The 67,318-nt window shown below is 35.6% G+C and overlaps 2 non-coding genes across 2 annotated transcripts; both read right to left on the bottom strand.

The window, feature by feature from the left end:
* Positions 1-7,530: 7,530 nt before the first annotated feature.
* On the bottom strand, positions 7,531-7,663 carry LOC125999889 (small nucleolar RNA SNORA51). The gene has a single exon (XR_007492335.1). It is a non-coding gene; the product is annotated as a small nucleolar RNA SNORA51 (small nucleolar RNA).
* Positions 7,664-33,953: 26,290 nt separating this feature from the next.
* Positions 33,954-34,081, bottom strand: LOC125999904 (small nucleolar RNA SNORA49). The gene has a single exon (XR_007492340.1). It is a non-coding gene; the product is annotated as a small nucleolar RNA SNORA49 (small nucleolar RNA).
* Positions 34,082-67,318: the final 33,237 nt, after the last annotated feature.

Raw genomic sequence — 67,318 nt, 5'->3', positions numbered from 1 at the left:
GAGCTCTGGTCCCTGAGCATTGCCAGATTTGCCCCAAAACAAAATAAAATAAAATTACTTATTTTTCTGCCCATATACCTGCTTATTAATGTCAGTCACTGGCAAGCATAAGATTCCTTGATTGAGAATGATTTACACCACTTTACTTTTTTCTCCCCTTATATATCACTGAGACATAGTCACTCAATATGATTCGTATCTTCTACCAGTCCTCAGAATTGATCCTGACCTTCAGTGTTCTTTTCCTGAGTATCTGTTATATTGTCAGTTGCTTTTTTAAATCACTCTATTTCTCACATCATTTTTCTACAGCCATTCCATAATCAAGCCAAAGACATCAAATTAATCTACCATGGCCTTATTCATAAGGTTTCTATCCCTGTGCTAGCACTCCCTATCATACTTAGGCAAGCACATAACCCATTCCATTTCTTCTCTGCATCTTCTTCCACACTGTACCAAAAAAAAGCTTCCTGTTCCCATTATTACATTAAAGAATTCTTGATAGCAAAAAATCTCATAGTAATTATAATTAATAAGTAATGTTTAATATACTCCCTGGTCAGCTATAGATAAGTAGTTATATTATTCCTCCTTGAGGTCAAACACCATTTGAATGAGGTGTTTGAAGCAAGAATTTCATGTCACTAGACAATACTTACTTGAAACTATCAAATTCTGTATGAGTCCTCTGATGAAACAACCTTTTTGAGCCATTCTTAGTGACGTTCAGGGGTTACTCATGGCTATGCGCTTAAAAATCGCTCCTGGCTTGGGGGACCATATGAATTGCCGGGGGATCGAACCGCGGTCCATCCTGGGTCAGCCACGTGCAAGGCAAATGCCCTACTGCTGTGCTATCACTCCGGCCCCTGAGAGAGCTTATGCTGAAGTCCCTGGCTTACAAGTTTTGGCCCAGGACTTCATGTCAGAACCTAACTCAGAACTGAATTTTGCAGAACTGTTGCTTATGAACAAGACTATCACTAAATTCTCCAAGAAGATTGACTCCATACAATATGGGTACTAGATGTTGTAACCTGCAAGCAGAATTTTATATTCCCCAACATGAAAACACCAAGGCTAATTTTGATCATGTCAATTATATAGTTGTCAAATAATGGGCACATCAGTGCCCTAAGTAAGCTTTACACTTCTGAAATTTACTATATTACTAAACATAGTTTTGTTACACTATAATTACACCTTCAAAAGTGGCCATGTTCGGAAGTCCTGTGTGCTGGTGCAGAGACTAAAAATTTTTTTCATGGCTTCCTTATCCTTCTCCATATTTTACAGAGGTGGCATTCATTTTATACCTTCCAAATGAACTGTGTATCTGAAGCTAAATTCATAAAGGAGAAATATAGAGTACTATTTGAGGAAGTTGACATTCTAACAAGTTGAATGGAACATAAACCCCCATTTTATACTCTAGGATGTTGGTTGATGAAAAGGTTGTAAATGAAGTATGAAATCATCTCTTCATATTTTACCTCTTATGGTGTTGCTAAATCAAAACCTGAACATTTCAGTTATGTATTCTCAGTTTAATGTTTATAGAAAATGAGAATATTAAATAAATGTTCCCATTCTATATTAAGCATTTGCTATCTATAATATTTATTACAATTGAATATTTAGTTTTGAATTTAACAACACAGAGAAAGAAGGTGAACATTCTATTAGTTGATCTGCTCATTAATTCATAGTTAGTGGTTCAAGCCAAGAAGTGCAAACACTCACTATTGTCAGCTGTATTCCAGATATTGTTTTAAGCAATATAGCTGGGGTATATATATGTATAGATATATGAGGATATATACACATATATATATGTGTGTATGTATTTTTATATATGAAGAAGACAATAGTTGGAATTTATATTGAAATTCACTTCCATGCATGGAGAGGTTATCCAAAATATGAAAGACACTGGTAGGAAGAACAAGATGCCAAAAATAACAGAGAATAAAATTATAGGGGCAAACTGGACCAATTTATTGATTAAATTTTACATGGTCTTTTGGGTCATTGTGGGAGGAGTAGTTGAACTCTGTGTAAAATTTAGAATTGGAGATTATATTGCCTTTTATGATCCAGCTTACTCAAGGTCAAATCAAGTCAAATAAAGATTAAGCTTCCATGTGGTATTACACTTCAGCTTGGAAGACTGTGACTTGTTTATTTAAGAAAAAAAGAGATAAGATTATGCTTTGAAAATTTTCACAAGAAAAGAAAAACAGTAGGCCTCTAGGGAATTACTTCATAATAAATTCTCTACCTAATTTTCTTCCTATTCATGGCCAGCTATAGACTATTCTGAATAATAATTCAAAGCCAATTTATGTTTTCTTGGTGCCATCACAGGTCATTACACGAAATAAAGTTCAACAATTGAATAAGCTATCTTAGCTAGGATTCAGATTCTCAAACAACAGTTAAATTATAAACTGTCCACATGTCTTAAATAGGACTTAGTGGTGATTTAGGATTATATGACTGATTCTATTTAGGAGTCTTATCATAACCTACACCACTAAAGAGAGAAGATATAGTGCCATGAAATTGAGAGAACTACACTGTTTAAAAGTCAAAGTACACTGTTAAATCTCTCTCTGCTTAGAACTGTTATCCCTAAGAATTTATGAGTACATACCATATTATCCAAAAATTATTTATTTTAATATTAAAAAACATTTTAGGGGCTGGAGCATTCGAAGCGATAGGGCATTTGCCTTGCAAATGACCAGCCTGGGATGGACCAAAGTTTGATTCCTGACATCCCATATGGGTCCCTCAGCCTGCCAGGAACAATTTCTGGGTGTGGCACTTCAAAATACATTTAAATCAAAATACCTTTTTATTTATTTTATTATTTATTTATTTATTTATTTTGGTTTTGGGGTCACACCTGGCAGCGCTCAGGGGTTACTCCTGGCTTTAAGCTCAGAAATCACTCCTGGCAGGCATGGGTGACCATATGAGACACTGAGATTTGAACCATTGCCCTGGATCGGCTGCGTGCAAGACAAACACCCTATCACTGTGCTATATCTCCAGCCCACAAAATACATTTTAATCAAAAAACCCCACTGTGAAGAAATCTAAGTGGCAAAGTAGTAGCATTTAGTTGTTTATTCCATGGTTTAACTGAAATATAGAATATTTCAAGTGTGATAAGTATTTTGTCAATATATTTCATGTTGTGATTGTGTGAACTAGGGCATGGCCATTGCTTTTCTATTTCTCCAGGCTCCCATCTCAGGTCTGCCACTATGTGCATCATCATGGCAAGTGATGTTAGAACATCCAGCAATATATTTCTAAGATGGTTGGGAGAATTCAAAACAATAGAGATTGTAAAGCACAGCATATTTTCCGATGCATTAAAAAGTAATTAGTAATTGATGGTGGTGGCTGATAATATTGTTAATAGCTACTGTCACACAATTTCCTCTCTCAATAATCTTAGGAGCGCAAACTATTGCAAATGATCATAATAAGACTCTTGCCTCAAGCAGAAGTCAGGGTTCAGCTGAATTGCAGCAATATTAAGAAGTTTGTTCTCTTTCTTTAAGTGATACTTCATTTTCTAAAGCCCTTCATTAATTAGGACTTCTACTCGACATGGGTGTGAGTTAAGTGTTTAAGAAAAGACATCAACGTAATGATAATATTGCTGAGCAAGTAGAAAATAATATATAATTTCCCGTATACCTACCCTATCAGATATTTCATAGTGTAATTTACTAATATTCGCTATCATTTTCCCTGCAAAACAATTTCATTTCCTTCGATTCTTCTCAAAAGTGCATTTACTATAAAAGTGGTAATTATTTCCAATAAAATGGCTTCCTTATAATTCTCTCTTGCCTCCCCGTTTTTGTGGTGCTCAGCGTCACTCACATAATAGGTGGTAAACTGTTGTGTATGTAAACATTTTATGGGATTATTATGTTACTGACCCTACCCTGATCGGTGATTGTGCCCTACCCTAGGGTGTGACCTGGCATTCTGCCTCCACCCTAGGGTGGTACCCGATTCTGCTTCCACCATTGGGTGGTATCTGATCCCACCATTGGGTGGTACTTGATTCTGGGGGATAAAAACAAGGGTCTGTGGAAGGCGGGTGGGGGGGCTTTTGGCTGGAACTGATGCTGAGGCTTTGGACTTCAGTCTTGTCCACCGAATAAAGCTAATATTACCACAAGCCTGACTGTCCGCGAGCTGTTTACCCGCCGTTTCACCTCAGAACCGCCGGCTGAACAGGGTGGCAGATGCGTGCTCCGAGCTGGAGGGGAAAGACCTCATTCTCCATCCCTCCGTCAGTCAACCTCTTCAGGGACTGACTTGCAAAAGTAAACCATTCTCTGTTAACTTTTCTGTCTCCTGCGTCTAGATGGGGTCCATGATAGTTCAATGCACTTGCTTACAGCTGTAACCCTAGTCCTAGGGCAGTTCCCACCACAAGTACACAGTCAAGAAATATTTGTTGAATGGACAAATCATTCTATTAAGGCTTCATATCCACAGACTTAGTGTATCACCAAACTGAAAATCAAATTAATGTGGAAAATTTTCAGGGTATACTTCATGTAACTAAACGGATGTGGTAGTCAACAATTCCACTCAAATCTTAACTCCACATTTCTTCATTAATACTGCCCTAAGCTGGCAACCATTCATTCTTACTGGAATATCAAATTCTCCTCTGTTTTATTTTCTAAGACCGTAGAAAGAATGAATCAAAATTCAGTTTGTGAACAGAATTGATCTCAAACAAGGCATCTACTGCTCATCTACTTTGTTTTGTTTTGTTTTGTGGGGCCACACCTGTGTTACTCAGAGCTTACTCCTGTCTCTTCAATCAGGGATCACTCTTATCAGGGTACAAGGGATCAAATGGGGTGCTAGGGAATGAATCCAGGTTTGCAACATGCAAGCAAGTCTCATATCTGATAGGCTCTCTAGAACATCTGTTTTATATGTAAATTTTCATGTATTGGAGTTGGAATTTCATGTATTGGAGATGGATAAAAAAGATGAAGAAATTCAGTTGTGCACCCATCTTGCTTTTAAACAAAATAAAAATACTTAAATAGGGGCCAGAAAGATAGCATAAAGGTAGGGCGTTTGCCTTGCATGCAGAAGGATGGTGATTCGAATCCCAGCATCCCATTTGGTCCCCCAAGCCTGCCAGGAGCGATTTCTGAGTGTAGAGCCACGAGTAACCCCCGAGTGCTGCCGGGTGTGACCCAAGAACAACAACAACAACAACAACAAAAAGACAAAATAGATTTTTGAATTTTCCAGTATTACTCTGTATTTACAGATTTTTAGCCAATAGCCTCCTGCTCAACAGCATTTTTTTTCTGAAATGAAAATAGAATTTATATCACTAACAAAGGTAAATTGACTACTTCTCTGAACTTCTTTCTTTAGAAAATCACTACAAAAACATAAGCATGAAATCAATGACTTTTCTCTAGTTATTTGCTTATGTGTGATTTCCTGTGCTTAGATTTTGTTTTGCACAGAATTTTCATATTGAGTACAATAGAGATGCTATAGACAAGTTGAGTAATGCAGTTTACATGTCTGTGACATAGGTCTCTTTTTTCCCAACAGGTTGAAAATAGTTCTGCAACATTTTCCCAGGTGCTTTTAAAGAGCACTGCTTATATTAAATGCTTCACATAAGCTCAAGCAATAATATGTGGAGAGAAAGGGTAGTTTGTGATCTTTGTATTAAACAACTATACTGATATTTTGTGTAGATATTCATAGCTGATACTGGTGAGAAGTGGAAATTGGTTAGTTTCTTTCCTCTTGGAATTTTAATATTCTATTATAATGTAAAGAAAATCCCAGAATAAATTATTTCTAGATATTTTTTCATAAGTAAATACAGAAAAGTCAGAAAATGCTGTCAAAAGCCAATGCTCTCAATTTTTTAAAGGGTAAAAAAGATTTTTTAAGAAGCACTTCAACTTCTATCTGAAAAATAACCACAAATCTCCTTTAATGTGACTAAATATTATTTTGTGTGAAAATTTCTCCTAAGGAAAGATATTAAAGAAGGAATGATGCTAATAAAGCTTGTATGATTCAGGCAATCAAGAAGTTCCAGAGTTAGTATTCAAATGTAGATCATTTTTCATATTAAAGGACAAAGTCTTTTTTTTCCGGCCACACCCGTTTGATGCTCAGGGGTTACTCCTGGCTAATCGCTCAGAAATTGCCCCTGGCTTGGGGGGACCATATGGGACGCCAGGGAATTGAACCGAGGTCCTGATCCTTGGCTAGTGCTTGCAAGGCAGACACCTTACCTCTAGCGCCACCTCGCTGGCCCCAGGACAAAATCTTAATAGATCTGTATATCGGATTACAAGTATATAGTGGTATCCACAATAGATCTACCACCATACACATAGAAATGTCACTGATCACACCAATGAAATCAAATATTCTGCTATTAATACTAATTAAGAAACCGCTCAAACTCCACTTATCCTTCCTATGATGATACCCCTTCATTAACAAAAGTGCAAAGTACAGCGTCTCAAAGGAAAAAAAGGAAAGAGAGAAAAGTGAAATGCCTGTACTTTGCACTTTTGTTAATGAAGGGGTATCATGCATGTAACTTTATCTCTTTTCAGCACTCATTTTTTGTCCAGAGTGATCAGTTCCAACTATCAATGTCCTAGTGGCCCCTTCTCTATTCTACCTGAACTGACCCACTATTTGTGGCAAACTTTCTACCAGGGACTGGTCTTCCTGGCTCTCATCTCTATTGTCTCTGAAGTGATACCATTCCATGTCTAGTCCTTTCCTTCTGACTCATTTAACTCAAGCTTTAGGGATATACATTGTAGTGCTCAGGAATCCAATTGGGGTTAGAAAGGCATTCACCTTGCTCTTTTGACTAATAGTCTGGTCCCCATCATAGACATCTGTATTTGATTCTTTGATCACTTCCTGCTTTTCCTTTTCTGCCTCACACCCTTTTTGAGTTGTAAAAGCTCATCCAGGGACACCAGATATTGTGGCTGGCTTTGCCATAGTTCTAAATGGATAGGTCTGGAACAAGTGCACAGAATAAAGTAGCTCGAGTGAGAAGAGCATAAGGTTAGAGGCCTTCCAGCTTTCTGGATCCACCTGATCCCACACTCTACTTTCCCTGCCAACTTTAATTGACAAAATCAAAGGTCAATAACATCTGGAGAACAGAGTTAACAAAACCAAAATTTTTTTGCTGATAAAGTCTAGGTTGGTCTCTAATTGAGTCTAGGCAGGGAGTTTACAACTCAAAAAGGGTGTGAGAAAAAAGGAAGAGCAGGGAGTGATCTAAGAATCAAATACAGGTATCTACATCCATAATCCACTTTTTCTTTTCCTTTTCAATTTTGGGCCATACATAGTGCATGGGGGTTCTATGTAGTATGGGAGATCAAAGCAGGGTCAGGAGCATGCAAGGAAAGTGCCTTTTTCTTTCCTATACTTATGCCCTCCCATCTGTTTTTCTTTGTCCTCCCCCCCATTCACAACACAGACCAGGCAAAGGGTCTGGTTTGAGGTGTATATGGGGAGCATTTACTGTACCTCCTTTTTCTATACAGTCAGTGTAAAGATCACTCCTATCTGTTTTTAATAATAGCCTGTTACATAGAAAATTACTTAGAGTAGCTCTGAGGAGAAAAAGTCTTTGGAAATGATGACTCTAAAGCTTAACATAAGCTTAGTAGATTTAGCCTGCCTACTTTCAATGCTGAAGAAATTTAAATTATAGACATTTGTACAACTGTGGAGGTCATTTGAAGAGCAATCCATAATTTATCTTTCTTAATAGCCCCCCCAAGCCTACGTCTATAACAGGCACATTTTTCTTCCCCATTTTAGGAAGTGTGTTTTACCCTACTGTTACCGATCAGGTCTCATACATGTCACTTTACCTCCTTTCAGCAACCAGTCCTGGTCCAGAGTGACCACTTCCCTCTATTACTGTTGTACTGGTACCTTGCTTAACCTAACCCTGTCACCTGCCACCCAATGACAAACTTCCTACTAAGGACCAGATCTACTGCTCTTTCTTTATAGAAACTTTGGACATTCGTTAGTTTCTTTATATCTCACATATGAATAAGATCATTCTTTGAAGGTCTATGTCGCTCTGATTATTTTCTGTCAACACAGTACTCTCCAGATCCATCCATTTATCATCAAATTTCATAACTTCATCTTTTCCAGTTGTCAAGTAGTATTCCACTGTGTATATGTACCATACTTTATCTAGTCATCTGTTCTTGAGCACTCAGATTCTTTCCAAATTTTTGGCTATTGTGAATAGTGCTTCGATAAATAGAGGAGTGCAGATACTTTTTCTGAATTGTGTTTTGGGGCCTTTGGGATATATTTCCAAGAGCAGAATTGCTTGGTCAAAGGGAAACTCAATTCCTAGTTTTTCTAAAGGAATCTCCATATTGTTTCCCAAAAAGCCAGTTGATATTCCCATCAGTAATGAAAAAGGGTCACTCTTTTTGGCATCCCTACCAACATTTGTTAATGTTAATTTTAGTGACTGCCAGCCTCTGTGCTGTGAGGTGATTTCTCATTTTTTAATTTGCTTTTCACTGATGATAACTATATCTAGAACATATTTATGCATTTTGGTAATTTTATTTTTGAGAAAAAAGTTGCTTATCTCTTCTCCCCATTTTTGAGGAAGTTGAATTTTTGTATAAATTTACTTATTAATATTTTAAGGAAGCTCTTCTTAAAGTGGGGTCCCTGGACAAGGCGCATCAGCAGTAACTGGAAACATGGCTAGAAATGTAAACTTCTAAGTCCCAATCCAGAGTTTTTGAAATAGAACTCCAGAAATCTGTGACTTAATAGGTCTGCGGTCATTCTCATGCAGGCACATGAAAGCATGAGAAGCAGCATTTGAAGAACATAAGGATCTTACTATTCAGACTAATTCTGAAAAGAGACAGTGTTTTCTTCGTCAATGTAGATAGATGGATCTCTACTGGAAGAAGCATTGTTGGAGGATGGGAAATACCCAGATTTTCTTAGGGCTTACTCCTACTCTGCACTCAGAGATCATTCCTGGCAAGGCTGGGAGACTATCTGGGGAGCTGAGGATCAAACCCAGGTCAGATGAGTGCAAGACAAATACCCTACCTACATACCATGCCTCTGCCCCCTCTGAGAAACATTTTAAAAACTATTAATTATCTACCTTACATGCAAGTATTAATATTCTTTATTATAATGGTATTTTGTGTTTGGGACCATTCCCAGCAATTCTCAGGGGCTACTCTAAAGTCAATGTCTGGAGGTTACTCACAGCAGTGGCTCAGGGGACCAAGCAATGGCAGGGATCGATCGTGGTCGCCCTGCATGCAAAGCAATAACTCAACCTGTTGTTATCTCAGGACCCCCTTATAATAATATTTATGTTTAACCAGATTTACTTAGGGGGAGGGCTATGGACAGACATGTAGGTAGTGGGATTTGTAATTTACTTGTGGTCTGCAGTTCAAGACAATAAAACAGGAAAAGAGGTCACAATCTAATTAACTTTCTAATTAAAGGAACATGGTCGCTTTCTAATTACACTTACAAAGAATAAAACGTAGCATGTAATTAGAAAGTTACTCTGCTCTATTTAAAATTTGCACTGTGTCAGCTATTCCATCATCATCATTGCTTAACATTCATTCTGAAAGGCAGAATCTATTTTCAATTTCAATCTATTTTGGAAGCACTTTTATTTATTACTCACATCGAAATTGCAAACTAGGCCAGTATTTCACAGATTGATACAATGAGGTGCCAGAAAATTCGTAGCATCCACACTATATATCATTTATAAGAGTTAGGACTTTAGCTCTTGGTCTTTTGTCGATATTTTTCCCCTTGTGCACTGAGGAACTATTCCATTCTTAATATTTTTTCTGCCTTCTTTTGGCAGATGTCAACACTATTTCCATGATACATATGTAACCATGACAATCACATGGACACTGAGCTGCTCTGAAAAGCACCAACCTACTAGAATCTTCTCTTTTGAGTTCATCCCTTAGGCCTGGATCCATTACAGCACTCAGATTTCACCAACCATGTGCAAACATTAACTCATAAAAAAAAAGTCCACCAATAGAAATTCTAAAATGCTTTACTCTTTAGATTCTCAAGAATGTGTGTGTGTATCCATTAAGAGCTCAAGATACTTTACGAAGAGAAAAACACACCAAAGTGAAAATTAGGCAGCCTTTTGGTTTAACAACACAAAGTTGAAATTAAACATGCCATTTTTCACTAAACATTGTTTCCCATTACTGAAGAGAAGTGAGGGGCCTGAGGGTCTACTGCATTACAAATCTCATGTGCTTTAGATAGGTAGTAAATCACTTGCGTTTTGCCTATAGTGCTTTCTGCCAAGCTCAGCATTTATTGCTTACAGCTGAATACAGCCACTTAAATCATCCATCACCTTTTTATAACCAACTGTAGCTTTCCTTCTTAAACACCAAGGAACTGGCACATTGTCAGAATGAGAATTAGTGAGGGGTACCTTTACATACTGAAAAGTACCAGGCAAGCAATAAACAGTCTATGAATTTTATAAGAGAGGAAAACTAGAATTCATTTACTGATATCAAGAGCTAAGAGCTTCTGAAATAATCCTCCCACATACTAACCTTACATCTGACTTTCTGTGCTACCATCTTCCCAAGTGCTTAGATAATTTAATATGAATTTCAGTGGCACATATTTTGATAGATCAAAAACATATTTCATATTTGAGGAAAATACAGATTTTAGAAAAAAGTCACATCAAGAATTTGATATCTAGGGGAGGACCTCTCCCCCTACATTGTATTTCTTCAGATTAGTTGTTCCAAAAATGTCACAGCAAATGGCAATTTGGGGGGGGGGGGTAGGGTTGGGGCTAGACTCAGTTGTCCTCAGGGCTTACTAGTGGATGGCTCAGGAAATCTTCTGGTCTAGCTATTGAACTTGGGTCTGCCCTGTAAATTGCAAACTCCTTACCTGCTGTTCTCTTTCCCTCTCTTCTCTTCCTTTTCTTGTCCCAAAAGAATAATTATAAAAGACATTGGCCCTATCTCTCATTTTCCTGGTAGAGCTATGAGGTCATCTGGCTTGCTAACAGAAGTTTTCCAAGTTTGGTAAAATATTCCTTCCCAAATCTGTTTGATAAGGAATTTATAACATGTTAGAATACATAGTGAATTTATTTATTTATTTTTGATTTTGGGGTCACACCTGGCAGTGCTCAGGGGTTACTCCTGGCTCTGTGCTCAGAAATCGCTCCTGACAGGGTGAGGGGACCACATGGGATTCTGGTAATTGAACCACTATCTGTCCTAGATTGGCTGCGTGCAAGCAAATGCCCTACCGCTGTGCTATCTCTTCTGCCCCAAACTTATTAAAATATATAAATGCCCGAATTCTATTCACAGATATTACATTTCATTTTTTTGTGCTGGGATTAAAAGTAAAGAGATTTTTTTGTCAGTATTGTAGCAGTATTCACGGGCCAGGATCTTACAAGGGTCAGAAGCCAGTACTTCATCCTTCAGTGCTCAAGGACAAGCAAGACTACACCCAGTGGTACGTGGGTGGGGTTGGAGTAGTGTGGAACCTTGGCTGCAATCTAGGGTCTTACAAAAGGAAGGTGCGTGCTCTACCACTTGAGTTATATAACTCATCTGAATACTAAGGATATTTAATTTCCTACAGTTGTATCAAAATTGGAGAACCTCTTTCTAAAATTAAGCAGCAGCAAGAGCAAGAAAATTATTTTATTCCCCGGTATTTCTCATCTTATTTTTCCTCAATATTTGACCCTTCTTAATTCACTCAGTGGAAAAAATTTTCTGCTCTTAAAGAGGAAAAAAAAACTCCATCCATTGTCACCTAAAAAGTGCAGCACTGGGTCAAATTAATCCGTAAGTTTTCTAGTAAAGTTTGCAGTGGTTTATTTCCTTAAAAGGGGGGGCAGTTTTTTGTAAAAGATTATGTTAAAGGAAGTTTGGAATTCATATAAAAATTGAAAAGTGGGTCTAGAAATGTTCTATATACCACTTAACCCCCTGAAAACTTTAATCTTTGCCAGAATTCATTACCTTTTCCTTGACCTAGTTCTCTTTTTTATATATTTTCCCCACAATATTTTTGGAACAGTATATATAAAGAATTTTCTAAAGAGATGACCAAAAAGAAGTCGAAGAAAGAAGTGCTAAAATGGCTCTCAGGTGTTGTATGTCATTTAACTCTGTGACCAGTTTGTATAATTTATATCACACACAGCTACATTTTTATCACATTTATATGCTTTACTTGGGGCTGGACATACCTTATGGTGCTCAGGGGTTACCCCGGGCTCAGTGGTTATGTATTATTCCTGACATGGGGGAACCATACAGTGCTTGGGACTGAATAGGGCGTTAAGTAGCAAATGCCTTCATTCCTGTACTATGTCCTTAAACACTAAGCTATAAACTCTCTGGGAATAGTGTCAATGTTTTGTGCGTATGTTATTTGACACATAACTAACTTTTGAGTATTTATTAGGCTTACATAGAATACCATGCTTACTAGCTCTTGTGAATTCTTGCAGTCACTCTTGATAAAACTTCCTAAACATATTGATATATATTTCATACAAAGATATTAAAAGTTATTTGTTAGAATTCTAGTTTCAATAATGATATCATTATTGAAGTACCATCATTTACAATAGAGTTAATGATAAGTTTGTGCATACATCATTCCCATACCACATTCGCCATCAGAATTCCTGTGTCCCTCCACCAGCGTCCCGAGGACCCCTCATATACATCTATACCCAAGCTAGGTAAATACATTTCTGTAGACAAACTACCCACTTCTATTACTTTTGACCATTTATTACTCCAATTACTGTATCTTGCATATCAGACAGAATCATTCTCTATCTGTTTCTCTTCTTCTAGTTGGCCTCATTCAGCACAATAACCTCAAGTTCCAAGCACATAGAGGTAAACTGCCTGATTTTCTATTTTCTTTCAGCTAAGTATATATTTTGTATACATTGTGTATATATACCTTGTTTTTTCATATTGTGTCATTTTCCATTCTCAGTCTTTACATAATTATCCTCTCAATTATTACTATTTTTAGAAATCATTTTTTAATTTAACTTCCAAAAATTCTAAAAGGATATCAAGAGGGGCTGGAGAAATAGCACAATGGGTAGACCATTTGCTTTGCTTGAGCTCGCCAGGAGTGATTCCTGAGAACAGAGCCAGGATTAACCCCTGAGCACCACTGGATGTGACCCCAAAACCAAAAAAAATTTTTTAAAAATTTATAAAATAAAGAATATCAAGAACAACTTATATTTATACCAGGCTCATATGGTTGGCTCAGCAGCAAAATAAATGAGTAAATTCATCACAGTTTAAATTAGAAAAACTACATGATCATATCAATATATGCAAGAAAAGCATCTTCAACATTGATATATGATTGAGAGACTTAATAATATATCCATTGAAGGAAATTTCATCAATTTGACAAAAATAATATTACAAAAATTATAGCTAGCTAACATCAAACTTATTCATTGAAATAGCAAAGTTTTCCACAAAGATCAGAAAGAAGACAAGCTGTCTTTTTTGCTACTACTTTCCAGGACAGGACTAGAATTTCTATAGAATGCAAGAAATCAAGAAAAGGAAACAAATACATATGTATAATTGTAAAAATAATTAAATCTTCATTTTCACAGATTACATGTTCTTTGTGGAAAATATAAAATTGAGCCAAAACTCCTGATACTATTTAACATAGAAAGGTTGCAGGATATAAGAATAATACACAAAATTCAGCTGCTTCCTTACATACCATTAACAAACAAGTAGAATCTTATATTGAAAACATGATACAATGGACTGGGCATATGAAGCAAGTTGAAGAGAACATGCCTTGTACATATTAGCTACTCTGTACAATCTTCAAAATTACCTAGTTCTTAATGGGCCACTGCATATATATGGTCCATAGGGCAGTTAGCAAATAAACTAGATTATGCTTATTAGCATCCTTCAAATATAATATTAGATATTAACATAAAACATGTGTAAATCCCTAGGAGGACAATTACAAAATTATGATGCAAAAAATAAAAGAACCAAATAAATGAGGAAAATTCTGTTACTAAATGGAAAGATGTAATATAGTCAAAATACTATATATTTCATGTAAAAAACTTAAATTACCCAAATAATACAGGAATAGATAGAGGGGAAAAAGTTGGGTTTAGTAATGTTTTTCAACATCAAGACTTCTTCCTAAGTTATACTAATCAAAAGCATATGGCAGGTGAAATAAGACAGCAGATAAGTTGCTTGCCTTGCACGTGACTGACCCAAGTTCAATCCCTGGTATCTCATATGGTCCCCCAAACACCACCAGGACAGTAGATCCAGGAATAATCCTTAGTATGGAAGGGTGTGCTCCCCCAACAAAAAATAATGAAATATTTGGGAAAGGACAGACAAATACATTCCTGGAACAGAATTAAAAGGACGAGAAATGATATACTAACTATATTCACATAAGTATATTCAAATTATCTTTGACAAAAGCCCAGCATGTATAAGCCCATTGAATTATGTCTCCAGACCCTGAACTGTTTTCTATATAATAATAAAATATGAATGATCCATGAGATGCACATTAACATTTTTTAAGTTCTTTGAAAAGAGCTTTCAAGAGAATGAAAATACAATCCAAACACTGGGTATTCACAGATGTGCATCTGCTTAAGAGTCATTTGTCTAAACCATAAAGAACAATTAAAGTTCAACAAAAAGTGAATGAATAATTTGATTGAAAAATGGACAGAAACCCTTAATAGATAACTTACTAAAGGATATATACAGAACATAATATATGCAGATTAGAGAATATATAATGAAAGTAAAGCTGCTCCACATCATGTATCATCAGGATAATGCAAGTTCAGCACCATGGAAATTGCACTACAAACTTATTGAATAGTCAAACTCTAGAACTCTCCACAGCAAATGCTTGTGAGGTTATGAATTGACAGAAACTTTTTCATTGCCTATTGCAATAACAAAATGATACAACTGCTTTGGAGTCAGGTCATAAATTTTGTACAAAAGTTAATATATTATTACCATAGAATTCAGAAATTATTCTTTCGATATTTACCCAAAAATTTTACATATTTAGAAACACACAAACATGATCATGATTAAAAATCCCTAAAGCTAGGAAGCAACCCAGATGTCCTTGTTTCAAATAGTGAAAAACTGGTGGCATATTAAAGCAATGGGTTATTATTCAGTACTAAAACGAATGAGTTATGAAGAAATAAAAAACTTGGAAGGTAATTAAATGTATATCACTAAGTGGAATAAATTCAAAAAAATCTACAGACAGGCCAGAAATATAGTATCTCAAGTAGAGCACTGGTCAGACAGGGTTTGATCCCCAGCACCCCATATGGTCTTTCAAGTCCAACCCTAAAACCTCAGCACCACCGGGCATGGCCTCAAAATAAATTTAAATAGATAAGTACTATGATAATGAAAATTTTTGGAAAGGTAATATGGAACTAGAGGCTGGAGAGATAGCTCAGTGGATAGGGCATTTGCCTTCCATACAGCTGATCCATATGGTCCCCTTAGTCTGCCAGGAGCAATTTCTGAGTGCAGAGCCAGGAGTAACTCTTTAACTGCCACTGAGTGTGGCCCAATTCCCTCCTCCCCCAAAGAATATGGAACTAATAAAAATCACTGGATTCCATGATGTAGGTGGAAAGAGGAATTAATAAATAGGCTATAGAAGATTTGCATGACATTGAAATTACTCTCCTTAATACTATCATGTTGATACATATGATTATATATTTTTTCAAACTTACATCATGTCCAATACCAAGAGAGTGAACATTCATGTGATCTATAGACCTTGACTGATTGTGATGTATCAATACAGGCTCACAGGTTATGAAAACAAATATTTAAAAAAATTGATTTACGAAGATATTCACACTTGAAATTTAGGCATACATTGTTCCAAAATCAGTTCGACAATCAGTGTCAACTTCCTCTACCATGTTCCCATGTCTTTTCCCAGACCGACCTCACCCACAACTGCCTTCTTAACAGGCACCCTTTGGAGACTGGTTGTTAAATTTCGATTCTCATTATTTCAGTGTTCTTGACTCAATGGTTTAGACATTTAGTTCTGCTTTCTTTAACACCATTGATGTGACAATGTGACTGAATCTACTCATCTTCTCATCCATTTTCCCCCTCCCCATCACTCTATTTCTTTCCTTTTCCCTATACTCTGTGGCGAAGATTTACTTAGTCATTCCCCCTTTAAATCACTAACTTCCCATATATAGGGGATGGAGCAGTGGCACAAGTGGTAGGGCATTTGCCTTGCATGTGCTAACCTAGGACAGATCATGGTTCGATCCCCCGGTGTCCCATATGATCCCCCAAGCCAGGAGCGATTTCTGAGCACATAGCCAGGAATAACTCCTGAGCATCACTGGGTGTGGCCCCAAGCCCCCCAAATAAATACATAAGTAAATTGCCATATATATGGAATTAACATATTAATTAACATATACATGTTTCCCTTTTAAAGGAGTTGATACTGGAGAAGACAATGAATGTGCATGAGGAGGGGATATATGAAAACTTTGCTGTTTGCCTAATCTTTCTATAATTTAAAACTTTTTTCACTTTACCTTTTTATTAATAATTTTTATTTTGATCAAAGTGGATTACAAATCATTCACAGCAGTATTTCAGGTGCATAGTGACATTGAATCAGGGGCATTCCCACCACCAATGCTGTCCTCCCTCCACCCCTTTTCCCAGCATGAATCCCATATGGCCTCTCCTTTGCCCCCCAGGCTGCTAGTATAAGTGGTCCCTTCTGGTTCTAGCCTGTTGTAAATTAGGTATCAATTCTGTTGTAGTTGGCTTTGGACTTGGTGTTCAAGTCTGATCATATTTTATTTCTACTCAATGTTCATATGACTGTTTGATCTTGGTGCCCTCCATTTTTTCCCTCTCAATTTGTGAGGCAGAACAAGATGGTTCAAGTTATGTGGTTCTGTTTGGAGGTAAGAAAAGGGAAAAAAAGAAAAAAGGGGTGGCAAAAATTCAAACAAGCAAAACACGGGAGGAGTCCTAGAGACTATAAATATCTGTTTAAGAAAAGAAAGGGGAAATGGAAGGAAAACATAACAATAATACAAGAAAAATCGTAAGGTAAGAGATAACACAGAAGTAAAGCTGTTATCTTGCATGCAGTCAAGCATAGTTTGATGTATGATCTGTGAGCACTGCCAGGGGTCCTTCCTAAGTACATAAACAGGACTAGTCCCTGAATATCACAGGATGTGTCTGAAACATCCCTTCAAGAGGTAACTGGTGGTGTTCTTCACAGTAGCCTAGGTGTACTGAGAACCAAGGCAGCCACTTCATGATGGATTATCACAGAAAGGAGCTTTTCCAACGACTCAGAGAATCAAATGACACTAAATGATATTATGGTGCAACCTGTCTACTCATTAGTGAGAACATTTCAATTGAATTTTGAAGGTTGCAATAAGCCAGCTCTGGATTGCTAACCAAATGTGATATCACATAGAGCTGAGACTAGGCTGCCACAAAAAGATATGTAGGAAATAAAATGAAAGAAAGCACTCATTCTTAGGAGTCTGGAGATAAGAGTAGCCAGATATAAACAAGCACATTAGGCAAATGCAGTTAGCACTGGGGAGGTCTGACAGCAGATAGATTTTAGGCACTAATTCACAGTGAAGAGGGCTATTAAGCCCCAACTGTCCAAGATTAAGGCTAGAATAGAAACTAAGGAGTTACTAACTAACTGACTATTGTAACAGAGTCTAAATCAAGTTTTCTTCTATTACAGTAAACCACATTAAATTGCTGGCATCTGGCCATGAGAGATCTACACAGAGTGGCAATTTTACAAATTCCAGTGCAATCGATCTTCCCTTTTTCCCTTCTAAGGCACATGTAAGCTGGGAATTTGAATAGAATACAAATGGAAAAAGAGGGGTTCAGAAGTACTGGCTCAGAGTACGACTGTTTGATAATGAAACAACTCTTAGGTGTACAGCACTATATGAAAAATTTATTGTGTGCAGTTTTTATCTACATGACCCTAGTGACATTTTCCCTTATTCAGCTGCAACTTCTTCCAGTAGGTTCTAGTACTCACTCTTGGCATCAAAATTTGATACAGCCACATGTGGAACACCATTAGTTATACCTTGTGTTTTGGTAAATGGAAGAGGGAGTCATCAGACTGTATTTTTAATGTCTAAAACGTTGATGTTCTTTGGAAGTGAGTAAAGCAAATATTTTTGTAAAATGATTTATACTGAAGGGGCCAGACTGATACTACAGTGGGTTAGGCATTTGCTTTGCATGGGGTTGACACAAATTCTATCCCTGGCAGCCCATATGGTCTCCCAAGCACCACCAGGAATATTTCCTGAGTGCAGAGCCTGGACTTCCCTAAAAATGATTTGTCCTGAAAACACTTTTTTTGTTGTTTTTGGGCCACACCTGTTGGCGCTCAGGGGTTACTCCTGACTATGTACTCAGAAATTGCTCCTGGCTTGGCGGACCATATGGGACGGCAGGGCATCAAACCGTGGTCCGTCCTAGATCAGCCACATGCAAGGCAAACCTCCTACCGCTGTGCCACCACTCTGGCCCTTGAAAACACTTTCTTTAGCATTGCCTTGAAAAGATTACTGTAGGTAGATAGACAATACGCTAACCAGGTAACTTGACACATATGTAGAAAGATAAAGAAACCTTATTTGGGATTAATTTTAATTAATAATAGGCTTAATTATAATTACTATATCATATTTATTACGCAGTAACTCTCATCTTTCCCCAGGTTTTAAACTTTTTTTAGGGGGTGGGAAACCAGGCAGCACTGTGGGATTTCTTTTAGCTCTATGCACAAAAATGATTCAGGCAAGCTTGGGGAACCATATGGGATGATGAAGATAAAACCTAGGTTGGCCATGTGTAAGGCAAACACCTAACCCACCTTGCTATCACTCCGGTGACCTGTTTAAATTTTTTATCCAAAGGTTTTCTTCTTCAGCATTTGAATATCTGTAAGGTAGCTTACAATTGGATATACTTAATTTTATTGAAATTCATTGCTTTTCTTACCAGTGAAGTCATGTTTTGCAATTTTCAGGAAAAATTATTTCAAGTGAAGCTAAGAGGGACTCTTGAATCAAGTACGCAATTCATTTTCTCTTTGCATAAAAATATCTTGTTGCAAAGATAGGTGTCTGATTCCCAGCTGTGGTGTTCACGCTTTTTTGCAAAGATTTATATATTCATCTTGGGCCAGACAAGCAATTTATGTTTGCTTAAGTAGGGCTAGAAGGATGCATTGATAAATGCTCTTAAAAGTAGAATTACATAGAATAATAAATACATTATAAATATACACTCATATGTGCTTATGTTATATAATTTTTTAAATATTCATATTGATAAAGCACAGCATATCTGGGACAGTTTAGTACCAACTTTTAAATGTTTAGGTGCAGTGAGCTATAGAAATGTATGTGAGTCCTATTGGTTTTTGTAGACTCAGGTTTAGCAATGGATACATAATTCCTTATTTGCAACTCAGAATTTCTATTAACTGTGAAAACTGAAAGTTGTTTATTAGTATTGTAACTCATTGTTGGCAAAACTTTCCTTTAATCTGCTCTAATATTACTTGTAGCCTTTATTTATCATACTTAGTGTTAGCAGTCATATGTTTTGTTACAGAAATTTTTCTCTATTATGGGGAGATGCCCTTAAACTTTCTGGGGATGGTTGCAATTAAAGGTATAGATCAGAGTTTCTCAACTGGTGGAGGACAGAATATTTCAGGAGAACATGTGAAAAAAATCACATAAAAGGGGACCATGGGGAACAACTATCAGGACAGGGCAGGCAAAGGTTGGAAGGGCACCATAATAGGAAACAATTTGAGACACACTAGTATATATACACTATATTGTCTTTATATTTAGAATAATTTTGAATACTGAACTGCATTTTGTTCCAGCTCCTCCCATGGCAGGGGCCTTCCCAATGTCCCCTATCTCCTGAAAAGTGCTCTCAAGGTATCTAAAGATTTAACAAAGCATTGATTATCCCAAGCTCAATATCAGGGAGCAAAGATTCACAGGAGTAGAGAAAGATAAAAACAAAGTCTCTATATTAAAATCAGTTACACTGAACATCATATATTATGTATTTATTTATAAAATTAGACATTTATAGATATGTGTGTCTCTAGACACACAGCTATGGTTGTATTTCCTGTTTTATTCATCTATATTTGACAGATAACATTGTGCAAGATTAAGGTGTACAGAGTATATTTTGCAAAATGACCTCTATAATCGGGTTAATAAATACCTTTACCCTCATATATTAAGGTATTTTAAGGTGATAACTGTTGATCCACTTTCTTAATAACCTTTAAGTAGATAATATGGTATTGTTATTCACAGTGCCATGAACTTCAATTCCCAAATTCCCATAATATTTTCATCTTTTAGTTGGCCAACACATATAATGTACGCCAAACCCTGGACCCCAGTCATCACATTCTACTATGTTGGTTTGAGTTTGACTATTCTAGATTCCACAAATTAATGTTAATACAGATTGCTAATTACTTTGGCATATTTCAGGAAGCATATTTTACTCAGTGGAATTCATCAATCAATGTTGTCCTCAAAGACAGAATTTACTCCTTGTAATTTCTGAATAGTACTTGTGTGTATGTTTGTATTATATTTTTTGCCCATTCATTGATGGTAACTTAGTCACTTGGTATGTTTCTATGTCTTAGTGTTTTGAATAGTACAGCAATGTGGATTTAAGGATGCAGAAAATTCTTTGGAGATAGTGATTTCATTTATTTTGGGTAAAAGTTAAAAACTGGGCTTGGGGGTGACTGGAGAGATAATACAGTGAATAGGATGGTTGTCTTACACACAGCTCACCCAGGTTTAATTCCTGGTATCCCATATGGTAACCCAAACACTGCCAGAAGTGATTCCTGAGTGCCAAGTCAGGAGTTGAGACGTGCTTGCTGTGAGGGAGGGAAAGTGGAAGGAAAGAGAGAGGGAGGATGTGAGGGAGGGAGGAAAAGAATGAAGGAAAGAAGGAAGAAAAAGAAAGGAAAGAAGGGTAGGGAAGAAAGAAAAGATGAGAAAGAAAATAACTATCATAACAATGTGAATGAATGAGGGAAGTGGAAAGCCTGTCTGGAGTACAGGTGGGGGTAGGGTGGGGAGGAGGGAGATTTGGGGCATTGGTGATGGGAATGTTGCACTGGTGAAGGGGAGTGTTCTTTACATGACTGAAACCCAACCACAATCACGTTTGTAATCAAGTTGTTTAAATAAAGATATTAATAAAAAAGAAAATAACTAGGGTTTCTGGACTATATAGAAATTCCTTTCGTAATTTTGAAGAATGCCATGACAATATTTTTTGTTTGTTTGTTTTATTGAAACCAATGTGAATTACATGTCTTTCATGGTTGTATTTCAGGCACATAGTGACAATGAACTGGGAATTTTCACCACCAGTGCTGACCTCCCTAAACCATAGTTCCCAGCATGCACCCCATATTTCCACCCTTAGCCTCCTGGACTTCTAGTTTAACAGATCCAGTTTTTGTACAGCTTGTTATAATTTGGGTCTCTTGATCCTATTGTCATTAACTTTGGTTTAGGAATTTAGATATGATCATTTTTAATTGTTACTCAAGGCTCCTGAGATCGCTTGGCCCATGGGTCCCATCCACTTTTCTTTTCTCAATTTGTAAGATGACATAAAAATATGAGTATAATAAGATGATTCATGTCCTATGGTTCTGTAAAAAAGGCAGGAGTACCTATATAGAAGATATAAACAAAACTAAAAGAAAACAGAAGAAAGGGGGCAGATGTGGCATTATTTTATAGGTGCAGTAAACGTTGGGGAACTTAGAAACAAAATTGCAAAATGACCTCTATAATTGGGTTAATAAATACAGGGTGTCTCCACCCTTGAAACATACTATCATAAGACTGACAACAAACTCTGGGCAAGTTAGTGGTCAAAACCCAAGGTCTTTCTTTATGGTTCCAGGAAAAGTTCTACTAGGTTGTAATCACCAAAGTCAGTATTCTGTAATTAGAGATCTTGGTTTCTGCACAGATCCTAAGGCAAAGACTAGGATAAAGTCTTTCTTTATGGTCCCAGGAAAAGTTCTGCCCAGTGGCAGTTGTTGTAAAATAATCTTGTGTCATTAGAGATCTTGTTTTTTTCACAGATCCTAGGATGGAGCATATTCTGATTTTATCTACTGTAAGTTGGTTAGGTAGGGCACCCTGCTCTTAGATCAAGTTATTACTGTTTCCTTGTCATTAGGGTGTCATATGAACCTATCCTGGAGCAATTTGTTGCTAGAGTGGTATTAGGGCCTCCCCTGCGGGTAGCTTAATTCCTGGTGCTGGTGCAAAGAACTGCATCAGTTCTTAGGTTGGGATCATGGATTTAGGAGTGAACGGTCAATGTCTGATCAATTGAGTTCTAGGTCGAGTTCCCATGATAAATATTTTGGGTGGAAGGTACACCTGCATTATAAAATTTATGGGTTGCTACACCTATTAGAAAAATACTTCTTTCTATACATAACATTTTCCTGTTTTAGTGTGCCTTAGCAAAAAGGAATGATGCCATATCATATTATTGGTGCATCTGTGGGTAAAAATTATATGCGATACAGTCTCTGTGCCCTGGTTTTAATGTGAGGTCTTATCCCAAGAAAGAATTTTCTACTAGAATTTTCTACTAAGTAGAACCAGAACAAGAAAAATAAAGGGGGGTTGGGGAGGGACCCTCTATGTATGGAAACAATCACTAAGAGTTATAACTATTAAGAAAATGCATCTACAGAAACATACAAAATATATATCCTCATTAAATCAATTGGGATAGTCTAGTGGGGATAAGATCCAGGACACATTTTCCTCCCACATTGTGATCTTGTAGAATCTGAGATATGGTTTATGGCAGTCAGGAATCAAGTAGAATCTTCGAGCTGGGGGTCCCTCTAGAGCTGGAGCTGGTAGCAAGTTATAGTCCACATTGAGGGGAGATGAGAGAAAAAGGGTCACATTGAATGAGTCAGTAGGAGCTGTGGCTGCAGCTTCTTGCTGCTGCGAGAGCTGGGGGACTGTGAGGGTGTCCTTTTGCTTTTGAGTTGAGTGGCAGCTTACTGGGGCAGGGGGAAGGTCTCAGTTCCTAACAACTGAAGAGCTGACCACTTTTTTTTATGATTTTTACTATTTATTGTTTTACCAGCAATAAACAGGGGCTTTATTTCTGCTACATTCATCATTTTATTTTTAAAAGTAAACATATTTTCTGAATCAGTACCACAGTATTAACTTGGTACTCCCAATTTGTGACAAGGTAAATTTCTTAAAATATGTATTGAAATTGTACATGTTGTAGCCATGGAAATATGGGCACTTTTATTTAGTACGTGCTGTATAGAATTCATCAAATTTCCCAAGTGTCTCTGATCCAGCCACGATTGAAAACTGCCTCTCAGAAGGTAGAGGTAGTAAGAAAATAGCACTGATGGTGAAATGACAGAAAAACTCAGGTACTGTCAGTTAAATATAACAGCTACCATTTCCTGAGCAATTACATAGGGCAGACATTTTTATTATATTCTCTGATCTTCCAATTCACAAGTAATGGTGAACCTCTGCTGACTATGGAAATAGTATCTTAACTGTATATTTAAAGGTGTGCTGAAAACAGAAAAAAATCTGGATTAAGGCGTTCATACTACTTTAAGAGCTCATTGTAGTCCTACTTCTACCCTCACCCTTATGGATATCAGTCGTTATTCTTATGGAATAATGGCTTTTGAACATCTTATATTTCTTTATAATCTCTTGGTATAAATAACTGATACACATCAGAGAGTTGGTAGATTGGCCTACAGACCCAGAATTTTGCATAATTTTTGAGCCAATTATAGATGCTAGAACTATCCTATTCCTGAAATAATTCAGAAATGTAGATTTCATTAGTTTGATCTGATTAAAATGGAGTTTATTATAAAATGGAGTCATATATTATAAAATGGAGTCTTCTATACTTAGAAGAATTAAACAACTAATTCATTTTCCAATCCCATGTATGAACATATGGATAGATGTTGTAGAGTTGATGATTACATAGGTTAATTCCAGTAGCCACTTACTATTGCTTCTTTAAAAATGAATGAGTAAGGGCTGGAGCAATAATACAGTATGAAAGGCATTTGCCTTGCACACAATCAGATTCAATCCCTGGCATCCTATATGATCCCCTGAGTACCACTAGGAGGGTCCCTGAATGCAGAGCTAGGAGTAACCCCTGTGATGATAAGTTAGCGGTTTAGATACAGTTCCTCTTATTCATCCCTTTTGATATCTTCACTGATTAAAATGAAGGGTAGGGCTGAAGTGATTGCATGTGGCCAAGCCAGGACGAACCCGGCTTCGATTCCTGGCATCCTATATGGTCCCCTGAGTCTGCTAAGAGAGATTTCTGAGTATAGAGCCAGGAGTAACTCTTGAGCACTGCTGGCTGTGGACCCCAAGCCCCCCAAAAATGAAGGGCTTATTATCATTGAGAAAATCTCCTTAGTGTTTTGCTGCACACAATGGCATTTTTTCAAAGAGTTCAATGAAACATACACACAAATAGCTGCTTTAAAGGATAATAATAAAAATAAAAAATACAGTAAAATCACGCAGTTGATTGAGTTGTGCTAATGGTTTACAAACACTATTATTATTAGGATAATATTGTGATGGTGTATTTTCCTTGGATAAATGAAAAATGAATATTATGGTAGGAAATTAAGTCATTTGCTCAAAGCCAAGTTTTACATTGTAAAAGAGGAAAGTGAGGGATTCCAAAACCATATGATTTCAGACTCTGAAAAGCCCAAATCCTGTCCTTGGATGGCGAACTCTATCAAGCAAGTGGAGTGACAGTCTTCCACTATTTCTTCACTTTGAGCTGCTTCAAAAATGAATTAAAATGAAACAAATAAGTCATGTGGCACCTTCATTTCTAAGAGGCTCTTACTGAATTGATAGCTTTTCCACACTATCCTACAGTGCCCTCTTACCAAGGGCAATGTTACATAGGTCTCTGTTCACACCACATCCCTGTTTCTGTGTACTCCGGAGATCCTGGTGTGTGCTATTTGAAGATTGCATAAGGGAAAAGCCAAAATAAAGTATTCGATAATGCCACATTCTTCTTTCTGTTGCAAGCTGCTCAAGCCAGTGAAAAAAGCTTCAACAGTATGAATAGAGTCTTTCTCCTGTAAGTAAATGGGAGACAGCATTCACTAACTATAGAAATGTTTCCGGAGCAATTTATGTGAAGTGAGAAAGTCATTTTTTAAGCCTCAGAAATTTTCAAGGAGGATGAGAGAGGACACAGAAAAAGTTACCCCTTAGAGATGGACCCATTTTATGTGAGTCACATGACATATGAAAACAAGAATTATACAACTTTAATGAAAAATAATGAATATCATTCTGTTAGTTAAAACAACCTTTTGCAAAATATTGATTTTTTAGCAGTTATACACTACAAAAGATAGGTTCTCGGAGTGAACTCATATACCAGAAAATGACATATAAAGAGGCACTCAAGAGCTGAACTCTTAGCTTTAGATTCTAATAATAAATTCAGAAATTAAAGACTTTATGATTCCTTTCTGAGTTTCCTTTTATTAAGACCTTACCATCAGGAACAAATGATGAAACAAATGGCTAAATATAAACTAGCAATTGATGATTGGTTATAATCCAACTACTCTTAACATATTTAATCATTAAACTTACTGCTTATTGCCTTAAAAATTCCCCCTTTTAATTGTTCTGGCTTTTCAAGTCTAAATCTTAGGCATTAAAGCAATGGAAATATGAAGCATATATATTGAAAACAGTGGTTACAATTAGGGATACTGTTGTGGATGTGTTTTCTGTTTAATGTCCAGATTTAAAACATAATAGAATGACCAGATCAGGTCTTTTGCATGTCCTACTTTTTCCTATTTAAAGAATAGCTCACATGACACTATTTTTCATTACCAAAAACTTCCCACAGAGCCCCTTCTTCTCTGTTCCCCTTGGCAAAACCCCAGGTACCCTAGGTCCAGCTCAAAGCCACCTGTTTTCATGCTTGAATGTGTGATTGGATAATTTTCTGCATCATACTCTCTTACATGATCTCCTGATTCTGTACCCTAATTCTTTGTGCCATTTGTTGTCTGAACCTCTCTTAAGCTTCCTTGGGGGATTATCTTGCTTGTTTCTATTTCCTTATAAGAATTTTCCTGCTATTGAGGAGCTCAGTAAGCAGTTGTTCAATTGATAGGGGGAAATGTCTCCTCTTGAAAATGAAAGCTAATAAGCATTAAGTTGAAATAGACATAGTTATTCATCTGTTGAAATAACTCACTATAAAGTGGTTTATATAAAAGGTGACTGAATTTAAGATTGTCTCCAACTCTACTGAATTCTCTAATTTTTCTCTTTAAACCACTGGAGATTAAATGTCATGAATGCAGATGCATTCTGGTATAAATCTTCTTAATAATGGGATTTGTTATCCCAACATGAGGGCTGTGGTCAGAATGAGGAAGAGACAAAAGTCAGCTTCAGGGTGAAACTGGCAGTGTTCAGGCTGTAAACAAGTCAAAGAAACTGAGCTTGAAAAAAATTCCCTTAACATTTGCTTCTTTCTCATTCTCTGTACCAAGAAACCTTCTAATATGCAATTTAGTGTCTTCAATGGACTTCTTCATTAAGAGGGAGTGCCCTGTTCAAATGATTGATGTCCATTATCTTACCAAATTCACTTCCCATTTCATATAATGAATCCACATTCTGGTTTATAAATCAGTTTTTGGCAAGTTGGCTTGGCATCCATCACTTCCCCCCAGTTTGGTCATCCCTAAGTGAGCTTATTCATTTACATTTTCATTGCTATAAATCTGAGGCGTGGCCATGGGCCTATGGGGAAACTTATGAGAGCAGCCTCTACATGAGTTTGAACAAAAGCAGACAGTTGTGGTTTAAATATTTTAAGGGCTAAATCTTGTTTGAAGAATACTTCATAATTCTAATTATTGCTGTCCAAAATGCCCAGTAATTATGTGTATATATAATATATTAGATATAATATTTGGTGAATTACACAGAACCATTTGCTACCAAAAAGCTATAACCAAGAATAGACACTCATTTTTATTTTTCTCTACCAGGATGATGCAGGTTGGAGAGGCAAGGAAAAGGGGAGAGAATTCATAAGAAAATCAAACAGAATTGAAAACGACCTACAACCAGACTTAGTGGCCTTGGAGCTACTCTGCAGAGATAAGAATGATTTGGGAGGGGTAGAGATAACAGAATGCAAGAAATTTTAGTGATTGCCTTGAACATGAAACCTAAGAGGGATCAATACATAATATTAGAATGTTTTGTGGGGCTTTTTTGGCTTTTTAGTCAGTTCCTACAGGGACAAGGCTATTCTTAGCAAAAAAAAAAAAAAAAAACTTGAGCAACCTAGCTGTCGAGTGGTATTAAGGGGCTGTGTGGTGTTCAGGTGGAAGGTGATTTGGTATTAGGACTGGAACTTAGGGCCACATGCATGCTAGCTGTGTACTCCAGAATTTAAGACATCCCTAAATATTCTTTTTTGGGGGCCACACTGCTGGTGCTCAGGGATTACACCTGCTGGATCTGGGGTAATATTTAGGGTGCCAGTAATTGAACTCAGTCCTCCCTACTAATGAAAGATTCTTAAGATATTTTTGGTATGAAGTCCTAAATGAAACCTCCTCCTGTCATTTACTCTCTTTTTAGGAATCAACATTATATCAAAGGCATTCTGGCACTGAAGTTATGGAGCTTTGGTTTTGTGGCTACATTAATAGACATTTTTCTGCCACCTGACTATATCCTCAGTTGTATTTAGGATTGTATTTAGGTCAGGATTATATACTGAATGCACAAGCTACACCTATACCTAAGGTAATGAACATTTCAATCATGGATGACTTAACTTGGACTTACAAGACTAGAAGTTCTAAATTACTGAACAATAAATAGCTAAGTTTATGAACAACTATAGACTATATAGAATGTAAGCTTATGGTATATACTCAATGTTCTCAAAGTATCTCAAGAGTGAGAAAGTGAGTCTGTAGAGACCATATAACTTTTGTAGGAGTGATTCTGGCACTCTGCTGCTTGAAGCCAAGGTACACAAGCCAGTGTGAGTGATAATACTGAGTTTCTTCTGGAAGTAACTCTTCTTACCAACCATAGGGCACCTTACAGGCTCCAACAGAGAAGATGGTCCACATCACCCATCTGACATGAAAGTCTTGTGTCATGAGCTCTTTCACTCAGTAATCATATTTCCTTGCAAGAGGATTGGAGTAGTTCAGATTAAAACATAACGAGATTGGGCATAGATCATTTCTTCTGTTAGAAATGATGTGCTGAATTTTGAAAAGTTCCCATATATTGTGAAATATTATCAGAGGCTCTTGAGAAAACTGCAAAGGACAGCTATGAGGTGCTGATTCAGAGATATTTCCTCCTGGAAAAAATGTATTTCTAATGGATGTTAAAAAAAATAACAGTATGCAGAATGAAGAGGTCTTTCTTGATTTTTTGTTATTGTTGTCTTAGGGCCACATCTAGTGGTGCTGAGGGGATAAACTTGGCTGGTGCTTAAAGGTTGGTGATTCCTGGTTATGTTCAGGGAATTATACATGGTGCTAGGGACCAAACCAGAATAGGATGCATGCAAGTCAAACACTTTGATTTGTTAATTTTCTGCCCCTGGGTTTTTTTTCACCAGTATGAGGATACTTTTTTGTGAAAGGAAGGTATAAAAAAGAAACTACAGTCCTAGAATATTCTCAGTAAGTAGGGCAGAAGACAAGTGAAAAGAGGAAGACATTAAAGAAAAGATAATCTAACAGTTTTACATCTAGCAGGAAAGAGACAAAGAACGAGAGATTTATTTGGCTACTCAAGAGTGGAGAATTTGGGGAAAGAGAAAACAAATGTATAGATAATTTGGGACAGAAAAATTTTAGGTAATATTCTGAGTAAATATTCCTGCCCTGATTCTGTCATGCTGAGGAAATTTGTTTTTAACAATATGCATATTTTCTTGACACTGCCTTTGCACAGTAGAGAATTAAATTCAAATGCTTTGTCATGGATCATAAGGCTTTGTCTCAAGAGCCTTCTAGCTGAGTCTTCTACCTCATCTGATGTGTTTCCTTCTTTCTTCACTTCCGTCCAGCACAGTACTCCAAAATTCCTCCATTTTTGCTGAGCTCCTTCAGGTCTCAGGACCTATATATTCTTTTGCTCATTTTTGTATAGAATATTTGTTGTGGAAACCCCGAGATTTCAACTTGTTTATCTTATGTCACATCACCACCTCAGAAAATACTCAAAGTGGGCAATACCATCCTGCAGGGTTTGCTGGAATAATTCAGGTGGCTGGCAATCAGTAGCTTGAGGACAGTGAAGTTGTGGGTGTTTTCTGATTGCTTACTTAAAGAAGGCAGATTTTGGGGGTAGGAGGTGCTAAATAATTTTTTAAATGTGGGTAGTAGGTCAAATAAAATGGGAACTTCTGCTATATTTGAATGTTTTCCTTTCCTTCACTCATTCCATCCAATATCCAGCTGTCTTTTCTTCATAGTATTTATCAATAGTTGAGAAAATCTTCGTTTAATTTTGTAGACTTTACCTAGTCTTCTAGAACACTTGGAAGAACTTTGATTTCTCTTCCCATCAGGTATTATAATACCTATAAATTTCTGCTTTACATTGTGCCTGGTAAAATACAGATTATATTTGTAATATACCTCATAATTCTGGTATCAGAGACAAGTCTTAGTACAGGCTAGCAATATTCATTTACATTGCATAAACTTTATTATATTTCCAAATACTAGTGAGATTTCTATAAAACAGCAAAGGAAAAATAAACCAAACAAGAGCAAATTATGTTTCCCTTAAAATTTTTTGAAAAGATTAGATAGTAGAAGGAATAGGCTTTGCATGTGGCTGATTCCAGTTTGACCCCTGTCACTGCATGGGAATCCCTTGAGCACTGCCGGTAGTGACCCTGCACACTATTAGGTATGAACAAAATAACCCATGACACAACAAAAGATTTTCCAATAATTCACCTCACTATTTTTTAGCAAGTATCACTTACCCCATGTCAATGAGAGCAACTTTTACTCCTCCGATTTGAGAGACAGGGAAACTACAGGGCTATATCAGTCAGTAGTTGAGTGCATGACATCATAGCTACCCAGACATTGATCGATGATATTTCTCGTCCAGATTTCCTAATGCAGTCTTAAAGGGAGAATCCTTTCATGCCACTTTCCTAAATGCTGGTGGTGTAATCATGTATTCCTTGGCTTATAGATACATTATTCCCATCTCTGCCCATATCTTCACATAGTTTTCACCACTGTATTCTGTTCTCTTATACAGATATTCATCCTCAGATTTAAGTTCTATTTGACACTAGTATGGCTTCATCTCAATATGCTTAATTGCATATTAAAAGATTATAATTCCTTACATGGCTGGTTTTATAGACATGAGAGGATAGGACAAAAACATATCTTTTGTGGGACACTATTCAGTCCTTTATATTGAAAAGAGGTAATCATTGGCCATGCTTGAGGACCCAAGAACACATTATAGTATATATAACATCACAGTATCCCTGTTATTATTTAATTTTAATTTTAATATTATTTGTAGTATTTTATCATAGTACCAAATATTCAGAAAATAAAATATTAATCATCTGCCTTCTCTTATATCAATAAAATCAATGGCAGTAAGAACTTCCTTTGGTTAGTTATTGATCCTTAATACCTAAAACATAAAAAAATTTAAAAAAGACATTTGATATATATTGAGTGCCAAAAAGCTTATTGATTGCTCATCACCAGATTGAATATGGTATTTATGGTTACATAAAACAAGGTTATGGAGGTTGTTATTAACAAAATAATGCTTCTCAGAGGTCTAAATCCCAACTTCTGTAACATATGATTCTGCAAGGTTCCAGGGCAAAAGACACTTTGCAGAGTGATTAAATTAGGGGCCCTGAGATGGAGAAATTAATCCTGGATTATCCAGGTGGGCCTCATGTACTCCCAAGGATTTTTATAAGAATCAGAGTCAGAGGAGAGATGAGGATGAAAGCAAAGGCTAGAAAAAGTGATAGAGATTTAGAGTTACTATACTGTTGCCTTTGTAGGTAGAAGAAGGGGTCAAAAATGGAGGGATGCAGCTAGACTCTAGAAAAGGAGAAAGGCAAGAAAATTAATTCTGCCTTCAAGCCTCAAAAAGGAACAGAGCTCTGCTCACATCTTCAGTTTATCCCTGTAAGGCCACGTTGGAACTTCTGACCCCACAACTGTAAGATAATGTACTTGTGTTATTTTAAATATCTAAAGGTGTGACTTTTTTTCTGAGCCCTCATGTATCTCGTATATGGAAGATGGTAACAAATAATGTGGTTTGCTAGTGTTTCAACTTGAAAATTATATTCATTTATAATGTCATGAGAGTACTAATATTATCACAAATGAAAGATAAAAAATGTATAAACCAAAGCCTAAATGCCATTTCTATAGTATTGTTTAAGTTATATATAAGATATATATATATATATATATATATATATATATATATATATATATATATATATTTCTACAGCTCTATGGCTCAAGCAGGTTCTAGTGGGAGTAGAGCTGAGCAGCTAAATCTCTCAAATTGAGGCCTCATTCTTTTGAGTATATTGAACCAATAGCATTAATAAGGCTAACGCATTCCATCTTGTCTGTCAGTAAATGCAGGAAAATCATAAATCAATTCAAGTCATAATATTTATCAAAACAGAGGTTATTCTTATGCCCGCACAAGAGAATTATCAGTATTTCACAGCAACTGAATTCAACAGTGAGTGGCTAATGCACATCAATATGTAGTGAAATATTTATAAAATTTAACAGTTTTCATTTCCCTCCTGATGAAATAGAGGGATGGTTCTGCTTCAGATTATACAAACATAGGATCTGCGAGACAATAAAACATGTCTTAATCTGGCTGGTAAAAATAGCAGAATGCTATAGTTTGTAGCTTACATAGTAAGTACTAGTGATAAAAATGATTTATACATCAATCATTTTTATAAATATACTATGTCTGAAATGTCATCTTTGACAATATACACTCTCACCAGGATACTATGAAGCATTTCCTTGTATTGTGATAGAAATCCATGAACTGTATAATTTCTAATAAGTTATGGTCAGAATGATACGTATTGGGAAATTAAAAGGTGAAACAGAGATAAATATCCAGACATTATGAACCAGAAACACATCTTCATACAAGTGAAGTAGACAATTGAGGCAGAACCTTTTGAATTAGTACAATCATTGCTCTAATCCTCTTTTCAAGTTAAGGCCAGTCCATTAATGCTGGAAGAATCATCTCAGGACCTTAATAACATAGATTTGACATGCCACATAGTCATAGTTTACTTGGGCTTCAGAATCAGACTGAATGAAATCTTTCTGATAATATTTTCATGCCTCTGAGTCCTTTGTGTTTTCTCAACTTCAATTCCTTTTACCACCAAACTCTCTATAATCCGATTCACATGAGCAGAAGAGTGACCATATCGGGCTTTAGACTGCTGGCCTTAGAAGGGATTTAGCTCAAGGCTAGCCCTCAGCTGGCATTGAAGAACTCATATTTCAGGAGGTTTCAACTACCCCCGATAAGGATAACTCATTACCCCTAAATAGTTTGCATAAACAAAATAGCTTGTACCCAGCACCTGCTGGGAGTCTCAAACTCATAGAGCAGTGTCAAAGGAAATTCCTGATCTGGAGTTTTCTGGCAGACACTTCCCATGTTGACAGCCTTTTCTGGAAGAATTATGTTCATTCTGTGTAAGTCACTTGAAAAAGATCCTTTAGAACCTTGTTCTGGAATTCACCCCAAGTTTCTTTGATCTTTGGTTATTTGGAATAGGGCGTTGAGGCCACGCCCAGAAGTTCTCAAAAGCTACTTTTGGATCTGTGCCCGAGTCATCTCAATGGTACCTAGCAGGACCATACGTGATGCCAGGGTCTGAACAGGGTCTCAGTTGATGTGTCAATGTGTAAAATCAGGCCACTAGTCTCTAGTTCCTGGTAATTTTTTTTTTTTTTTTTGGTTTTTTTGGGCCACACCCGGTAACGCTCAGGGGTTACTCCTGGCTATGCGCTCAGAAGTCGCTCCTGGCTTGGGGGACCATATGGGACGCCGGGGGATCGAACCGCGGTCCGTCTCCTAGGCTAGCGCAGGTAAGGCAGGCACCTTACCTCCAGCGCCACCGCCCGGCCCCGGTAATTTTGTTTTTTATTTTATTTTATTTTATTTTAAAAGGCAAGAAGGTCGGACGCAGAATCCTTTGTCAGCCTGCCAGCAGCTCCAAAACTCCAGAGCCTGCCAGTTAGCTGCCCCCAAAGACCCTGAGCACCTTGCTCAAAACTATTTATTAGGCTCTCAACAGCGCCCCCACCTGGAAGGTTGGAGGTGGGACAACAGGCAGAGAAAAGGATATTATAGGGAAATATTATAAAAAACCTCCATATATAACACCCACCCAGGAGCGACTGTCAGCTCACCTTGTAGGCCCTAACGGAAACAGTCTTCCTGGGGAGGGAAATGTGCTTTTCCTGTACCCTCAGGCAATGCCAGAGCACTCAACAGGCAAAAGCCCCTGGAGTAAGGTTGAGGGAGCAGTAATTTTGTTTTTTAAATATTTTTGGTAAGAGTATATTAAATACTGTAAGTTAAATACTGTAAGTCTACTGTAAATTTGTCCTATGAATCATCAAAGCTGGGGTGGGTGATCTCAGAGAAGCACTGAGACAGCTTGCTGCATTTTAAGCCCCATCATCAATCACCATGTCAGAGAACCCTCTCACTCATTACTCGCTTTCCAAAAGTTATGGCACTGTTTGGAGTAATTCACTTCAGAACATTTATGGAAGTCTGACAATATAAGTTATATTTGGCTACATGGAAAATGGGACACTCATTTATTGATTCTATAAACTATGAAACAAACATAGTGGTTGTAAACTTCATAAATTCTCAAGAATATTAGATTGGTTGAACTTATCAGATATAATTTGTTACCAAAAAAGAAATAAAAAACTAATTCAGAGATCATCTATTTGAATACAACCAAAAGCATGAATTTTGGCACTCTTGTATTCTATTTTTTATCAACTACTAGACAGTCATTATAGTTACAAAATTGACAATTACTTTACAATATTTCAGTTCAGTAAATTATTTAGCATAGATACCTTATAAAGTAACTGTAGCAGTAAGCTAATGGTAATGTATTCACAAAAGTAAATTTTGATTTAAATTTTACTTGTAGCCCCCAATGGTCTTTATCATAATTTGTTCTTAACATTAGTTTTTAATAACTGAGTACTTGTAGAAAGAATTGAAGTTATCAAAAACTAAAATTAATATATGACACACTTGAGTAAGTCGTGTGGTGTTCATTATAGTACAGTATTTTAAGATATTATCTCAGTGAATGCATGGGTAACTTGGTTTCAGTATTCTGCTTCTTATGAGTTATGAAAAATCAGTATTTGATGTCTCAGTATTTTTGTTCCTTGAAAAGATTTCACAATTGGTGTTCATTTATCATAGTAGACTTCTTGTCCATTTGAATTAATCAGGTGCGAGAAAGGAATATAGATATGACAACAATATAGATATGATTCCATGTGATAACATATGGTTATCCTGGATGTACTTAGAAATGATTACTTCAATTACAAAGGTAAGTTAATCTTTTATTCATCTCAGGCATACCTAAGATGAGAAATCTAATCACTTTGGTTGACAGCAGCTTTACTTCCCAAGAGAAAACTTATGACAAATGAAAAGAATTTGAAAAAACAGAAAAGAATATTTTGGCATAGGAAATATTAATTTTTTACATAGTTTTAAAGTTGTCTCCTATTAATATTTAATTCAAATAAAGCTTTCAAATTCTTTCCTTTTCCCATATTCAATGCAGTATCAAAGTACTGAACATAATCATAGTTCTTGGTCTCAATATATGCTGACTAAAATGTTCTTTTTCTTATTTGACTAGTATTGCAATAAATAGCAAAGAAGTTTTATTAGTCATGAAAGACATTGTAGATTCAATATCTATTTTCACACTAAAATACACATGATATTCTATGCACTATTTTTTGCTTATTTTGTGGCCCCACCATGCTTTGATCAGAGTACTATTTACTCAGCTCGGAGGAATTCCTTCTGGCAGGAAATGAGGGACCATAAAATATGCTGGGAACCAATCAAGGGTCCATTGGAGGCCAGGCAAGTTTCTTACCTTCTGTGATATCTCTCTATCCAACCCTTATGCATTATTCTAAATACCTATAAGAAGTGTATTTTAGTGATAAGATTGTTTAAAATGTAATTAAATCATTTAAAAATAAGTTTATATTTAGCATGGTAAATATGCTACATAAAGGGTAATACTGCACTTTAAAGTGAATTTTCATTAATATGCTCTTCAGATCAAGGCACTTTAAAGTGTTATATTTATTGATCAGTTTTTGAATTATGCAGATTGTATTGGAACACTACAGGGAAGTCAATAGAATGATTTATTACTCACAGATCAATGGGGCAAAAGCATGGGTACACTTAAAAATTACGAAAGCTCATCTACTCTATTGTGTCAGTGGCTTACTTCCAAATTAAAAATTTGAACATTCATACATTAATACTAAATCCAGATTTTAAAGACAATCAGCCAGACTTAAATTCAGTGTAAGGGGTCTTTTGATTATTTGCTTATCACTACATGCTGACTTTTAAAATGTCTTAGCTGTTACAGAGGCATGATGTATACTTCAAAAACTACGAATCCTATGACCTTTTCTAGACTATGATCATAATGTACTGCATAGAAAAATCTTGCCTCAAATTGACAGATTGTAAGGAAATAAAAGAGGATCCTAACAAATTGAAATAAATTATGCATTCATACACAAAAAGCGAAGTCTATTATCCAAATTAGTTTCAGAAAAGATTTTTGGAAGAAGATACTATTTCCCCCTAATAAAATACTGAACAGTTCTAGGGGTCAGTGGGATGAAATGTCATTAACAGTTTGCTATCGTATTTATTTATTTTTATGTTTTTTTTTGGTTTTGGGTCACACCCAGCTGTATTTAGGGGTTACCCCTGGCTCTACGCTCAGAAATCACTCCTGGCAGTCTCAGGGGACCATATGGGATGCTGAAATTCGAACCACTTCTTGCCTTCTGCATGCAAGGCAAATGCCCTACCTCCATGCTATCTCTCTGGCCCCTTGCTATCGTATTTAGAAGCCCACTTTTTATGAGTAATAAACTAAGCAATAAAAAATATCAAATAAAAGGAGCCAATATTAAATATTTTCTACAAGTAGGGAATTTATCCATTTAACGACATATTTTTTTATCCCCAAACATTTCAATGCTGAAATGGAAAATTAGGAATTTTTAAGACAGCTCATAGTCCCTTATTTGTGTAAATGGAAAGTCTTGTAATAATGACCTTCTAGTTCTTTCTGATTCATTCTTTGTTTCTGGCAGCTTCTATCTGTTAACTTGCCCTTAGGCAACTGGCCACTAGCAGAGATGTAGTGGTTTTGTTTTGACTTGCCTTTTCTTACTTATCCAATTGTTAACTCTCAGCATATTCTGCTAGAAAAGAAAAACCTGCATGAAACAGAAATAAACCATGCCAGATGAGGCCTCTCTGAACCATACTACTTCACAGAACCTGGCAGTTCTTTGCACAAGCATAACAAAGTCCTAGCTATGTCCAGGAGAACCATACATAGACAAGAATGACAATCCAATTGAAACCAGCCTAAATTTCTTTCATAATCATGAACTAAAAAGTGATAGTTTTAGATTACTAATCTTAGGGTTTTTTGACATGCAAAAATTCAACTGATTCAGAGTATCAGTAAGTAATCAGGGCTGGGCTTTATACCCAAATCTATTTTTCTTTGTTTGTTTGTTTGTTTGTTTTTGGGCCATACCCAGTGACGCTCAGGCTTACTCCTGGCTATGTGCTCAGAAATTGCTCCTGGCTTGGGGGACCATATGGGACACCAGGGGATCAAACCGCAGTCCTTCCTAGGTTAGTGCTTGCAAGGCAAACAAACGCCCTATCGCTTGTGCCATCACCCTGGCCCCACCCATGGCTATTTTTTAGTTCCAAATCCACATTCATAATATATGTAAAGAACACAGAATAAAAATTAGTAGATCTCTTGATGAAATCATACAATATATAGAAGAAAGTGTATTTAAGTTCCAGGGCAAGTGCACAAATCGAAATTAAGGTCACAGAAAATTGTTTCCCATGATCTGACTTGCCAAATACCTAGGCAACTCTGAAAATTAGTCATAACAAACCAGATTGCCTAAATCTAATACTTCTAATCAGTTAAGATATATAGTTACATGTTTACATGCATAAATAGGTTCACTTCAGTACTTAAACATCTCTGAAAAATACTCCTGAGATAATAATCCTGGTGAAATTATCCTGATATAAATACTCCTGATAACCAAGTTGCAAGGAATTGAAAGCAGCCACGTTTTTTGTGTTTCTGCTGGTAAAATTTTTTCATTCTGACTGTCTCGTTGTTCAGTGTGAATTATTCAGAATATAAATCTGCTTTCTACTCTTTTCTACTTTAGGAGACAATAAATTTGACAACGTTGATGGATATGAAGTATAAATCATACTGAGACTTCATGAATATTCAACTTAAATCAGGTCTGAGTCTGAACCCAATACCCTCACTTCAGGTGTAAATCACTGTGGATGTTACTCAAGAGGTCACCACAAACAGGTTTTTCGAAATGCCTTTTCCCTTGGAAAAATGCAATTAATTACCATTGTTTGCCCCTAAGGATTTCACTTTCAAATTGTTTATTTTCGGGTGTCACTGATGAGTTGACTGGGAAAATGAAACACTTCAGCTTAATTACCAGCTGCAATTACAGCTTGTATAAAGGTACTTCATCTTAAACTCTTTTTATAATTGTCTATTCTTATGATATATTATGCAGTTATCTTTCTGCCTTTCACAATGCTAACAATGCCACTCAATTTCCAACAAAGAATGAACACAAGATGACTCAAAATGACTTAAATGTACTTTGAAGATATTATGAACATTGTGGGATTTTTTTTTTTTGTTTCACTCAAGGCCTTTTAGTTTCTTGAACTTTCAATATAGAAAGAGCATGGATATAAGAAAATTTATGTCAACCACTTTATTCAGATTAGAATTTCTTTTAGATTCAAGATGATAGGAAAGTACAAAGACTGTTCACTCAACCTATAGACAATGGAGTTTACTTTTCTCCCTTACTATCTGAGTACTTGTAGTTTTTATTTTTTCTAAATTGTATATTTGCTTAATCTTTTGAGTTGAGATATGTTGCTTATAAATTAATAGGATGTTCTGAGAATAATATTATTGATATTTTGGTGATAATTAGTGATACATAATAGTGGCTTAAAAATTTAGCACCTTACTCAAAACTTCACTTTCATTATACTGATATATCTTGTATTTTGATAGTTTTTTTGGTGCTAAAGCCAAACTTACAAGGCTTAAATACTGACCTACTTTTTTTTTTACTAATTTAAAATCTTGTTAATGAACAGTTTTAGGCCTCATTTTTCTCACTGGTTACATAAATTAACAATAGAATTAATTAATAAGGTCATTTTAAGATGTAAGATTTATGGGGCCGGAGCAGTGGCACAGCGTAGAACACTTGCCTTGCATGCAGCTAACCTAGGATGGACCGTGGTTCAATTCCCCCTGGTGTCCCTTATGATTCCCCAAGCCAAGAGCAAGTTCTGAGTTCATAGCCAAGAGTAAACCCTGAGCCTCACCGGTTTTGGCCCAAAAACAAACAAACAAAAAATGTAAGATTTAAAGAGGCCAATTTTTGTCAAATTGCATAATAGATAAATCGAAGCAAATATTAAACAAAAAAATTAAGATGGTTTACAGAAAAACAATCATGGGGCCGGAGAGATAGCACAGCAGTAAGGCGTTTGCCTTAGACACAGAAGAACAGTGGCTCAAATCCCGGCATCCCATATGGTCCCCTGTGCCTGCCAGGAGTGATTTCTGGAGTAACCCCTCTGCACTGCTGGGTGTGACCAGAAAACCATAAAAAAAAGAAAAACAATCATATCTTATTTTAATTATTTCTTGGTTGGGGATCACAACCAACTGTAGTCAGGAATTACTCCTGGCTCTGTGCTCAGGTATTTCTCCTGGAGGGGTTTGGGGGACCATATATGTACCTTAACCTCTACACTATATCTCTAGCCCTAAAATATTCATATTTTAAAAGATGACTTTAATATTTCATTTTTAATATTTTAAATTTAGTTAGTGAAGTGTTTTGATCCTCAAAATATATAGTATCAAAGAAATTAAAAGCTGTAGAATGGAATTGCGATTATCATTTAAATATTACTCTGAAATAATATACACAAATATTGGATTTTGATTTTGGACCATTGTGGATATTCTTCTATATTTTGCTTCTGGACAGGGTACTAATATTTTAAAGTATTGCCAAAGGTCTGTAAAATAAGCATGTGATGATATTTGTGTCAAAACTGATCTGTATTATATAATTATGTGGTATACTTTAATATCACTCTGAAACAAGGACTATGCAGTTTTTAAAATAGAAAACATGAACCTTTTTATATACATAGTTGAGACAAGATAGCTGAGCATATTAAATAAAAACGAAACACAAATATAGCAGTACATCAAAAAATAAAAAAGAAACTTGAGTAGAAGTACCTACCATAATATCAGCATGGCTTTATTTTATTCAATTATATAACATGGAAGATATTCAGAACTCAAGTTATTTTGCATGAATAGCTATCTATTAAAAGGATATTCCTTGATTTTACAGTGATTGATGCAGGGCTATGATAGCAGCCATTCATATGAGAGTGCATGGAATCTGAGCATGAATAGAACTAAAAGTGATGATATCATAGTTTGGCCAACTAATTCTTAGAAGAACATCACTCAATAAAAATAAAAAGGAAAAAATTCATGCCTTTCACAATTTCTTTGCAGGCAGTGAGGTGAGGGACTGTGCTGTGATATTTCTGGAACTAGATTTCCATTTAACAAGTGTAAGCGGTTTTTGTGTCAACATTGCTCTTGTACTTACTACTAAAGTCATGAATATATCCTTAGCTATGTCCATACCGACACATAAGGGTATAGAATCTTGAGGTAAGAGACAGAATATGCAGTTGATCAGCAATGCCCTTTAAAAATAGAGTAAAAAGTAAAAAAATGATTTTGAAGCAAAAATTTTATGGTTGTGATAATCTATCTTACTAGTCAAATGACAAGATGATGTTTTGCCTTTAGCACACGTTATATCATAAAGATAGGAACTAAGAGCAATTTTTAAGACATATTGAAGCTTCACTTGTGACTCTGAAAGAAATATTTTACTGTGGGATTTCTGTAAGCACATAACAGCTTTATGGATGAGGTAATGGCTAAAAGGATAGTCACGAAATGAGCAATAGCATTACAGAAAACTAGAGAAGACACTAGCCCAATTCTGTGAGTCAATAGAACCTTTCATATTTGATATAGAAGGAACGAGATAGTTCACACATTTGGCAGATTCCCTGAGGTAGAATTCCACCCAATCCAAACTTGACCATATGTGACTACTCCCTTACTATAGTCCAACCTCAGATGGACGGGTCTGCAGCAGGGTCATTTCACACAACAAAAAATAGATTCAAAGGAGAAGAGCATAGGGCCAGAGGGCTTCCAGCTTCATGGATCAAGGTAGGCGTATGCTGTACTTTCCCTCCCAACTTTTACTGTCCAGAATAAAGGTAATTCACTGGGGAAGAGGGGGATTACCAAAACAAAAACTATTTATGCTAATCAAACTAGGTGTGTTTTTTACAATTCAAAAAGGTGGGTGTAGGAAAAGGGAAAGCAGGAAGTGATCTAAGAATTAGCTACAGTTTCTACAACCATATAAGAAAATATGAGCTGGGGCTGGAGAAATAGCAAAATGGTAGGACGTTTGCCCTACATGTGGTCGACCCAGGACGGACAGAGGTTCGATTCCTGGCGTCCCATATGGTTCCCTGAGCCTGCCAGGGGCGATTTCTGAGCACAGAGCCAGGATTAACCCCTGAGCGTCGCAGGGTGTGACCCAACAACAAACAAACTAAAGAAGGTATGGGTCAAATAGACAATTTTCATGTACATTGTTGAAAAATAATATAGATCAATATACTGAGGGCCTTACAAGAAAGAATACACCAAATCTATACTAAATATCATAAAAAATTAAAATTCACTTGAAAACACTTAATATAATTATTTTCCCACTGTCCTTCATGTCTCAAGAGTGTATCTTTCTATCTAAAATGTAGTTATATCCATCTACTGAATGAGTACATTTATGTATATGTCAACATATAAAAATTATGTTTCATTTTGTGAAAATAATTCTAAAAAATTACTGTTGAGGGTTGGAGCAGTGGTGCAAGCAGTAGGGTGTTTGCCTTGCAAGCGCCAATCTAGGATGGACTGCAGTTCAATCTTCCTGTGTCCCATATGGTCCTCCAAGCCAGGAGCAATTTCTGAGTGCATAGCCAGGAGTAACCCCTGAGTTTCACTGGTTGTAACCCAGAAAGCAAAAAAAATATTACTGTTGAAATTTTAATATGTAGTTATATAATGACTTCTTAATCTGGAGAGCAAATACCTTATACACATACTTTTTCACAATATTTGTATTATAGAGTACAACTATATTTTAAAGTGCCCTAGTCTATCATTATTAATTTTTATTATTATTAATTTTTAGCCTCTTCCTTGTCATTTATTAGTAGCATCCTACTCAATGTCACAGGTTTGAATGTGAAATTTCTTTATCTCCAGCAGTTAATATCAAAGCCAACATTCAGACACTTTACAGAGGAAGCAACGGAAGATATCAAAACAATATATCAGGAGGACCAAATTACCATGGCAGCAATAGTGTGCAATAACTCTGGACATCAATTCTATAAACCTGAACACTAATGTTATCCTGTTATCTCAGATATAATTAGAAAAATAAGTGATCAGTAATTATTTTTAAAAAAGAAACAATGTATGTGTACAGAAGGAAACACACAAAGTCTATATAACAATGCGAGTATGTATGTTAATGTGTGTTATGCTCACACAATTACATGCCAAAGAAATGTCAGTATTTTTGAAAATAGAAGAAGGGGCAGTGAAAGCTTGTGCTGCAAAGGAGATAATCTTGACCCACTTGAACACATTTCCCTTTTCCCAGTCAGTCAGCGGCAGGTGATATTTGCGACTCCTTTGATATGATTGTATGCTGCCTAAAAAGTGATATTTTGTGTGCATGAATGTTCCATTTCCTTTGTAGTAGAAAGTCAGGATGTTCATAAAGGTTTCACTTTCCATCTCTTGACCTTTCCGTTTTTAATTCCCTCCTTACACCTGCAAATTTTGCTGGTGCTTTTCTACAGTGAAAACTGCACTTGAATTCTATTTTTTGGTGAGTAGAAAAGAAATAATTATATGAGCAATGTTTTTATTTGGTTAAGGAGACTAGATACATTTTAATGGAGATATGGTGTGAAGATGAGAGAGCATGCCGTATTTCATTCTTCATGCTTTACAATAGGCACTTCTCCATCCAGTCATTCACGCCAAGTATACAAAGCATATGAAGTAGTTCTCAGTTCTTAAATAGACTTAATATAAATAGAATGACATTTCTTTTTGTCTTGTGACATATCTTGTGCTACTTTATTGTCACATACAATCTTAGTTGTGATGTCATATACTGAAAAGAATGTCATTGGTGCCCAGACAGTTCAGAAACATTATGAAACTTGATGAATAATGAATAGATTTTTTTTCTCCATAGAACAAAATGTTATTTATTTTTTGACTTCAATATGGTCATTTAGGTCTCTGTACTTGCTTTATTCTATAATAGTCTCAAAAATGTCATGGGACTGAATGTAAATCAAAGGGTCATAAATTTATGTCAACAAGGTATAATTAATTATTTGAGGTTTAGTATTTACAAAGTTCAAATTCCTTAGCACAATGTGCAAGAATCCTCATACCACTTGTGTCTTTTTCCCATTCTCATTTTTCATCATCTTGTTATTAAACCTCGACATCTTCAAGATAAGCTGTCCTTTCATATCACTCAAAAGCTTTGTATGTAGTTTGGTTTTTTTTATCCCTGGAATTCCATTTATGTTTCATATGCTTGTCAGTTTCCAGTCAAACCCTGGTGCCCTTCTCTCTCCCAGACAATGCAAATACTGCTTCCTCTCAGTTGCATTACATTTGGGGGATTTATCACTTAATATTGGAAGGTAAGAATTCTACCTGACTCCCATTTTTTATTTATTATATTTTTACCTTTATTTATCCATTCTGTTTGATCTGGTTACAGAAAACCTTCACAGGGTCATAAACAAACACCACTGATCAATAGCAACATGCTTGCCAACACATATTTATTTTCCAATGTTCATGCATGGAGAAAAGAGCAGTAAATGGGACAAAGAAGGTCACTGGTCTACATTGATATGTCTCTAGTTTTCCAGATGGGTTATAATTCAGAAACTTTTTCATTTTTTCTCTCGGACATCTAAATCACACTTTAAAATTTCCTCACTTTGAGAATAGAATTGGATAGTCAGCTTTTCTAGTCATGAGTCCTGAAACTCTAACTTTTTTATTTCAGGCACTATGAATTATAATATACTGTTCACGATAAGGTTCCATGCATACATCATTCCAATAACACAACTTCTTCAGAGTGTCAGATTCCATCTGCCAATGTCTCAGTGCCTTTCCTCCTCCCAATTTCCCCCCTTCCTCTTCCATAATAAACCCCACCCCATAGACCAGTTCTATATTGAATTTGTGTTTATTTTGTCTTTAATAGTTGGTATTTCCTTCTCTCTCCATCTAACTTCATACAGCATGGAACTGTGTAGCCCCATCCATGTAGCAGCGAATTGCACGATTTTCTCTTTTCAAAGTGGTTTTGTGTCTCTGTCATCCTATAACTATAGATATTGATATCTGTGGGCATAGAATCTGAGTTGATGGCCCCAGATAGTCCCACATTCTGCCTTTTGTTATCTACACTTGTTATATTAGTTCTATTCAATTATCCCTTCAAGAAGTCTGTGTGTTAATGATGATACAATACTTACTTATTAGTGTACAGAAATATATTTTGTAAGTAAATATTACTTTAAGAATTAATCTAACTTGACTTAAGTTTTGAACTGTAAGGAATTTACATATAATCAATTAATGGAGCTGAGGTGGAGTTCATAAAGACTCAGGAAAATTTTGTCATTATCATTTAGTCTCATCATTTATTGTTTAAATGTGTCAACTTTTCTACTGCAGCTATCATAATTTTATTTGATAATTCTGATTACTTTTCAAGAGGTTATAAGAAATATGAAGGGGACAGTTTATATGTAAGATTTATTCATTACTTTGTAAATTTAGAATAATTAAGATGAAATGTCAAACTCAAAATCATATAAAAGAATTTTGCTTTTATGCTTAAAAAGAAGGGTCTTACATTTAATAGAAAATGAAGTTACATGGTCAAAGTTTTTGATTTGTTCTAGTCAGAGTGTTTGGCAATATAATGAAGTACATTACTCTGAATGAAACTCTTCTGGATAAGGTGTAGCCAAATACAATTCTAGACCATGTTTTTCTTGTATCCTATTATTAAATTCTGGTCACATTGATATAAAATAGGGCAAATACTACTCACTCCATTTTACAAATAAAATTCAGATAGATTGGAGACATGACAAATTAGTAAAGCCCAAAATGAATATATTTAGAATTTGAAGGCATATCTTTTCATAGGCTGTCGTTCATGACTTACAGATATTAGATATTTTCTGGAGCAGAATGAAAAGCCCTAAAGATTTAAGACTCAGCTACACTATTACAACTTTTGTTTCTATAACAACTTTAGCACCTACTATAGTCAAGCATGGTGATAGCAGCAGATTGTAAAGAGGATGGGCCACCAATTCCCTCTGAAGGAAGAGTCTAAGAAATCATATTTTAATACTATAAATAAAATGATCTAGTTAGATTAGGGAGTTTAAGTTTAAATCTTTTACATATGTCCATAAAAAGAATAGGCTCAGCATAGTAACATATAGATAGATGACACAGAGAAAGTCCAGAAGAGAAAATATAGTCATATTATTTAAATAACTTTTTAACTTTTACAATTTAGACATATATAAAATCTGCTTAATTAAAGAAAAAAAGAAAAGATTATTGGATATTTTCCTGTATAAAGAAAAGCTAAGTATCATTACTCAGTGATTGATAACAATATCATTTGATAAACACTTTTTAAAATTATGATAAATATGACTGTTTCAATCTAGCAAGCCAAAGTATCTTTGCATTCTTCTCAAAAGTTCCATTACCATGGCTAATCTAAAAGGTTATACTACTATAAAAATAGCTTAAATAAAAATTTAAATAATAGGGCCCGGAGAGATAGCACAGTGGTGTTTGACTTGCAAACAGCCGATCCAGGACCAAAGGTGGTTGGTTCGAATCCCGGTGTCCCATATGGTCCCCCATGCCTGCCAGGAGCTATTTCTGAGCAGACAGCCAGGAGTAACCCCTGAGCACCACTGGGTGTGGCCCAAAAACAAAAAAAAAATTAAATAATAAATTTAATTTAAATAAAAATATTTAAATAAAATATATTAATGCTTTTCATCGTGGATTTAGCATAATGTGTTAGTTGGTGGAATAATAGGAAAAGTTTTGTATACTTTAAAATGATAAGAGAATAAAATATGTAGTAAATATTTCATTAGGAGAAAATAATTCCATTATTTAAAAATTAGTTTTCATAAAGCTCATCTATATTATAAATCCAACAAGTCAACATGCTATATTCTCCACAAATTGTGAAACAGAGATAAAAATAAAATAAATTTAATTTGCTGTAATTCTTTTAAAAAAGTCCATGAATGCTATTTGACCAGGGAATAAAATCAGAATCTTGTTCATCAAATAAACATGTCAAAATCAACTCTTGATTTTTGCACATGAACCTGTAGTACAGGTCCATTTCTCAACCTGATTAATCAGCTCTTGCAACCCCAAATCAAATTATATGCAACAATCCTTATCACTCCTAAAAACAATCAGTCAACAAATCCTGCTGTTCTGTCATCAAAATATATCCAGGAACTATCAGACCTTAGTACTGGGTACTGTTACAGCTTCCCTAGATTGTTGCCTCTTCATGAATCTCCCAGCTTAAAAACTTATCTAATGTAGTCAGGGTAACTTATTAAAATATGAACTAGTTCATGTTTTTATAAAAATCTTTCAATATCTTCTCATCTCACATGGAAAAGCAAGGTATTTTTTTTATCCTGATCCGATCTATGCCTTCATTTACCCTACTACAGCCTCTCCAGATTCTGCCGCCAATAGCACTTTTTCTCTTTCAGCCTCTTCTCCAAGCTCAATTCCCTTCTCAACTTTCACCTTGCCCTGTAACCTTTCTACCACTTGTTTTCTTTGGTTGATAAATGATCAGAGATGAATATCAGGGAAATATCTAGGTTATTTATGTCAGAGACAAACCATTTAGTGAGACTCTTTAAAAATATATGACATTTTGTATAAAATTTCAATATAGAGTCCTGCACACAGGAGGACTGGCTTTTTATTTTCATTATCCTCATGGTAAATTTCACTTGTATAAAATACTATGTATGCACTGCTGTAAATGCTTTATATATACCACATAATTTAACTTTCATAGCAATAGTATGGGGGAAATATTACTATAGCTGCTTTACAAACTGGCAATCTGGGCACAGTTAAATAATGTGTCCTAGATCGAATAGTTATTTTTTTGTTTAAGGTCTATATTTTCTACTGCCTGTTACCACTTGCATGTCAGGTCCACAGAAACAGCCCTTTTTGTTCACAGTCTTAATTCTTTCATCTGGCTTCTCTCAGTTACATGTAAGCTCCACTTGGTCTCTTTGGTTAAGAATCATATTTCACAATCTCTAGAGCAGAAGAGGAACTTTAATAGGGTCACAATAAATTTATTGGAATCAATTCTTTTTGAATATTCAATGAAATGGTCAATAACTATTAGTATAAAGAAAAAATAATCATGCAGACTATATTTATGTGACATAAAGAGTATATTTTTATGGGGGTGCTCCATTGGGCCATTGATAGCTGTATCACCATCTCCTGTGAGCTTGTTAGAAGGGCAGAGGTGAACATGGATACCACATTGGAATGAAGAGGGACTCAAGGTACTTATCTTATTAATTCTGGTACACCTTGGAAATAATTTACAAACAAAAAAGAAGGCAGTACTGTTGGTAGTAAAAGTTTATCCAAAAGTTCACCCTAAGACCCAAGAAAACGCAAAATACTAAATGTGATTGTCTTTAGTAGAAGGGAAATGCCTCCATTATTTGATCCCTAATGTGTTTTTATTTATCTCTCTATTTTGTAGATCTTCACTTGCTTCCTGCTAGTTATTAAAAGACTTAATAGGCCCTGTGATTGTATTTGGCCTTTTTTTTTTCAACCATTTTTCCTCCCCCAGTCTCCAACATCCTTTTATTAAGAGAAACACAGCTAGTACTTTGGCTCCACGTCATAGGAAAGATGAATTCTAAAACAGGATGGAAAATCACAGGTGATTCAAATCTCCTATCCAGGTCATGCACTTAACCCTCTCATTTAATTTCCCCTTCTGCAAGACACTTTCTTTGGAAAGACTGCAAACATAACCTGCGCCTACAATTACTTGCACAGAAATTAGTCCTGTGCTTTCCTCCTTAGGAACAAAGAAGCATTCAAATGTTTAGTGAACTAAATGTCAGCCTTTGTGGACACTGCTTTCAACTGGATTAGAATCCTCGAGTAATTAAATACATAAAAGGCCTACTACCCTAGCAAGTGACTTGTCCTTGGAAATAGTAGAACATATTATAAATTATAACAGTATAAAAAAATCTCAAGATTGGCAGTATCAAACTGAAGTTCACAGTGTAGGATGGTTGATGCTACTCTGGATCAGACTTTGGTTGGTGGTGCTACGTTTTGGGGCTCTTGGAGTTGTGAAGACAGCTTGATTTTAACCATTAGTTATGAAGTCCCAAGCTTACCACCTTATGAAATGTGAATCCTCCAGTGAGTATAGGGCTAGGAACACATAAGTTAAAGAATTGAATCGATTGGTACTTCCTTTCTCTTAAGTTTGAGTGGTGATAGGGGGTATATGAATATTAGGTATCTGGGGAAGTAAAAAAGGTCAGGGAGGCAGGGTGCACATATCCTACACAACAAGTTTTTCTGATTATCAAGTTATAGCAGAGCTAGTTATCCTACTGGGAAAAGTATTGCTTTAAAGCAGCTATTCTTTGGAGAAATGGTAAACAAGAATTTAAAATGAAGACAAATCCAACTTGTTTAATTTTTAAACTTCAAATTACATGGTAAAATACATTTAAGAATGGGCAATGTCTCTATAAAAACAGAACCATGGCACCACAACTTACAGTGATTTTTATCATAATCTTTTTAGAAATTAATTCTTTTATAGGAAATAGTATTGGCTTCTCTATACTTGTTACTATTCAATGAACTAGTGTTGGTTATGAGCAAAAACAAGATATATAATGGCTTCGTTTTATTCACAAGAAATATTCTAGGCTTCTTCAACAGAATTTGTGAAAGCCAGTTCAAACGTTTTAAGAAATCCTTCATTCTAAATATTATTCATCAAAGTACTCTTAATAACACAAGAATTTATTAAGGTATTGCTGTGGTTACATGGAAACTGTATATTTTGCATAAATTAATGTAACATGGTTTATTCCATTGTAATTAAATTGTCAAATACTCTCACTGAGGACCTAAATGTGCTTCAATTCTTTTCCTTTTTCTTTTCTTTTCTTTTTAGTTTTTGGGCCACACCCGGTGACGCTCAGAGATTACTCCTGGCTATGTGCTCAGAAATCAATCCTGGCTTTGGGAACTATATGGGATGCCGGGGGATCAAACCACGATTTGTCTTAGGCTAGTGCATTCAAGGCCGGTGCCTTCTGCTTTGCCACTTCTCTAGCCCCAGCCTTTATAATTCTAAGATGCCCTATAACCTACAAAAAAAGTTATTAGGTGAGGAAGCTTCACACCACATGACATTAATTTGATGTAACAATGCTTCGATTTTGAAGAGTCTTGAACTACTCCATAAACATTTTGAAGCACTTTGTAGGAATAAAACCATTCTCAAATATAGGAACAATTTTTATCATTCAGGCTATAATCGTAAAATGTGTGAACTATTAAATTAATCCATTTTCACCTTCCATTTTTACAACCCATCCTTTTAGCTGTGACCAAACTAATATTCACGAAGGTTAGCATGCATGTTTAAGTGTAAAGAAATCCTAAGCACAGTTGAAATTTTTCAACTTGCATTCTGAGAACATGTATGCAAGTAAATGAGACTATTACCAAGTGTCCTTTATATGGGTGGCTAAAATTGATTTATATTCCATTTTTAAAAAAAATACTGAGACTGGATAAGGGGTGGATAAGTCACTTGCCATTAATACAGCCAGCCTGACTTAATGCCTGGCATTGCATATGGTTCCCCAAGACACAACAGGTGTGAGTCTGTGCACAGTGCCAAGGGTAAGCCATGAGCACTGCTGAGTGAGCAAAAAGCAAATATTTTATTTATATGAATGGCTTTCTTATTTTATGAAACTGTGCCTTCCAAAGTATGTGCTGTGCTAACTCCTATTGTACTGTCTACTACCAAACACATAGCCATTTTTAAATATTAAATTTTATTTTAACCTCCCATATAAACTTCCTTCTACCAAAGTTTCTTCAAAGGTCTATTAATATCAAAACTGTTTTTATTACAGTACTACATTGCCTATTATCTAGATGTGTAATTTCTCAAAGAATACAAAAAGAATCATGTCTTCATTCTTTCAACAAGTATTTACAGAATAATAGTAATGTTTAAAACAATGTTTAAACAATTATGGAGGATGCTAAACTGAATAAAAATCTAACTATTTTCCTTCACACTATCCTGTCCAATGTACCCGTACAGATTCAGGTACATTATTGATAAAAATATATATGAACCACATAAATGGATATCTCTTTTATTTAGAATACATTTTGGATTTTAATATGCTCGATTAATATGTTCCAATATTCTATTCAAGAAGACTATCAGTTTGACCATATGCATATCAAAATACTAAATATTTACACTAGACTTTGTATAAACAGAATGCGTGGACTTTAAACTATTTTATAAGTTTATAGTTTTACTTAGGTTCAAGAGCACAAAAATATTACAGATGTGCATCTCATGCTACAGAGAATGGCACACATCACAAAGAACAAGAAAAAGCACTGCTGTTGTGGATGTGGGGAGAAAAGGAATTCTCATTCACTGCTGGTGGGAATACCATCTAGTCTAGCCTTTCCGCAAAACAGTATGTGTATTCCTTAAAAATTATAAAGAAGAAAACTTGAGATATTAAAAAATGTGTAAGACATGGTATTTAGTTCATTTTAGTTTGCAAAAATGAATATCTTTAGATAACAAAACTATCTGTTTGAAACAGAATGTAATTATTGCTGCAGAAAATAGCTTCACACATTAACATGTTAAATTAATTTTAAGTAGATCTAAAGAGACTGAATAGCTGATTTTTAATAGTAAGCTATTGGTATAGGCCCTATCATGATATAAATTTGATATAAATAAATAACACCTTGTAAATTACCTGGGGAAAATAAACCAATATCCTAAGTAGTTATGTAACTTCAAAATTCATTCTGTATAGTACCAATTTAGAGGAAAATATCAGTCCATAATAAGGCAACAGTGGAGTAGGTTAATCACATTATTTGCTGGCATGACTAAGAAGGTTTTTTTCTAATTTTTAATTTTTAATTTTAATTCATCATTTTAACTAAAATATTTAGACATTCAGGTATTATTAAACTCATGCTCTCTCTTCAAGTTTATATATGTTATCTTATCACTAAGAGAAAACAAACATTTATTTGTGGTTTCCTTTTCAATATATCACAATTAAAAGAAACTATGTAGAGCTTTATAGGTTAAGCAAAATACTTTATTGGAGAGTGTTGTTGGGCTGTTGATATTATTTAATGGGCTTCGAATAAGGGGCCCAATATTTGAGTCTCATTACTTCATGATGCCCTGAAGTCACATCAGGAGTTACTCTGGAGCACTGAATGACAGTAGCTCCAGTGATCACTGGGTGTCCAGTACAGCCTAAGAATTCAAGAATTTCAGCAGAGAAGACCAAGTGAGATGGTTCAATGCTTACTAGAGTGTCAACATTGGATTCCTTTATATCAAGTAAAAGCATAAATTGTAGAGGCACACTCTGGGTCAGAGCTTGGTTCTTATGCTTATTTGCATGTAAGACCTTAGAAAACTATTCACTAATCTTGTGAGTAAAATAATAATAGTACTTAGAATTTTGAAGAAGAATAGTACTTATATTTGAATTTTTTAGAAAGAGCAAATTAAGAGTGTTTCTATAGAATACTTAGCACAGAACCTAGAATATGACAAATATTAAAGCATGATATTTTTTTTTTGGTTTTTGGGCCACACCCGGTGGCACTCAGGGGTTAATCCTGGCTATCAGCTCAGAAATAGCTCCTGGCAGGCACAGGGGACCATATGGGACACCGGGATTCAAGCCAATCACCTAGGTCCTAGATTGGCTGCTTGCAGGCAAACACAACTATGCTATCTCTTTGGCCCCTAAAGCATGATTTTTAATTAAGTATTCCATTATTAACATGTTTAGATAAACAAGGGATTTCTAAACATTTTCATATATATGTATATATATATATATATATATATCCAGGAGTAACCCCTGAGTAACCTATATAGATATAGATAGAGATAGAGATAGAGAGATAGAGATATATATAGAGATATAGATATAGATATAGGTAGGTTACTCAGGGGTTACTCCTGGATCTGTGCTCTGAAGTCACTCCTGACAGGTTCAGGGGACCATATGAGATGCCAGGGATCGACGTATGGAAGGCAAATGCCCTGCTGCTCTCCTATTGCTCTGGCCCCCATTTATATTTTTTATTGATTGCTTTAAGCACCATGGTTACAAAATTGTTCATTGTTGTGTTTCAGTCATACAATGTACACCATCCTTTACCAGTGTACTCTTCCTGCCACTGTTGTCTCCCATTTGTTCACATCTCTGTAGTTTGCATATGGTCAATAAGAGGAACTAGCATAGAATGGTATAGAAAATGGATCAAGATTCCTGTTGCATGCATGTTTATTTTTTGCATTTGTTTAGCAAAGACTAAATTTGGAAAATTTCTCTTATATTGTCTTCTACATTATATTCTTGCCCCTAATCCTCTGGTTCTGTTGAGTTTAAAACGTATTTTTAACATACTCTATAATAAGTCTAAAATGTGTATGCTATACAATCCCAAGAACTAATCAGAAAATAAATAAAGTTGTTTATGCAATGTTAAGGGTAAATTAAAGGTATAAAAGAAAGTTTAGCTGATTTTAAATATGAGTAATGTGTTTTAGATAGTTTGAGTCTGGTCTCTCAGAACATCCTCTGTAGAATAGTGACATAAGTCAGTTCTGTGCTTTCTTGTGTATGCATACAGGCTGTTTGTCAGTCGGACAAAAGAGGACAAACATTCCATTTCTAAAGTCTAGTATGCTATTATATGGGCTTCATCAGCAATGCTTTGGTACTGTTTTCCCATTTTGACTAATAATCACCTTCTGTTCAGAAAGAAATCATTCTGTGCCCTCTGAAAATCTACTTTTTTTTAAGCAAGGAAACAAAGTGCTCTCCTCTTGGACTAGAAGCTACTAACTACTGCCCCATTTTTACAGTAATCCGAGGAATTGGTTATCATTCACTTTAGGAAACCCTAATTTATTTTTTAAAACATCTTTATTTAAACATCTTGATTACAAATATGATTGTAGTTGGGTTTTGGTCATATAAAGAATATCCCCCTTCACCAGTGCAACATTCTCATCCCCAATGTCCCAAATCTTCCTCCTCCCCACCCACTCCTGCTTATACAAGAGACAGGCTTTCTACTTCCCTTATGTAATCACATTGTTATGATTGTTGTCAGTGTAGTTATTTCTCTAACTGCACTTACCACTCTTTGAGGTATCATGAGCTGGGCCTTCCAGCCCTCATCTCTTTTGTCTCTGAGAATTATTGCAAAAATGTTTATTTTTCTTAAAACCCATAGATGAGTACACTATTGTGTGTCTATCTCTCTTTCTCTGACTTATTTCACTCAGTGCAAGAGATTCCATATCCATCCATATATAGGAAACTTTCTTGATGGATGCATAATATTCCATTGTATTTATGTACCACAGTTATGTACCACAGTTTCTTTAGCCATTCATATGTTGAAGGGCATCTTGTTGTTTCCAGAGTCTGGCTATTGGAAGTAGTGCTGCAATGAATATAGGTGTGAGAAAGGGACCCCTAATTTATTGTAACATTAATATAAATTCCATATATTTATCAGAATTTACCCAGAGCCAAAGGTTTTTTTAAGTGAAACAAACATCCAGTAGTAGAATATTGAATGCTATAGGATATAAAAGATGAATGAAGCACAGATTAAAAAAAGGTTACAAAAACACATGAGAAAATATAAAGTTATCTGAGAGCAGTGCCAAGTTTAGAGGCTGATTAAAAAAGTCCAGTGCAAATTGCATATTACAATTAAAATTTTCCAATCTTCCCAAGATAGTCCTTTAATACATGTAAGCACAGGTCTTAAGAGGACGAGAGAGACCATGTAGCTTATAGTTTGGCACTAAAGATACTTCCCATTTTCCAGAATAAAAGGTCCCTTCTTCCTAATTCTTGGCCACCTGGGTTGTTCTCGTGAGGAAGCTAAAATGGGACAATTATTAGAAAATAGAGGAAAACATTAAGGTCCCAAGTGTCTCTGGGACCCTCTGAAAGATTCTAACAGTTCTGTAGAAGTGCCTCAGGGGCCATTAAAGTGAATCAGGTACACCACAGAAATCAGACTTTACTTCTGCTAGCGCTGCTTCTCAACCAAGAACTTTGGGCATCTTTATTCTATATTGGGTTTACTTATAAACTCTGGATTAAAGAAAAGGTTACACTACTAAAACAGTCATATAAAAATTCTAAAGTCACTTTAAATTTACATACATCTATTAGTAAATATCCAAGAATATTATTGGATGCTTAATTTCCAATGTTATGTTTCCAATAATATCCAATGTTAGTGGTTAAAACTTGCTTACAAGACTAAATTACCCATATACTCAGTAGGAACTTATATTAATACTTTCAACTGTGTGGAGTGGCACGTATAAAATGAGCTTCATATATACTAGACTAGCCTGTATTTTTCTATATTACTTGAAGACAATTAGCAAATTATGAGGTATTTTTGATAGTTAATATACTATACATACAACAGAACCTTAGCTTGAATACAAATATTTGGGTAAAATATCGCTTTTAGTCTTACCTTTCATTGGTATCACATTTGTACCTGAGGACTTTTTATAAAGCCTTAATTGGAATAGCTTTTACTTTATTTTTAGGAATATAAAGTAGTTCCAATGAGTACATGTAGGAACATTATGAATGTTCAATATTAGCAATAATTACATAGTGACAAAGTAGATATCTTTGAAAAATGATTGCTGATTTTGTTTTACAAAGGTAATGGAAACCCTTACAGATGTCAATGGGCTGCAGCAGTGCCCAGCAGGAATCAACACAATGAAAAAGAAATGAAGCCATGGCATTAAAACAACTGAAGAGTTTGTAATTGTAAACTAAAAATAGTTTCTTCCCTATACTGTTGAAGTTCAATGGCACTTTTTATTTCTAGGTAGAAAATACATTTCCCTCCAACTCTCATCTTTTATCATCTAGTTGGATGGGGTCCAAAATGATATTTTCTAGGTAATCTCTATTTTTCTCATCAAATGAAAGAATACAATCTGTCTGCTTACCAGTTGCCAGTTCACTTTTCAAATACAATCTTTCCTATTGTAAAGCAAGTGGTTCTTGATAAAAAAGTTTTACATCCTTGACGTAATATTTTCATGGAAACCTATTCAGACCAATTTTAAGATATGGTTAGATAAGATAACATTGCGGTTTTTTGGTTAAATTCCATTAATTGTTTTAATCAGATTTATGTGTAGGTACAAATTGGCTGATTTGTGCAAACTGTGGATATTCTGTTGCTACATATGCAACATTTTATTCATAGGTGATGCCCTGCAGATTCAGCTTTGGTTGTCTCTGATTAGTAGCTTACCAGATTTCATGTAATTTAAAATATTTGCTTAGTGTGCTATGTGAAGGACCTGTCTTTAGGAAACCCCAAAAGGCTAAGTTGAGATAATATATATAAGTAAATGCATAGCATTGATTTGGACATGCTACTTTATATACGATTGCTTTCAGTTTCTTCTTTGGCTTATGATTTCTTAGGGTTGGGGTTGATCATGTAGGGATTAAGTGGAAGTTCAATACCTTTGAGATGCTAGCCAAGAATTCTTGTGCCATAACAGGTAACTTTTATTCTTCCCTTCCAAAAATCATACTCACATTTGACATTCAGGAAAGAAAACCTGCCTCAGTGACTTCTTCTGAAATGTCACTGGTCAATGATTTTTTTCAATACTAATCTAAGCTTCAAGAAGTCTGTGAAATCAAGATATGTATAATACAAGAATAGGGGGCTGGGTTAGATATTGAGTGGGTCAACATCTGATGAACAAGGTTATTACAAAAAAACACTTCAAAATCTTCTGGCCAAGAAGAGCAATCTTGTTATTTGATTCTTAATCTATACATACTAGTCATAACAAGCTAGACAGGAACACCTAATTTCCTGTATTTTTAGGGCCCAATTATAACACCGTATTCAAATAGGCCTTATTTGATGCCTACCTAGAATGCATTTCTCCACTTTCTTGAACCTCAATTTTGATTAGATGCCTCACCCCAAATACATGCACACATAGGTCTCAGGGGAAACTGAACTCATTCCAGTCTGAGCAAAGAACTGTATGCAGATTAATCTTGTTTAAGACCAGTTCTAAAAACAGCACATAATCCCATTATGGTGTGAAGTGTAATGGAAGTCTTCTAGGGAGGAGAATAAAATTCCCTTGTTTCGATAAGATAATCAGAGTAAGCTGTTTCTCATTGTCCCCTGGGCATCACTGGGTGTAAGTAGGATGACCGGGACTGATGAAACCGCTGTACTGTGACAGGGAGGAGAAAGTCACATTGGTAATTGCAGAGCAGAGAGCAAGAAAACACCTGGGCCATTGATGCCGATGCTGAATCAGCCTGTCACACAGCTTGGCCCTTCTTTGAACTTAGACTCAAGCAAGAACATTCATTATTTATTGCTCTAATCATCATGAGTCTCGATTATTGTTACTTGTTGGCAAAAAAAAAAATACCTTAACTATGTCCAATAGTCTGAGATCTGGCTTTAAATTCTGAGAAGTTTGAGTTTATCTCATTGCTATTATCTTTGCTGCTTCTACCTCATGCTTAATAGGATTTCTAAGAGAGGCATAATTACAGAAATAGAGTACATGCATCAGCTTATTTTGAGCCAAATTACTACCAAGAATGTGCTAAGAAATATCATTATTTTCATACTCCATGCATTTGAGGGATCTGGCAACATGGAAATGTGCCACGGGTATAATGCGGATCAAGTGAGAAACACTTCTACAAAACTGGTAAAGAAATGGAAATTTACTAGCAATGTTTGCCTAGAAAACTTAGAGCTAAGTAATCTGAAGTGCTTTAGAACTATAAGGCCAAGAGATATTAAAACATACACCCCATCAGCCAAAACAGAACCCTTGAAACTGAACTGGACATTAGGCTAATTAGTAAATAGTAGAAAAATACCGATAAGTCAAAAGCAATTTTGCAACAGCAAACAGGAACAGATAATTACCCCTACAGTTATCAAACTACACTTGAAGGGATGTAGAAATAAAAATGCAAATCAAGATTTTCATTTTGGAAAACGGAAATTTGAGAGAGGTTGTATGTAAGGGAGGAGGTAGCTAGACAACTCTCTTAGCTATACTCATTAAAACAGCATAGAATAGGAATAAAAATAGACTTCAAGACTAATGGAATAGAATGAAGATCCTGAAAATAAACCTTCATATATGTAGACAGTTAATTTGCGACAGAGGTATTTGATGCATTAGGTAAAGGAAGAAAAGCCTCTTTAAGAAGTAAAAATGGTGAACATGAATAGCCACATGCAAAACAAAAACAATAAACTGGACTCATTTCACACCATATTCAAAAGATAATTCAACCTGGATTAGAGACTACAATATTTTTGGAGGACACACCCAATGGTACTCAGGGCTTACTCTTGGCTCTGTGCTCATACATCACTCCTGATGAGCCTTGGGTAACATATGGGGTGGCAGGGAAGGAAGCTGGTCATTCACAAGCAAGACAAGCTCACTTCCCCTTGAATAACCCCTTGTTTTTGGGGGGGGTTATTTTGTGGGGGGCACACCTGGTAATGCTCAGGGGTTACTCCTGGCTATGCGCTCAGAGGTCGCTCCTGGCTTGGGGAACCATATGGGATGCCAGGGGATCGAACCGCAGTCCATCCTAGGCTAGTGCTGGCAAGGCAGACACTTTACCTCTATCGCCACCAGGCCGGCCCCTGTACTATAGTTCCATGACTTAACTATTTTAGTGAATCCCTTAGATGTATCAAAGAAAGGATAGGCAGAACATTCTTTGATATTGACTCCATTGGCAAAGAAAACAAAAACAGATGGGTTATGCCAAACTAAAAATATATTGCATTATAAAACTAGCTAAAATATATAGACACATTACTGAATAGAATAAAACTTTGGACATTCCATACAGCTGACAAATGGCTAACACAAAATATATAAAGCATTCATTCACAAAGCTCAAGAACAAAGAAACAACCAACCCCATAAAAGTGGGGAAATGAAATGAACAGATACTCCTTAAAGACATGTTGGATGGCCAGCAGGCATATTAAAGAGTCTGCCTCATCACTTTTTATCCAGGAAATGTAAATCAAAATGACAATGAGATGCAACCTTTTACCAGTGAGAATACCTATGTCAGAAATAATGGAAACAGAGTTTGAGAGGATGTAGTGATAAAGGAATCCTTGCTCAATGTTGCAAGGAATGTTACCTGATTCAGCCTCCAAGGGAAATTTAGGAGACAAAAGATTAAAAATAGAGCTCTCATACAATCTGGGATTCTGTTCTTGGCATCTATTCCAAGAACACACAAAAATTAACTAAAAATGTATATGCACCACTATATTCAATTGACATTCTGAAAACAATCTAAATATCTGATGATGGATGAAAGGATTAATAAATTGTGGCATAAATACACATGGAATACTACTTAAATGTAAGAAATGATGAAGTACTGATTTTTGCTACAATGTGCATGGAGTTAGAGGGTGCCATTTAAGCAAAGTAAGTCAGAGAGGAGAAAGACATACATGATGACCTCATTCATATGTGATATATAAAGAAGACAGGGAGAGGACATGGGCCTATGAAAAAAATCCTTGGACTCTGTCTACATAATGAAGGTCACCAAGCAGTGGGGGAAGACTGGAAGGGAAGGAAGAAGCTGAATCGAAGAGCAGCAGTACAATGGCAGAGCGACTTCACTCTCCGGGTTTTGTAGAGGGGCAATCGTTTTTGATAGCGAAAGTATAAGCACAAACAATTCTGAAATCATGTTACCTCAGCTACAATAAAAATCCTCATTATTTTGGTAAGAAGACAGGATACATTATCCTAACCTAGATATGTATAATCTGTTTTATGAAATTCCACTTCATTACTTCCAACTTTCCAAGCCCAGTGTTAGAACAAAAATATCATAGTACAGAAGCAAATGTTAGGGGTGAAAGGAAACATAGGCACATTTTTAAAAGGAAGTATATAATATTGCTATGTTCCACACCCATATGCTGATAAAATGTGAGAAACATCTCACATAAAGCTCAAATTGATTTTTAATGATTAACTTATTTTGGTGGTACAGGTTATTTACTGTCTTATGTCAGGACTCCATATTCTATAAATTGAAAAAAAAACATTAGAGGCTCCTCTAAAATATATATATATATATATATATATATATATATATATATATATATATATATATATATATATATATATGTTTCATAGGGCCAGAGAGATAGTACAGTGATTAGGGCAGCTAATCCAGGTTTATTCCCCAGCATCTCCTTTGGTCACCCAGGGCCACCTGGAGTGATTCCTGTGTGCAGAGCTAGGAATGGACCAAAACTCCCCTCACAAAAAATATGTAAAATGCATTTTAAATACACTTGTGGTTCATTTTAGGGACCTTCTCTAATAGTTATGGAGTAAAAGATACGGTTGTCGTAAATATCAGTCACAATTTTCAAAGTATTTATATACTTTTAATTTTTATTCTCTTATACAACAAAGAGAAAAATATGAAGTACATACATGGGATTCAAATATTCATGTGAACTTTCCTTAGTTTTTAAACTAAATGTTTGTTTTGTATGAAGGCAGTATGCTTAGCAAAGTTACCCATAGTTGAGTTTCAGGCACATGGTATTCCAACACCAGACCAGTGTCCCCAAGTTCCCTCCCATTTCTGTATCCCATAGCCATATATGTAAATTTTTAAGTGTTTTATTATTGATACTTTCTCATATTATGCAATTCTTGAGTAAAATATGACCAAGTCTCTAGCAATAGGGAACATATGTTTTTCACACAGTTAGAGAAGATAAGTGTTAAGAAGAACCAATCAAAATAGTGACATACAGTTAGGACTCTAGTGGAAATTAAATCCATGAAAGGCTCCTCTCTTTCTTATCCAAACTCCTGTCAGGTTTCAAGGTTAAAAGCATATTTATGGTTGTTTTTCCTCCTGGTAATTGTAAGGTTATATCTATAAATATTATAGCACCTAATTTCAAAAATTTCAAATAGGTTAAATAGCAATTTATTATCAGCTTTGAAATGCAATGTTAACTGCTTTATAGTTAAATTAGGCTATGAAAAATGGGTAAGTATTGTCTCTGGGAAAAAAGCTTTTTGTGACAAAGATAATTGAACTCACAGAGAGAAAGGTATAACCAGAAATGATTTAGAAAATTCATCATGAAAGTGTGTCATTATATTAATTTGGAGAAAAAAATCACTTTTTTATTTACCCAACTCTAATGAATTCATCTCTTCATTCAGACAGACTAGGGACCAGCAAAACATTAATGATGAACATGTCAAAAGTTTGACTACAGCACCATCACATTCACCATAAGACTCTCAACAGTTTTGAACAATTTTCTTGATGTGCTTGAACTACTCTATGAGAGGATTCTTTAAAAAGTCATCTCATTTAAAGATAAAATAAAATGGATTGGGGTGTGAGCCGTCTAGTCATTTTTTAATTTTTTAATGAGAGAAGTGATGCATAAGCATGAAAGAAAATTTGAAATATGAAAGAAAGCATGAATAAGAAAATAAAAATTATCAAGAATTCTACTTTTTAAAGGTACCAATTATAATTTTAGGTTTCCTCTTTTTTTCTCATAGTCTCTAGCACTTTATAAATTGTTAATCTAGTATAAATTATTTGGTTTTGTGCTTTTCTGGTTCACTCAACATTCTATCCAAGCTGGTAAAGCTATATTACATTGCATTATTTATATTTTATAATATATTTACCTAACTTCTATAATTTGTATGTTGCTTTTCAACTTTCTTATCAACACTGAAAGTCTCCTGATGCCTAGATCAGAAAAGATTCTGAACTCTGTGTCAAAGTGCATTTGTTGCGACATACAAAAAATGAGTTCAGTGGCCAGAGCTATAGTGCAGTGGTAGGGTGTTTGCCTTGCACGCAGCTGACCCAGGTTGGACCCAAGTTTGATACCCTGGCGTCCATATGGTCCCCCGAGCCAGGAGTAATTTCTGAGCACATAGCCAGGAGTAACCCCTGAGCGTCACTGGGTGTGGCCAAAAAATAAAAAAGTTTATTTTTATTAAATATTTGATAGAATTATTGATGGATTTATCATATATAGGATTATTGGTAAGAGTATTATATATTTATACCTAACTTTTTAATAACCTTATTAAGAGTAATTACAATAATCTATATAAAATATAAAATTTCTCATGGGTTTTTAAAAATCATACCCAGGAGAACAGGGACTACTACTACTCCTAGTTAAGTACTTGGGTTGAACCCTGAAATGTTTAGTAGACCATATGGCACCCAAATTAGCTAAGCTCCAACATGCAAAGCATGTGTGTTACCCTTTTGATTTCTCATACCATGACCAAATTCATATGTACATATGAAATATCATATATATGAATGGTATCTTTGAAATAAAAGATTGCTATTATATAAATGGCATATTTATATGCCTAAGAAATCATTATAACCATAAAACTAAGATCACTTCCGGATATTCCTAGTGTCTCTTGATAATCCCATACTCATGAATTAAGAAATATATATATCATTTATACATATCTATACATATAGGTATACCTACATATATATATATATATATACCTAAGAAATCATTATAACCATAAAACTAAGATCACTTCTGGATATTCCTAGTGTCTCTTGATAATCCCATATTCATGAATTAAGAAATATATATCATTTATATATCTATATATATAGGTATACCTACATATACATACATATATATATATACCTAAGAAATCATTATAACCATAAAACTAAGATCACGTCTGGATATTCCTAGTGTCTCTTGATAATACCATACTCATGAATTAAGAAATATATATATTATTTATATATATCTATATATATTGGTATACCTACATATATATAGATATATATATATATCTAAGAAATCATTATAACCATAAAACTAAGATCACTTCCAGATATTCCTAGTGTCTCTTGATAATCCCATACTCATGAATTAAGAAATTTATGTGAACATGTTTAAAAAAATTGTTACCATTTATGGCTTTATTGTACAAAGTTATTACACTTTTACTGTCATCAAAGTGTCCAAGATCCTTCAATCCCTCTTCTTATGTCACATCTAGATCACCATTATCTCCATCTCTTCCTCCATTTTCTACCACCTGGTAATCTCAGTGCTGTAATGAACATCCAGAGGTTTATCATTGTTTGATACTGTCTAGCCCCTTGTTTTGTTTCTCAATATACCACAGACCTTCTGCTATTTATCCTTCTATTCATTTAATTTGCTTATTCTGATGTCCTTCACTTCTATCTAAGATGCAGGGAACTGCAAGATTTCATTTTTTCTTAGAAGATATTTCCTTAAGTTGTAGCTAGTTGAAATTTCTATATGGCAGCCCAGGGAGAAAATACAAACCATACTGAGAACTAGCAGCAATGATAGAAAGCTGAGTCTAACAAAGTCGTGGGCTGTATATTTAGTTTTGGGCCACACCCAGCTGAATTCAGGGATTATTACTAGCTCTGTACTTAGAGGTCATTCCAGACTGGACTCGGGGCACTATCTGAGATACCAGAGAACAAACCTAAATGAGTTGTATACAAAGTAAGTGCCCTGTCACTATACTATCTCCTTGGCCTCAATTATGTGATCCTTAAAAACTGAATGTATGGGCCAGAGATATAGTATAGGTGGTAACAGGCTTGCATTGCACACAACCGACCTGGGTTCAGTCCCCAGCATCTAATATGGTCCCTGAGCTTACCAGGAGTGATTCCTGAATGCAGGGCAAGGAGTAAGCCCTGAGCACTGTCGGGAATAGACCAAAAAGAAATGAAAGAAAATAAAGAAAACCCTAAAAAAGAATATAAATGTTCAATATATTAATAAAAATGAGTTGAATGTATGAATAATAAGCAAAATATGGACAATGACTAAGCTTTAAATATAAATCTCAGAAATTAAAAATAATTGAATAAAATTGTTTTAAATATTAAATAATTGAATCTCTTATAGCTCACTAGGTAAAGGCTGATTAGTGACCATGAAGAAATAGAGATTTAAAAGTTAGGTCTGAAGCTATTAACCACGATGCAGGGAAAACCAATGACATGGAAAATAGAATTTGATATATGAAAAATATAGTAAGAAGCTACAATTTATTCTACACCAATTTCTAGTCTATTGCAGAATATATTGAAGAACTTAAATAAAACTTTTAAAATAAGAGAGAAAACAAAAGTGCCTAAGAATAACAATTAGTCAAATTCTCAGATACAAAAGAGGAAGCCAAAAGCCCATAGAATAATAATTCACTGTGCTGAGAAGATTGTAGTAGTAAGATCTGCATATCATTCATGAACGGCAGCAAAATACAAATATTTCAGGCAACAACTAAGTATTATCTGGTACTAAAAATACCTCAGTGAAGAAATTGATACATAATTAATCTTCATAAATAAAAAAGCTTATGGACTAGAGAGATAATACAGCAGATACGAAACTTGACTTGCACTTGGATGAACCAGGTTAGAGTCCCAGCATGGCACATTGTCTCTTGAGCACCATAAGGAGTGATCCCTGATGAGTGACATGAAGCCAGGAGTAAACCCTAATCACACTGTGTGTGACCCAAAAAAAAAAACAAAGATTTACGGAGAAAAGAGGACAGACTGATACAAGATGGTATGAGGAGGAAGATAGTGCTAAATAGAAAGATCTGTTTAATAAGAGGTTTCAGTTATTACTTACAAGAAATCACTATGTGGTAGAGTCTAATATAAGTGCATGAGGTACAGTGTCAACAATCACCATGATAATCCCAGCCCTCATGCAATTTCTGTTCTGCTGTACATCTTAACAATTACTGACAGTAGAAAGTAATCATTAACCACTCTATATAAGAAAAGATAAATTTCCAATTCTCATATTATAGAAAGCAACAATAATATATGGAGAGAAAAACTACTTAGAAAGTCAGGCAAGAACTCAGCGGTAGAGCATGCACCTCTAAGGTTTAAGGCTCTGGGTTTGAAACCTAGCACCAAACACACACACACAAACACACACACACATGCACACACACACACACACACAAAACAAGGCTCTAAGTTTGATCTCTGGCATCACACATGCAATATAAACACATTGACTGTACAGTCTTCCATTCACCCAGGTAATATTAATAAATTTTCTATACAAATAATATAAATCATAAAGAATTCCTTCAAATATTACTTATTAAATATTACTTCAATACCAGTTTTAAAATGAACTAAAATTATAGGCAGCAAACATGACAAAAATCAAGTTGTTAAATCTTTATAAAAGATATGTCAGAATTCAAAATCTTTAAAATTCGGTCTAGAGCAGGGGTCTCAAACTCGCAGCCTGCGGGCCATTTGCGGCCCTCTGTACAATATTTTGTGGCCTGCAGCCAGCCTTCAAATATAGCAGTATTCACGCTTATTCACTTACCAAATAATCACAATAAAAATCGCTTTAGTAAGAAAAAAATTGCATTAAACATTCGCATACCCCGAGCAGATCCCATCGGGATATGTAAATGTTTAATATGATGTTTTGCGATTTTTTTCTTACTAATACGATTTTTTATTGCGAATATTCGGTAAGTGAATAATCGCAAATATTCTGTGCCTAGCATAGACGTCATTTCCACTGCTCCTGCCCGCTGTCCCTTGCATTATCGGAGGCCTAAGGAAGAGAAGGGAGAGAAGTTTATTACAGAATTAGATTTTGTCATACCTTCATCATGACATCATCAAAGCCTGCAGTGAAGAGAAAGATTGATGACGAGCACAGACACTTTCAGAAAAAGTGGGAGACACAGTATTTTTTTGTTGACAACAGGGACATCCCCACATGTCTTATTTGCTCAGAGAAAGTTGCAGTGCACAAGGAATACAACTTGAAACGCCATTATTCAATTAAACATGCTGAGGAATGTGCAAAATATCAAGGAAATGAGAGAGCCAAGCGGGTTGCCAGTCTTAAAGCATGTCTAATGAGGCAACAAGATTTCTTCAAGAAAGCAACCAAAGAGAATGTTGCATCAGTCGAAGCTAGTTACATGGTTAGTGAGATGATTGCTAAGGCAGGGAAACCATTCACAGAAGGAGAGTTTGTTAAAAAAAAAATGCATGTTACAGACTGCAAGTATTATCTGTCTGGAAAAGAAAGGCCAGTTTAGCAAAATCAGCCTTTCTGCCAACACTGTGGCAGAGTGCATTTCTGACATGTCGAGTGACATTTATCATCAACTGTGTGAGAAAGCCAAATGTTTTTTATTTAATTTTTTTTGTGTGTGTGTTTTTTGGGTCACACCCGGCAGTGCCCAGGGGTTACTCCTGGCTCCATGCTCAGAAATTGCTCCTGGCAGGCACGGGGGATCATATGGGAAGCCGGGATTCGAACTGATGACCTCCTGCATGAAAGGCAAACGCCTTACCTCCATGCTTTCTCTCCAGCCCCGAAAGCCAAATGTTTTGATGCATACTCAGTTGCTCCTGACGAGGGCACAGATAGAACAGACACTGTGCAGTTCACAATTTATGTCCGTGGTGTTGATTGCAATTTTGAATTGACAGAGAAGCTGCTCACAATAATTCTAATGCATGGCCAGATTACCGCTAATGAGATATTTCAGCATCTGTGTGATGCCATTGAGAATGCAGGTTTGCCATGGAAGAGGTATGTTGGAATAATAACCAATGGAGTGCCATCGATGACAGGGAGGAAAAATGGACTGGTGGCACTTGTTCAAAAAAACTTGAAAAGGAGGGTTTAGAGAAGGCCATTGCTCTTCACTGCATTATCCATCAGCAGGCCCTTTGCATTAAATGCCTGCCATGTGACAATGTGATCTCTGTTGTTGTGAAATGCATCAACCAAATCAGATCCAGCAATTTAAAGCACAGGAGATTCCATGCTCTTTTTAAAGGAAATGGAGTCAGAATATGGAGATGTGCTCTATTTTACCGAGGTACATTGGCTCAGCAGGGGAAATGTCCTGAAAAGAGTTTTTCCAAGCTATCTTGACAGCCTCATTTTTCTGTTCTTGTCCTAACAAATGTGGATGGGTGATAATAAACTTTTATTCTTAAGTTAATGAATTCATTTCTTTACTCTGTAGTGTGTCAGCTCAGAGATTTGTTGCACCAACATCCAATAAAGGAAAATGAGGTATCTACATCAAGACAAAAAATACCTTCTTTGGTAAGTATTGGTTTTTACAACCTGCCATTATTTTTATTTTTTATGTATTTTATGTAGTTTTTCTGAAAAGATTTTTTGAGTTGAGAGAAGTGAAAGCCTTCATGGAGAAGGATGGGAATGCTGTTTCTGAGTTGAGTGATCATAAATGGCTCATGGATTTAGCTTTTCTTGTTGACATCACACATAAGCTGAATGTACTAAACAAGATGTTACAAAGCCCGCGGCAGGCAGCTTATTGGTGCTGCCTATCACAACGTGAGAGCATTCTCCACAAAACTTGTGTTATGGAAATCCCAGCTCTCTAAGACAAACTTTTGCCATTTCCCAGCATGCAAGGAACTTGTGGATGCAGGCATACCATTCAGTGGTGAGAAATATATTGA

Source organism: Suncus etruscus, chromosome X (genome assembly GCF_024139225.1).
Source record: "Suncus etruscus isolate mSunEtr1 chromosome X, mSunEtr1.pri.cur, whole genome shotgun sequence".
Lineage (NCBI taxonomy): Eukaryota > Metazoa > Chordata > Mammalia > Eulipotyphla > Soricidae > Suncus > Suncus etruscus.
Note: the sequence above shows the minus strand (reverse complement) of the source record. Positions and strands in the feature narration are given on the sequence as shown.